Below are 70,885 nucleotides of genomic sequence, written 5' to 3'. Positions count from 1 at the left end.
AAGAGCGGACACACCTGGAAAGGGTGTCGAAGATCGCAGAGAAGCTGATGAAGCCAAAGGTGGTCCATCTGGACGGAGACCCATCTCCGCGTCCTGAGACTTCGGCCCGGATGGAAATTGACGCAGTGGCTGCAGACTCACAGTCCGCGCCGCTCTCTCGTGCGGCAAGCGTCTTCGCCGCTTTGACAAGATCGAAGGCCAGGGACGCCGTGCGTCCGGATCCGGGAGTTGAGGACACTGCTCCTCCGGGTGATGGTGAACCTCAGCGACCCATGGGTCCCCTCGAGTATCAGGCCGAACGGTGGAGACGTATCAGGATGCACCAGGATCAGGATGCCTACTTGTCCGAAATCAAGTCGTTCCTGAAAGGGGATATCGACAGATTCTCGCCGAGAAGGCTCCACAAGATTGCCAAGGTGGCGGACTTGTTTGCGTTAGATGCTCGGGATATGTTATACCGTCTGGCACGATCGACTCGAGACCGCCCTCGCGACTTTGTAGATGAGCCGAGACTGGTGATTCCGGAATCTCTGCGACCAGACATGCTGCACTACGCACACGAGGATTTCCAAGGTGGTCATCAAGGCATCACCCGGACGTACGAGAAACTCCGTTCGGAATTCTACAGGCCGGGGGCGTACGCCGATGTTGAGCGCTGTGTCAAGGAGCGTGTCGACTGTGCAAGTGGCAAGGAACGACAGCCCAACGAAGGACCGTCGCCCGGAAATATTGAGCCCAGACGTCCGTTCGAAGTTGTCTCGATGGACTTTGTCACTCACATACCGGAGTCCAAACGTGGAAACACCTTTCTGCTGTTGTTCCAGGATGCGTTTTCCGGATTCGTGATGTGCAAGCCCATGCGGTCGACTACTGCTCAAGACGTCGCGGAAGTCTACGAGGAATGTGTCTTCCGGAGGTTTGGAGCGAGCTCCATGGTTCGACATGATCAGGACCCCGCTTCATGAGTGAGGTCTTCACACGGTTCAGAGAACTTCTGGGAAGCAAGCAGCGAGTCACTCTCGCTTATCGTCCGCAAGCTAATGGTCAACAGGAGCGGTCCGTTCAGACTGTCGTTAGGAGTATCCGAGCGTACATTGCTGAGGCGGACCAAAGTGACTGGGACGACCACGCGGAGAGGCTCATGTTCGCTCTGAACACGTCGTTCGATGCCACGCTCCTGGACACACCCTTCTACTTGGGACGCTCAAGGGACGCTGTCTGCGATGTTGGGTCCGAAACCCTCTAGCTTTCCGGAGCGGACTGCCTATGAGTGGCGTCGGAAGCTTCAACGACAATATAGCTACGCGCAAGCATGTGCCGAGGATCTGCAGAAGAAGGCGAAACGCCAGCGTTCTGAGGTCCAGACGCAAAGGTGGTGAGAGCTGTCCGCACGACTGAAGTCTGGGTTCGAGAAGGGAGATTCGGTCTGGCTATACATTCCGAAAGTCCAGCCGGATCTCAGCCGTAAACTTGCCCACATGTGGCATGGCCCCTTCCGGATTGAAGAGATGCACGACGACTTCCGAGTCAAGCTCAAGATTGGTGACACGGGGTACCGGGTTAATCCCTGGGTCCATGTCAGTCGACTTAAGCCGCGTGCCCTCTTCCCGAAGCGTCCAGTTCGAGATGTCGAAGTGTCCGGAGACGATGACTTCGACGCGGCCTTACTTCTGGAGGACAGCTGGGAGCCAGACTCAGAGCGTGACGAGTATGAAGTGGAGAATATTCTGGACCTCAGGTGGTCTAAACGGACCCGAACGTCTAGACGCACTCAAGAGTACCTCGTTAAGTGGAAAGGGTACGACGACCCCGAATGGTTGCCCGTGTCTCAACTCAGTTGTGGAGCATTGCTGTACGCGTTCAATCAAGGTGCACGTGCACGAGCCCGGTTCCAGACGATGCAGGCTGGGGACGATCACCCCAGAGCCTAGTACATGTCTGAACTGGATCGACAGCGCGGATGTGCCCCTTGACAGAATGTGCTTTGAATCGATAGATTTGCGATGTGAGTTCAGATATGATATTTCGGAGTGTCAAGTGGAGAACGAGTGGAGAGTTTCGGAAAGACGAAGCTTGGAGTTTGAGAAGTTTGGAGTTTCAGGACTAAGGTGACAAAAAGATAAGAATGAGGAAAAAGGAGAAGATGTATTCAAGAGGAATTACGCATAATGAGTGCGGACGCTACGCCTGCGACTTGGTCCGGAGATTAATCTTCGATCGAGTCACGCTGTCCGGCTGGAATCAGAGTGCGGCGAACATCTTCCGGCAGATGGGCGATGCGCTCGTCGTCCGACGAGCAGAGTCCCCATTCCGTACGAGCCGGTTCGCGAGCATCCAGAAGCTCCATCTGTTCCTTCAGAGTGTAGCGGACATCAGTTCCAGGCTTGGTGTGGTCCCGACTCATCAGAATCCAGTAGCAGACACGCTTCGGAAACTTCCAGATGCCCGGCTCGTTCCAGATGAAACCGGGACAACCTTGTCAATGTGCTTCTCTTTGGTGGCAGCCCGTTTCCTGACGCTCTCATGGTTCTTGCCACGCCGGAGGCTGAGTTTCCGGACAAACTTGGAGTCGCAGTCCCGATCCAGCACGATCCAATGGAGCGCATGCCAAAACGCCTCTGCATTGTCTTCCATGAAATCGATCCAATCTTCGATTGCCTTGATCGTACTTGTGCTGAGACTGGAACGCCGGTGGAAGAAGAACTCCGCCCGGCGCTCGCCGGACATCTTGACCCAGGGATGTGTAGCCAGGAATTCCTTGAGCTCGTCGGGTTGACAACGGTCTTTCAAAATGTCCAGATCGTGTCGATTTGGCTCGAAATCCGGAAAACCCAGCGTCTGGAACGGTGCATGTGCGGTCGGACTACCAGGTTTCATGCGGACACCAAAATACATCCAGGACACTTCATTCGGGCCAGGTGACTCAATCAGTCGTCGCTCTTTCGCCGTCAATTTGACCGGACGCTTGGCCGCGAGTGCAGTCGGGCCTCCAGAGCTGCGACGTTTCGACTTTCCAGACTTGGACTCCACATTGATCCCGGATCTGGACTTCTTCCTGGACGATGGCTTGGACTTGGTCTCCGGCTTGAGCTTCTTGGGCGTGCCCGATTCAGCTGAAGACTGCCTCAGTCGTCGACGCTTGGAGGCTCGCTTAGCAATGCTAGGAGGGATGCCATCCGGAGAGCCGTCATCATCATCGTCTGCCTCACCGTGGTCGGATACTTCGCCTGCGTCATCATCCCCGTTGCCTCCGTCATATTCGTCGTCGACACCGTCGTCCGGATCTTGCTGAGGGTCGTATTCTTCGTCCTTGTCTTCAGCCTCGTCATCATCGTCGTCCTCGTCATCTTCGAGCTCGGCTGCGTCGGGATTGAGACTTGGGAGTGAGCCATCCCACTCTGGAACATCGTCGTCGACCTTGCGCAGACTGTCCAGAGCAACCGAGGCGACTGACAGGTAACGACGCGGCACATGCTTAGTCCACAGCGCAGTATCCAGACGGTGCCAGCGCATCATCGACACGAGCATGGCCACTACGTGATACAAGGGGAACCTCGAGTGTAGACACTTGTCCTGATTGATCAAGTCCAGTGCATCCGGGAATTCCAGACCATCCTTAATCAGGAGCTGGAGATCTGGACGCAAGTCCTTCCAGACGACCGGATAGTCCGCCAAGTGCGCTCGGGCCTTCGCGCTCGACAAAGGCAGAGGCGACTCCTCTGGACGGCACCGAGAGTTCGAGTCCGGAACCCAGTCTGTTGGGAACTCCTGCGCTTGGTCCGGAGCCACCTTGCTCGACTTGGACTTTGACTTGGGAAGGGACTCCGCTTGACCCGAACGCTTGCGCTTGGACCCGGACGCCTTGGACGGTGAACCCTGCGACAAGTCGATGACAGGACCTGACGGAGGCGTCTCACTCTCCTGGGTCTCCTCGTCCTCGTCGGCAGGCGGGTCCAGCCGGACGAAGCTTGGTGCCTGGAATCCCAGGTTGTCGTTGGCCATGACCGTAATGACAGTCTGCCACTCTGGAGGGACTGGGGTTACAGACTCCAGATGGTCCAGGAGGTCCCGGAGCCTAGGCCAATTCATCATGACCGCCGCGTGCGCGTGGAGAAAGTTCATCACGTGAGCCGTTCGGAGACGCGGTCCTTGGGACCGTGGAGCCAGGGGCGGTCGAGACGCCCGCGCGACCTTCAACTCCGCTTCCAAAGTCTTGACTTGAGCGCGCAAGCCCCGGACGTCGCTCTCACGCTCCTCCATCAGAAGTAGGAAGTCAGCACGCGCTTGAGCCATGGCCGCGTTCTTCTCTTTCTGGAGCCCCGCCACTTTGGAAACCCAGTAGTCCGCTTGGAACTGCTGCGCGCGCTTGAGCCGAAGAACTTCCTCCTGAAGTTCGACCTCCGACTTGACTGCTGCGTCCTGTCCCAGTCGACGCTTGATCATGTCGTACTTGGCTGTCACCTTCCGAAGGAGGGATACCGTTCCGAATGTGCGATAGGCCAGTTGCTTGGCGTCGAACTGAGATAGGATGCTCGCCAGCTCGCGCTTGACCCGGAAGCTCTTGAGTTGGGCCGTCAGCTCGGACTCCGAAAGCGGATCCTCGCGCGGAGTCAGGATGAAGTCGCTGATGACATCGTCTTCCTCGAAGAAGTCGTAGAGGTGGGCCAACTCAGCAGCCCCCAGACTCTCCATCTGGACCAATGCCTCCAGACCGCCGAAGCCATCTTGCAGGAAGGTCCTGCCGTCGTTGTGTCTCTCGGTCGCCGGAATCCCGACAACCCGGACGGTGGTGTCTGGAGCCTCCCCTTGCGCGATGTCAAACGCCGCAGGCTGACTAGGCGTGGAGCCCTGCCCGGACGAAAGCCGACCCTGCGCTTGGAGAACCTTCGCTTACTCTGTGTCGAGCGTTTGAAGGCTCTTGAGGACCACGGCACCTGACCCTTGTGGCTGATTCGCCGGGCTCGAGGCTCTTCTGCAGGGTGGAGGCGTGGGCGTCTTGTTCTTGGATCCGGAGGCCGGAGTCCCCCCTTTCGGGGCGGGCGGCTGCCACTCCGTCTCCTCCTCCTCCTCCTCCTCTTCCTCCGCCTCGCTCTCATCGCTCGAGCTACGAGAGGCGCTCGGACGAGGTCTATCGCCTACGCCCGATGTGGCGGAGCCAGCCCCGGCCGGGGCGTTGCTCGCGGCGCTCGTTGCAGGCGCGACCACCATCGTCTTGTTTGGCTAATGGGAAATCGCGATTTGGCTGCGTTTCGACGAAAGAAGTTTCCGATTGATGTTTTGCGACCCGATTGGCTGACGCGACATGGGACAAAGAAGGGAGGCCACCTCAGCGAGCTGGACTACCTTGCCGCCCTCCGGACCACTCCGACGTTTGGACATTTTTGTCCGCCTTGCTACGCGTGGTCTCATCGCAACCTATCAGTTCGGGAGTAAATTCCTCTATGAGAGATTGGGATGAGAGGGACGGTTGACACGAAGCGGCTCCAGAAAATTTGCCCAAGTCTCTGCTCAGTGACCCGGCCAGCGACAGGCCCGCAAGACATGCGACGGAAGAGCACAAGAGAAGAGCGAAGACACAAGCGAGAAAGAAGACTCAAGCAAGTCCAGACAGAGAGCCGAAGAAGACTGTTCAAGATCGTCCAGATTCCCGCCATAGTGAAGTCAAGTCAAACTCCAGACTCATTGGTCTCCGGACTCCGGACGCAGGATTCCAGACATCAGGCTCCGGACGAAGATCTTCGATGAGCGACCGGTTGCGCCCTGTCCCAGCCTGATTTGTACCCAGAAAGGCCTTCCAAGTTTCAAGTATACTCCGACCAAGATGTTAACGACCGACCAAGACGACCGACCATGATATGTTATGCACTGACCAGATTCCTGCCCTATCCATGACCCGCTCGACATGCGACGTGATTACGCCACGCCCCGACTATAGTGAAACCAATATAAAAGAGCTGATTCCAGAGAGAACAGTGGATACAGAAGCCTAAGAAAAGATAATCAGAGAGTTCAATTTGCCAAGAACGGCGCAAGTGCTTCCCCGTCCCCAGGGACGAGGTGTGCTGTCAAGTAAGCGAGAGGAACAAGCCTCGACCGGAGGGATTAACCCTGCCGGCGGTCCTAAGCTACAAGACCTGCGTTTGGACGCGTCGTGACCGCGAATTTTTTTACCGCCGTGGAACTCTCCCAAAGGCTAAGACCAAGTTAGCGGTGATCGGGCGACGCGCGGTCCGAGGTGACCTGTCCTATTTCATATTCCAGTTGTTGGTCCTTCGTTCGGAGGTCCCATTTCATATTAACTGCGTTTCTAGGAGGTTGTGTGTAGTCGCCCCTGGATCCGATCGATTGACTACTGTGTGATAGGACTGTATAGTGTCTGACCGGAGGTTGTTCTCCTTTTTTTTGGAGTTGAACGTTTGGAAAGCCTTCCGCCTGGAGCTAATTATCTCCTTGCGGGAGCTGGTGCGCGTGAGTGAAGGGTGCTTTCGGACTCGACCGGTGGTCCGGAAGAAACTCCAGTAGACCGGTGTACGGGCCCCCCGCTCAAGGGCCCCCCAAAGAATAAGTAGCGGCTGTATATTTGTATATTTGCATATTAACTCTTTGATTTTGAAGGTTTTGCTGGAAGGATCTGCTTGTGATCTCAACCCCAGTCGTGGAGACGTACGTTTGAAGGAACGTAAGCGCTCTACACCCAAGACCTTATCATTGTGAAGACAACTCACCAGGTGAAATTCGTTCTATCGAAGATAAACGACACCTACAGGGATTCACAAGGTCACACGCCACCTCCGTTGGGAGCACCTAGTGCTGCTATCGGAGTCTGACCCCATTGGGAAAATCCGTAAGGAGGAGTAATTCTCCGGACGGGCGGCCCCGTGGCATCGTGCTATACACCTGGGCGGCAAAAGGCGCTCACCCGCCTCGCCACAGTCGAGTTCGACAAGCCATCGGAGAAGAGGCTCACGCTATATACCCACGTAGTTACTTAGACTCAATTTCAATGATTGAGCACGCGGTGTCGTCCCTGACGACGCCGTCACTGAGGAAGCAGCGTCACGCTGCTCCTTCATGATGAACCCCAGAGCAACACCATGTTGCTCCGTCGGCGATAGCGTACGCAGCATCGTAGCTATCGCCGCCTCCCCAATGACTGTTGACAGTCGTTGAAGGGCTTTCCACTCTGGGTCAGACAGGTGGGGCCAGTCAGCGCGTGCAACATGCGTTGCAGGCGTGTTGGAGCTCTCCATGGACACCTCCGTGCTCATGGGGTTCTCGGCTCCGCGTTCGTACACCCTGTACGAACGCCACGTAGTCGGTCGTTGGACGGACTACAAAGTGCTACCAGGTGTAGTGGGGCTACTTTGGCTCACTACTTTAGCTTACACGTTGCGCGACGTGTATGAGGAAGCGTAGGAGTTTATTAATAAGTTGAATTAATTATACTTGAGTCCACAAGTATAATATAAATCAAATAAAACACCAAGTAGCTAGTTTAAGGTAAAATGAGAACTGTATTGTTTGAAAATTGATCTTCCTCCTAAATCTGCTAAAAACTGTTTATCATCTGTGAAAGGGGTTGACAGCGGCTGGCTGTCAGAGCCCCGCCAATATGCCTCGTCTCTAATTGGTAGAAAGATGCTGCTTTCTACCAATAGGATATTTCGGTTGGTGTGGACCACTCATTGTGGTGGCCCACTTTAATGTATCAATTGGTGTGACTTACACCAAGGTGAGGAAGTCTAGAACTTTAAAATCACAAGTGGCTTGTAGCCACTTGCGCGTGTAACCCCGTTGCAACGTCCGCCGCCAGATTCCCTGTGATGCCGACGGCCGCGAACCATGCTTACGTTTTGCGGCCGGCGGCATGCGCTACGGCGGCAGTAGCGAGTGTTGGGGGCACTCATCGCTGGAGAAGCCGGCTCACTCGCTACGTCCAGGAGTTCATCGACCGTCATCTTCGTCTCGACCGTCGACCCGACCGTCGCGCCGACCGCAGAACCGACAGTCAACCGGACGGCAACGATGCTCGTCGGTGATGGGGCCGAGGTGCTGCCTTCTCTGCAAAACTTCGGTCGACTACGTGCATTAGTTCCAATTCCACAGATGATGTGTTCACTTCTGCTAGGGTTCCATACCTCTTTCATTTGGTCTAGGCGGCCATGCCCCTACCAAAACCACAGGCGCATCGCCCCACGGCTTGCTGTCTACCAAGTCACAGTTCCCGGGCTCGCTCCATGGCAACCCCTCTCAAACGGGATCGCCCCATGGCGTCCACGGTTCAGCGCCCCACGGCCTACCGTTGTCGCTGCAAAATTCACGCCATGCCGACACACCCCTCTCCTCCCCAGATTCTCCCCGTGTTCGTGAGGTGCCCACGACCCGTGCACACACTGGCCGCTGCTGTGCGTCACCTCAAGGCCATCCTCCCGTGCACCCTCAACTTCGACAGCCCCCCACGCTTCAGCAAACTAAGCGGCTTGTCGACGAAGCCGCACTACGTTTGGAACTGCGGGAAACTATTCGCATCACTCGGATTAATCGAGCACCACAGTGTATGGGGCTCGAACTTCCGCCGCGTGATCGTTCTCGTTCCGTTAGATCCGGTCTCTACAAAACGTTGCAAGCTGTGCTTTCCGAGTTCATTCGAGGGACGGGAATTCCCTTGGGCCACTTTGCGGAACTGTGGCGAAGACAAACCGTGGACGATTATCAACCGAACAAAAGCATGGTTCCCTCCGTCCTAGCGTCGGCATGCCGTGGATACGACCATCTTCCGTGTCTTCTTGGTATTGCAGAATCCGGCGTCAAGGTTTCACTTGCTAGTGATCTTCCACACCAGACGCACCGACCTTCGAACCACCACTAGGCCGATGAGAGATATGTCGTTCTTGTCAAGAACATTCGAAAGGAGCAAGACATGTGGCGGTGCATCGTCGTCGACCTCGACATTTTTTGGAAATTTGGCCGGAGGTGCATGTTAGCCCATTCGGAGTGGTGAACAAAGGTAACGGTGATCCAACCACTTCCGGTCGGGTGATTCACGATTTGTCCTACCCAATCAATCGGTCTCTTAACGATGCCGCTGACCGGGAGGCAGTATGGATGCCCCATTTCAACCACTGCGACGCAATCGCGGCGGAAATTGTCAGTCAAATGCAGCTTCACCCAGATACACCGATTTTAATCCAGGTCGGTGACGTTACGTCGGCATACGAGAACGTTTGCATCCACAGTGACTCCGTTTATTGTTCGGAGGCCTCCTCGAACCAGACAACGCCGTGTTATTGACATGTCGGCGGCTTTCGGGTGGGCTGGTTCACCAGTCAACTATGGTGTTGGTGTTGGTGCAATCTCTTTCATTCACGGCCACACCGCTAATCTTCACAACCCCCATCGGTTCACCAATTACTGCTGGGTCGACGATCACACGTGAATGTCGCGGCCGACATCAGCTCCAATTCTCAAGACATCGAACAATCGTTACGCCATGTGATGGTCACAGTCTTGGGACCTGTGCAATCAACGAGGATAAATTCACTGCCTGGAATCCACGCCAAAAGGCCTTGGATCTCATCTTCGACTCTGTCAGCAGCTCTGTGTCCATGTCGTCGTCAAAAATTGAGAAAGCTCAACGGATCGTACGAAACACCCATCACGCTAATCCCTGCGCCGCTCAGAGTACCGGTCGCTCCTTGGGTGCTTGTGGCACGCGGCGACTTGTTTTCGTTCGGCTCGAGCGTTCTTACAGCGGCTTCGTCAACACGAACGTCACCTCCACCGCTGGCAGATTGTTTCCGTTACTGAGGCAATGTATCAAGACCTGCGGTGGTGGTTACAAGTGCTGCAGTCTCCAAACCTCAACGGTGTCTCGGTGATCTATTTCTACTCACACCCTCCTCCCGATATTGTGGTCGAAATGGACGCGTCCGACGAGGGCCTGTGTGCTCTAGTGCGCTCCGGGAAGTTAACCATCGTGCATTCCTTCTCCGTAGTCGAGCGCGAGCTCATCCGCCAGACCAAGGCGCGCTCATCCTTGGGTTTTGACATCAACTATCGGGAGCTTCTGTCCGCAGCGCTCGCAGCCTATACGTGGGGGCCTTCGTGGGCGGCTCGAAACGCCACCATCGAAGGCTCACGACCCGTTCACATCCACTTTCGCATCGACAACACGTCCGCAATAAGTTGGCAGCCCAAGGTGTCCGCGTCCAACAAGCGGGCACAAACTCTAATCAGCTTGATCGGTCTGGGAACATGAGTGGAACCTGCATTCATTCGGGTCCCCAACTCGGCCTGGATGTTCGAGGCGGGCTGCGAGACCGCCGCGACTTGGGCCTTCTGGTTCGCCAGCTCCTGCTTCAGGGCGACGAACTCAGCGCCCTGTAGATGGTCCACGGCGGTCACCCGGTCGTGGAGAGGCGCGTACTGATCAGCCCGGGGCTGATCATACCCGGGGCGTGTTCCCGCCACCACCGATCCGTGACGCCCGCGGCTCGACCCGCTGGATTGTTGAGCGGATCGTTGACCATAGTATCCCGAAAACGAACCCTCAACGGCCCGTTTTCGTATTCGTTGGAGAGGATTTCCTCCCCATCAAGATACATGGGAGCCGCGGAACGTCTTGCTGGAGGACGTTCTGGAAATGGTGAGGGCGTACAAGGAGCAGTACTCGCTGGTGCAGCGGAAGTAGTGCGAGCGCTGCGGTCATCGCTAGCGCCCGAACCCTCACGTGCTAAGAATTTAGCACGGAGATCTTTGAGACTCTCGGGCACACGGAATGACGTGTACCCGTCCAGGTCGCGGTCGCTTAAGCGGACTGCGCCTGGGAAGCACTTCGCGCACTGAAAGCCCTCGGGCACAGCGCACGGCACATTAGCCTCCTCAGCAGCAACGTGGAGTTGCTCCAACTTTCCACGCTTCGAGTACGTCTCGAAGCGATGACACGCTTGCTTAATCCGATCACGGTAAGCACTCGTTTCTTGTTGAAGTTTTCAACAAAGGCGTTCCAACTTTGACAAAGTGCCTGCCATTCGGGCACTTTGCTGGAGAAGATGTCGTTTTGCTTTGAAACCATCGGAGCTCATGGAAGAGTCCGATGTAGTAATCGCGCCTTTGGTGCGTTTCCGCATCAAAGTGCAGCTCGGCAGCCACGGCGTCATCTTTGATGGCGCTGCATACGTACAGCGGTACCTCATTCGGAGGTACCGAATTCCCATACCGGTCCGTGATCTCGGACGCGGACGGCATCCACGGATCGCGTGCTGCAGCTACAGCGCGCAGAGAGCCTTGAGCTTTGGAATCACGCGCACATCTGCAGCGCGCGGAGAACTGAGAGCCCCAGCAGAAGAGAGTGGGGTATCGCTTTCAGTTGGCGAACGCTTCGAACTCGAAGCGTCCGATTCGTCCCCTTCACGCGGGCGAATGTTCTTAGCGTGGGGGTCGAGCGATTCGCTCGACACTGAGTCTTTGCGCTTTGAGGACGAGTCCTTCTCGTCCTCCATGTCTTCATCGTCGTCGTCGAAGTCGCCGACGTCGCCATACTTCGACTTCTGGCACTCGAAGTAGTCATCGATGGAGAGATGACCCTCCACCGCCTTCGGGTTCTTCGTCACTTGGGGCGCGCTCATCGTTGAATGAGCTCGGGTTTCTTCTCCAAACGCGGAGAATTGACGAATGGTCAATTCAGCAGATTGACGTGCGGAGACCCCGCGCGTCTAACCTTAAGGGGGGGGATGGTGTAACTGGGTTACACGTACAAGTGGCTACAAGCCACTTGTGATTTTAACAGATAAAATATCTGTTAAAAGTTCTAGACTTCCTCACCTTGGTGTAAGTCCCACCAATGGATACATTGAAGTGGGCCGCAACAATGAGTGGTCCACACCAACCGAAATATCCTATTGGTAGAAAGCAGCATCTTTCTACCAATTAGAGACGAGGCATATTGGCGGGTCACTGACAGCCAGCCGCTGTCAACCCCTTTCACAGATGATAAACAGTTTTTAGCACATTTAGGAGGAAGATCAATTTTCAAACAATACAGTTCTCATTTTACCTAATCTAAGTCACTTGGAGTCTTATCTGATTAAATGATATTTGTGTATTCAAATATAATTTAAATCAGATAAGACTCCAAGAGACTTACGCTTCCTCATACACGTAGCGCAACGTGTAAGCAAAAGTAGTGAGTCAAGTTAGACCCACTACACCCGAGACAAGCCCAGGCAAGCGTCGTGCAACAGAGTGGAGTAATCCTACCTTTGACCGCAGAGCCTCAGGTGAGGCAAAGCCCCTGAGTGCAAGTTATCCCTGAACGCAAATCTCGGATATACCTGTGTTGAAGGATGGCTGGCTATGAAACTCAGTATCAAGTATGCGCGGACTCGTGGAACCTTGCCCGCAGTTGTGTATGAAGCCCTCGAGAAGCCAGTCACAGACAAAGATACGTACCTTGAAGCCGTGCAAGATCCAGCCCGGAAGTGTCGACGTCAACAGCTGGCCAGGATAATCAAGCCAAGACGGATATAATCAAGTCAAGGCAAAAACGGCTGGTATACTCAAGTCAAGACGAGCTACCCCAACTATAACCAAATCAAGCTTTTCGCCAGACGCACGACGATGAACATAGAAGAACACCGAAGAAGGATACATTTACATAGTATAGTCTAGCAGATAACAAACAGAGAGTTCATTTTACCCCTACTGGGCAAGTGGAAGCAAGTACCAGCCAGGTATCGGGTCCGCTGATCACCAAGGACAAGGTCAGCGCGGAGCTCCCCACACACTCAAGTTCAATTACGTGGGGATCAGGTGCTCCGGCGCTGAAGTGATCCACGTATTCCAAATCCCAGTTGGGCCCACTGCGTGTAGGTAACAGTGGTTACCCATTTCATGTTCACAAGGTTACCTCGGGTCGTCAGTTAGCAGTCACCCCCGGGGATAGTTGATCGACTGCGTACAAGAAGCGATTGCATTTGGTTTGTGCATCTCTCTCTCTCTTTGGAGAGTGGTGCGCGTGAAGGAAGAAGCGTTCTAGGCTGACCAGTGCCGTGAACGTTGATAGTTGACTGGCGTACGACCCACCACCCGAGGGTCTAAGAATAAGTGGCGGCTATTTGTATGTGTATAACTGTATTTGTATTGGTTATCTGGAAGGGTGTATATTCTGGGGTTCTAACTCGTGGTAGCAACCCTGGTTCCTGCACTGCTTCGACCTTCCGACCATTTGGATAGTGCGTTCAAGTCAGTGAACGTTACGCCTGACTGGTCAAGGCGTTCAAACCATCGAACAACTCACCCGGTAACCTATCCAGGCTCCCCGAAGATAAACGACGCCGACAGGGAACTCACAAGGTGACTCGCCACCCTCGTCCGCGGCCCCCCGTAACCTGCGTTTAATGCTTAAGGGGCTGCGTTCAAGGGTTTACCTTCCCTAGAAGTGCATTTACCCACTTCTCCGGGCTGGCTACCGTACACCAGGGCGGTTCAGGTTTCACCGCCCTCGCCACACGTCCGTACGTCCAACTCCTCGCTCGTCCACCAAGATATGCCATGACGAACGCAACCTTTGACAACAGGTCGATGATACGGCGAGCCGCTATGGCTGTGTCGAGTTCGACAAGCCATCGGAGAAGGGGCTCGCCCTCTCTTCCCACGTAATTGCTTACGCTCAATTTCAATGATTGAGCACGCGGTGTCGTCCCTGACGACGCCGTCACTGAGGAAGCAGCATCATGCTGCTCCTTCATGATGAATCTCAGAGCAACACCATGTTGCTCCGTCGGCGATAGCGTACGCAGCATCGTAGCTATCGCCGCTTCTCCAATGACTGTTGACAGTCGTTGAAGGGCTTTCCATTCTGGGTCAGACAGGTGGGGCCAGTCAGCGCGTGCAACATGCGTTGCAGGCGTGTTGGAGCTCTCCATGGACACCTCCGTGCTCATGGGGTTCTCGGCTCCGCGTTCGTACACCCTGTACGAACGCCACGTAGTCGGTCGTTGGACGGACTACAAAGTGCTACCAGGTGTAGTGGGGCTACTTTGGCTCACTACTTTAGCTTACACGTTGCGCGACGTGTATGAGGAAGCGTAGGAGTTTATTAATAAGTTGAATTAATTATACTTGAGTCCACAAGTATAATATAAATCAAATAAAACACCAAGTAGCTAGTTTAAGGTAAAATGAGAACTGTATTGTTTGAAAATTGATCTTCCTCCTAAATCTGCTAAAAACTGTTTATCATCTGTGAAAGGGGTTGACAGCGGCTGGCTGTCAGTGACCCGCCAATATGCCTCGTCTCTAATTGGTAGAAAGATGCTGCTTTCTACCAATAGGATATTTCGGTTGGTGTGGACCACTCATTGTGGTGGTCCACTTCAATGTATCAATTGGTGTGACTTACACCAAGGTGAGGAAGTCTAGAACTTTTAACAGATATTTTATCTGTTAAAATCACAAGTGGCTTGTAGCCACTTGTGTGTGCAACCCCGTTACACGCATATACGTAGCGCAACGTGTAAGCTGTAGTAGTGAACCAAAGTAGGCACACTACATTGTCCAAGGCGAAAAAGCGCACTATCCCAATAATCGCCTTGCACACGACCACGTGGGCCTGATAACGCCGCACGCCCAAGGGAAACGACACGGCTGTGCCCGAGCAGGGTGTCACCCAGAACCCCCCAACTCGGGTGTTTGTTGATACGATCTTTAAGCGCCTTATCCGAAGATACGCTACTCAAAGGGCCCGGAAATAGCCGGACGCGACCACCGACTGGACGTGACGTGTTTGTACAAGGACGAACTCATAGTTTTCTGTGAGAGCGCTACTCCACAGCGCTCATGAGGGTGGAGAGCGTACTTCAGGGTCACATCCTCGTAGTCCTCGGAGCTGGTGCTGCTTGGCATGTGCGGTAGGGTCCTGCTAGGAATTGTCGCTGGATTATGTACCTCCCGAGGCCACGACAGGATCACACGGCACCTCCATCTTCAGCTTCACGCCATTTGACGAGCACAATCATATCTACAGTTAGAGCCCTTGTTCGACTCCTGGGACTGCGCGACCAGCTCGCTTGGAGCTCGCTTGGAGCTCGTTTGGAGCGAAATCGCATGGGTTAACCTTTTGTCTCCAGGGGTAGGATAGTGAGTCTCCCCCTTGTACGGGTAGAGTCAACTTTGAAAACAAAGTTTGAACGCTACAGAGCTCGAATAGACAAACAAAATAGATGAAAGAGGAAAACCTGAAGATTACTCAGCTTTTTCCTTGGTTCAATTCGAGTTATGCATCATCCCAACATCGCCGTCGGATGTTGTACAAATCGATAAAAATCACCAAATTTTTGTTTTACGAAAACTAGAAATGCAACGAAAAAACGGCTTAGTACAGTGGAAAGAAAATCACATAGAGAGCTGGACACAACTTACAGATACTTGAAACGAGCAAGGATGGCACCAAAAATCGCCAACCAAATTTTCCTCAAAATATCCCGAAAACGTAGGCTAAGTTCGTCAAAGCTTGTATTTCGTATCCGCGTAGCGCTTTTGCTATCCATATGTAATCTGATACAAACTTTCATATTAAACTATCGGAGGCCGCGCGTACGGGTAGGATTGTACCCATGCTACCCGTACGCTTTCAGCCTGGAGACAAAAGGTTAACCTTCGTGCTACGTCTGGTAAATGCGATTGGGTAATAAATTTCAAGAATGCAAGCTTATTGACTAATATATGTCGCATTTAGCTGACGTGGACGACACAGGCAACATCCAGGTAATTTATGGTTTTGTGCAAGTTATTATATCCAACACGAAAAAGCAAGTGGTAATCTCTCAACAACCAATATGTGAATTTGAAGGGTGGTTCACTTGACAAACTCGCACACCCGCTGGCGAAGACTTTCATAGAATTGATATTCTGTATGATACAGAATGGATCCTAGGGTTCAAAAGGTTAATGTCAGTTATTTTGAATATCCTTTTTGTTTTACAAGTTATGATGCTATATTGATCCATTCGCCTCCGTTGGAGAGCTACACTGTGGGAAACAGGTTTGATCCTTGTCACAAAAATGGGTGGTAATGCTATGATACGTGCAGCAATGGTAATGGGAATTCACGCGCTTGCCACCTATTTTGATTGATATTCAGCTAGATGGTCTGGCTGTCGTCTCGAAGTCGAGGGTTGGGTATTAGAGGAACCCTGTGTAAGCAGCATCTCGCTTTCGAAACTGCTCGTCTAGGTACTCAATGTTTGGAGTGGTTGTCGTATGGTACTCTCAAAGCTTTGTGCATTTCACTGAAGATGGCGCACTTCTGAGCCCTGTTAAGGAGTTGAGGGCGGTGTGTGCTCAAGGAGTGTGTCTTCGTGATGTCATGCATTGGAGGATTCATGGTAGTGGCCGGCTGACTATCTCGGCTTTATGCCCTCGCAAGTTTAGGACCAAGAATATCCAGACACAATTTGAACGCTTGGTCTATCTACTTGTTCTGAATTTTCCGAGAATATTGTACAAACGCATCACGACCAGCGAGGTACGTTACCTCACGTCGCCACCGGATCACCCGTGTTTGACTGAGATTAGCGCAGGTACCCGCCGTTGGTTCACGTGAAGAAAGTGGCGGATCTTGTGCTATGCAGAACCGTATCCAGCCAACCGGATCTGGAAACATTCCTCACACGGACACTGAAATCCACCGCGAGGGTGCACTATGTGCATCCCTGTCCAGCCTTGTGCCGCATGGTCTGTCTCCAGGTGGTCCAGCGTCGATGGACACAACCTCGGAAGTACTACAAGCGCTGTATCCTCTCCACCTCACGGCGACGAGGAACCGACAAGATCAAACAGCGGAGTATACCATGGAGCACACTCAGCGGAAGAGATGGAAGTGGAGTTGAGAAACTAGAGTGGAAGCGGATCAGACGGTTTGTAGACATTGGTTCATGGGGCGAGCAACTCCTCCTGCGCCTTAAAATTCACGCAATTTCTCTGTATGATATAACAAAGAACCGCGTGGGGTGCCAACATGCATCGTGTATCACGGAAGGCAATATTACATTGTACCACGTATTTTGGACGTGCCCTGCCGCTGCAACCCTTCGGAGGACATTTGTCCAACGCTGGAGGACACTGGGATTACCTATTACGACGATTGAGGAAGATATATTTTCGTTGCAGTTACGGGTCATCCCACCAGGGATTTGGAGCTTGACGAAGTAGATCTTCCCTTTCTTGTCCTTGGCAGACAACGATCGGCTCACCGAAGCCATCGAACTAATGGTGGAAGGATTTTGGCGGATTGGAGCTGTCCTTTCTTTTCAAGGCGTATGGCGGTGGCGCGTGGCTCATTTTGACGACGGAGGCTCACCATACAGCAAATCTCGCCGCCAGGATATGGGCCGGATATGATACAGTCTCGCTGCATCTACGGGCCTGTCCTAATGCAGTTGCAAGGACCAGTGTGTCCAAGGTAGTACGGCAAGTACTGATGACTCCAAACGCATTGGTGCACGTACCCGAAATTTCCGGGAAGCAAAGGTATCTACTGTTTTATTACGGTGGATCTAGAGGAAACCCGGGGCCTGGAGGCAGTGGTGCGGTCGTTGCGAAAATTGGCGCATCCGTGGCGGAACTTCATGTTTGTTGGCTAGCCAGCATGTCCTATGCTGTGCCATCCACTACGAATAACTTTGCGGAAATATGGGCCTACTCACAGGACTCAAAGCCTGCGCGCGGCACCAGTGGGAACCTCTTCACCTGATCGGCGACAGTGCCATGATCATTCGGCAGCAGAACACGCGAAAAGCTCCACTGGTTAAGCACCTGCGCTCGATATAATGGCAAAGTCGGCGACTTGCAGACAAAGTTCGAGTTCTCAGCTGGAGTCACCATTTGAGGGAGTACAAAAGAACTGCAGACAAGTTAGCAAATATGGCGATGGACACCAGACGGAGTCATCAGCTGGCATCGCAACAAGTAGATCATCGTTGGTTTATTGCGATTTCACACGCAGCTAACGACGCAGGCCACTGGCTGGCAAGAAATTTGGATGAGAACTCTTCGAGGTTCGCGGATAGTACGGTGTAAGACATCGGATGACTCTAGTCGGGTGCCACTAGAAGCACAACTAGAGATATGCAAGATGGGCAAGAGACGTCTGCATTAATAAGGACATAGGTAGTCGTTAGGAAGGCTCTAAGTGACAACAATGTATCCCACTTAAAAATGAAATATATTGAACCATCCATCTGACTAAAATAAGCTACCTACTCTTTTACATAGCCTCTAAGCAATGATAGTACATGTGACTAATAATTTATATGTCTTCTTGTAACGGAACAGCGCTCACGATGGAAAAATGGAAGAGTGGATTGATAGTTAACTCTGCTATGCCAGCCACGCGCTTGTGGTCATTCATTTAGTCTCGTAAACAGAAGTAAACAACTGGACTTCATAATGACGACGTGGTCGCAAATACTGCATAAACCTGTGTGACTAAATTGATCGATGACGTGCTCAACGGAGACATTGCACTGCTCAAGCGACATCCGTCCGATCTTTCTCTTTTCGAGTAACACGCAGTTGGAGAATAGTCACTTACAAAGCTTCCGACACAGATCTTCTTTTCTACCGTCTTCCCTACGCTCAAGCTTCTACATTCGGACTGTTTTGTTTCCCAGGTGATTATGACTGGCCCAAAACCAGTAGAAGTTCTCTATGTGCGATCCATGTATAGATGCGTACTTAACGACGAACCAAAATAGAAACCCGTCTGCGACCGATTGGTTTATATTTAAACGCAGGTATTGTCGATTCCGGCTAAATTTGCGAATCTTGGGCAGTTTGGCATCCCCCAACCCCCATCACCGAATCGTCGATTGCGTATGACTTTCAGAAATCAATAGATAAATCATGGTTATTGACGAATCAAAGTGCACACCCGACGTTGAAGTCTAGAAGTTGAAGTGAACGATGGAGAGAGCGGTAACGCGACAGCATGCGCACCCAAACATTGTATACCATTGCCTATTCGCGTACTACAGGCTCGGTTACTCAAGGTGCTACCTGGGGCACTTCGTCAACAAGTCGGAGCGTACCGTGGGCAACTGGATCAAGATCTACGAGCAACATCGAGTCTTCCAACGCTCTTGAACTCCCTCGGAAAAGACGTTCTCGGCGGAGCAGCGTGCATAGTAGAGATCCTGCATTGATCCCGGCGGTGCGACTGCGTCCTCTGAAAGCCGGGCACTCGCAGCATTTGACAGCAATCGGCTAGCATCCGTTGCTGTAGCCCGCAGTTGCGATTCTTCCGGGGTTACGTGTGGCGATGATGGGGCTTCAGCAGCGACGTCCAGACTCTACCAGTTAGCTGCTCCGACGGGAAATGGCAGAGAATGCTCGGTCGATAGCAATCTTGATGCAGCTGTCGAAAGAGTTGAGAGGCCTGACGCTGAGTCTCCGGCTTCGACTCGCAACGGAGAAGGTTGCTCGACTGACGGCGAGGCTTCTGGGGAGGATTACAGAACGAGAGGCGGGTCTGGGGCTTCGGTGGGCACTAGCTGCTATGCGCGTGTACGCACAGTTTACGGTGATGCACTCTCATTGCCGCGCGGACGAGTTGAGCGACCTGGTAGTGGCAGCATTTCCTCTGCATGCGGTCTTCTGAATGCGGAATGCTTCTTTGGGTCAGATGTATTCACTCCTCACACTTCATATTTTATTCCTTTGCGTGGGTTGGTCGATTTCCGGTCGATTGGGCTCCATCGATTCAACCAATAGATCTTCGGACCAGTTTGTGAGTAAGTCGCAAAATTGTGAGTTGCTCCGCAAAGTAGTAGCAATTTCCTGGAGTGCATACAATTTGATTGATTAGCTTTTTGAGAAGTATGCACTAAGGGTTATGCAAACAAAGTCGGCCATAAGGAAGTCGCTGAATCTTTTCGTGTGCAGATTTCGATTCAACGAGGCATTGAGTCTCGCGTGCAGCGACGAGTATTTGAAGAGATTGCTTACACCACTGGGGGGTTAGGGAACGCCACTTCGTCTGCAGCCGCCTGCGTCGTCTCCAGGTGACGGCGAGCACGACCGCCAACAGGACGACGTGAGGCACCAACACTACGCGATTCACGATGGCTATTGCGGGCGCCAGAGCGGCTCACTCTCTCGCGGTGAATAACAAAGAGAGTAGCAATGCGGTTACGGTGATAGCGTTGCTGGGACTCTCGGTGATCAGCAGTAATATTCTCTCCAATCTCACGCAGACGCTGCAAGTAGGGGGCATACTTGTCCTCGTCCTCCCCGTGGAGGGGGCTAGCACGAATGTGGAAATTGGTCAACGCTACACACTTTTGATGCGGCGGGGAGTGGCGATGCTCTGGATAGCATGCTCCGGCGTGATGGGCCTCGGGGGGCGAGTGCTCCGTCTGGCGTTTGGGCGGCAACCATAGTTACTAGTTCTTGACTCGGTAAATTGGAAAGTGAGGCGCTGATATCTCTTAAACCGAGACCCCACGAAAAGACTGAGGCAGCACCTATAGCCTGACACGTACGAGGTCTAACCATCTTCAACCAAAGAGCTGATTACCAAGCGAAGTCTCAAGCAGATGACACGAGAATGATCAGACAGGATAGGATAGGACGTTGGTGGCCTCCCGTTGTAAATCGAAACTTCAAAGATAATCAGAAACTGATTTGAAGTTCATCCCACAATCTTACGGGGGCAAACGAAATTACATTATATGCGGCTTACGCAGTGACCATCAGCTCAATCCGAAAAGGGACGAAGAGAGCGGTGCCCCCAAATGGTATTGCAATGTGCCGCTCTGATGCAAAGTCGAATCCCCCGTACTACCGGTCACCATGTCCGCGGCCAACGTGGTGATAGACTCCTCCCAGAGCTTGGTGTATGGCTTGAACGGGTCAGAGACCCAACGCCCATGGAATTGAATAGTCAGTGCATCTGTGCCGCAGCGATACATGTGTGTCGCGCCTCCGGAGCGGAGAGAGTGGCAGCTGAATTGCCGAGGATCCTTGTCAGTGGTTGAAGCTGCGCGCTTGATAGCGTCGGCTACGTCCGCGGACGAAAGACATGCCGGTTTACCACGTCGAGATAGGTACACCGCCCCTGGGATACCGACGGGGAGACTCCCCCGTGCTTGAAGAAGGACGAGCGCGCCGAACACCGGGCAGCGAAATGGGTGGCCGGACCGTGAGAGCATTCTTGTAATGGGAGCTCCCTCTTGGTTTGTCTCCGATCTGATGAGACGCAGGCATACGGATTATGTTATCTGCGGGGAGAGGGTCGGTTTGCCCGCCGAGTCGAGAACTACGATGTCTTGGGCTCCCACCTCAAACCATTTGAAGGCGCGACTGCTGATAGCCACGATTTCGGAGCGCCTTAAGAGAAAGAAAAACGCCAAGCACAGCAACCCCCCCAGAGGGCTTGATCGAAGGGATCGTCGAATGCAAGATTGTGGAAGCACGCTTCCAGTAGTTCAAGCGACACCGGTGCCTTGCGCTATCGTGCTGTGTCCAGGCGACTGATCCATTTGAGCAGCATGCGAACGTGCGGGTGTGTAAGCGGAAATTCGTAGCAGGACGCAGCAAACAAATACTGAATGCCTGAAAGGACGGCCATGATGTATTCACTACGGATAGGACCTCCTGAACCGAAGCCGTACTGGAAACCGTGGAGTCGGAAATGTGTTGTACTTGCTCCTGAAGCGGTACATCGGAGAAACAGGTGGGGATTCCCCGACGGGATGACCAAGCAATCCATTTGTTCAAGGACCGACGGTATTGGTCGTACGTGGAGGCCGCAGCGGACTGAGCTCGGAGATACGCTGCCAGATTTTGGCCAATCCTTGGATGTCCACGGGCGGAGTTATCTGCGACCAACCCGGGGTTAGTGAGGCAAACAATTGCTCATAAGACGGGTGAGTTGGTATGCGGGAGCCGGCGTCTGCACGAGTATTGTCGGACCCGGGGACGTGAGCCACGGAAAACTGGAGATGAAATGACGTCTCCCACCAGCTGAGGAGCTGAATCATCACCTGGGCGCGGGGATTCCGTGGTGCCATTGTTCTGCCAGGTAACGGCGGATGTGTTGTCGATCCGGAAGTGTACGTGGTAAGGTCGGCCGCCTCGCACATCGAGGGTTGGCCACCGTTGACCCCAGACGTAGACCGCAAATGCGCACGACAGCAATTCGCGGAAGTTGATGTCGAAACCGTTAGCGATGCCAGACTTGAACTCGTTAATTTGATCCAGTTCAACGGAAGTGAACGCGTAAGTCAGTGTTGTGTGTGAGGAGACATCTAGCGCGCATAGGCCAAGGTCGGTAGCATCGATCTTGATGATCGTATCAGGCGGAGGCAGGGCATTAAAGTATTCCATCGAAACACAGTTGAGGTGGGGAGTATGGAGAACCAGCCACCACCACAGCAGGACTTGTTTCATATCGTCTGTGACCGGAACACGTTGGAAGCAGTGTAGTTGACTTTCCCGTACTCGGAGTCGTTGGAGGAAGGGTCGTGCAGCGCGGATACAGGTAGCCACATGATGCAGACTCCCCATGAGCGATCTGTAAGCCTTTCGGCTGAGGTGCGATGCGAGGTAGGCTGTAGCAACAATTCGACGAGTTTTTTTCCACTTTCTCGGACGGTATGAAGACGCTCTCAGCGATGGAGTCGAATTCAAGGCCAAGCACGCGTTGGGGGGTGTTCCAGCCCGTAAACGTCTTGTCGTTGATAGCATCAGCTCCCAGAACAGTGACCATAGCAAAATGAAGAGACCGGTCGATGTCATCGCACGAAGCCCCAAGGTCCACAGCCACACTTATGTGATCGCCTACCCAGTGGTAATGGAAAAAGCCGTCCGGGTACGTGGAGTTGGTGTGGTTGCCGTGGATATGAGATATAGCGCCGCTGACAATCTCATAGGAACCCGGCGAGCCAGCCCAGCCGATAGCTCGATCACCAGCACGTTCTCTTCCTCGATCAAAACGGCGAAGAAGCAGACACTTTTGCTATGAATACTGATGTTCCCGAAAGTCGATGCTACGTCTCCGGCCATGAGGTTGACTGCAATGCCGGGGTGAAGTTGCTTCGCACGGATTACCTCGGTTGCGACGGAATCGCAGTGAGCGTAGTCTGGTCTTGTGATACTCTCTTGGTCTGTGCAGTCGTTAATGGAGGTACCTTCCGGGTACGAGAGATCGTGGATAGTGCGGCCAGACACGCTCGAATCTTCGCCACCCTTGTCGACTACCCCGAAGGGGCTAATGATGATTTCAGACCACAAGTCCAGTATATCCATGTCCAGGACTAGGCAGCACCAGGCATCTTGCTCCTTGTGGATGTTTTTGCGCAGTACATTAATGCGGTCCCGCGCCGATCCATGGTTTGGCGGATGCTGTAGCTGTCTTGGTGGCGATTCCTTGAAGTCGTACCTGCACACCTTCGTGGGCAATCCGTTGGAGTTGATCGAGGTGCCGGTAACCTTTGCAAAGCTCATCGAGCAACGCTAGCACTAGGTTCTTGTGTGGGCAATAGTCCTCTGCTGTTTGGTCTCTGCTGTTTGGCCTCTAAACAGCTCTACAAATGCTGGTAGTGTGGTGTTGTAGAACACACAAATATCGTCAGATGTGGATCTCCAGCACAAACCACAACAATCGCCGAGTTAGGTCGGCGCTTGTTGGCCTGCGCAGGGGTTGTCCCCTCGCGGTTCGGCCCAACCGGGACAGCGGGTGTCTCGCCTCTCACCGACACCTGCCAACCAAGGTCCACTCTTCCGGAGATCCGCCGAGCTAGCGGACTCCGTTCACAAACTCCTGTGCCCTCCACCAAAGGATGGACGGCGGCGCGCTAGCGCTTTTACAGGCCGCCGGGCAGAAGCAACCCGACTTGAAGAGTAACGGCACCCGGGCTGTCCGGCGTACCGGCTCGCTGAGTTAGCGAGACTTTTCCTTCGCACTTGGCGAGCACCCAACACCCAATCCCGGGCCGACCTAATCTCTTGGCGCTGCCAGTCGAGTACCCTACAAGCTATGCCTCTCGGGTACCGACGGCAGGCATAATCCGACCCCGTGCAGGACTTACCGGAAAGTGTGCACGTGTTGTGGGCCTAGAAAATTCTGCTCTGTTTGTTCTTAAGTCTCCTGGGCGCCCGGAAAGGGTGCCTCGACTATTCCTAATGTCCTATACAAATATCAAGTGAAATGGAGTGGTTTCGGATCTCGGCCGACCCTTCACCTTCTCAGCGACGCTTCGAACTCGGCAGAGCCGGATAAGTTGTCCGGATAACCCGGCGAGCTCGACGGGGAGGTCTCGCCGACTCGGCTGAGTGCTGCTGGGCTTGCCGGGCTCACGCTTGGTCCTCTTGTGCGCCTTCTGGCCGTGCACCGTGTCGTCTGGACGGCCAGCGGCTCTGTTTAGCCGAGCTCAAGGCCTGGAAACTGCCTTAAATCGGCTGAGTGTCTCCTAGCGTTCCCGCACTCGGCCTGCCGTACGTGCGTCTTCTCCTTGCGTGACACCACCCGTCCTTGGTCTCCGGTGCTCTTGATTCCCATTCAGTCGGCCGCAGTGCGCTCGTGAAGCCTGCGAGCACGGCGAGCTCGGCGGACTGGCACAGTGTACCATCCAGCCGAGCCGTACCGTCGGTGCTGCTTTCCTGGCCGCCGTGGTACCTTGTTCCACCTTAACTTTGAGTGCTCCACGAAATCTGGTGTTCCCTACATCACAGTAGCGAGATACCGGACCGACGGACATAGTCGAAGAGCGCGTGTTTCAGCGGTATATCCAACTGGTATTCTTCTGCATCAGCAATTCCACGAGATTTGGGGTAGTTATCGTGCGGTAGTGTTACGTCAACTCTCGCCATTGCCTTGGCCAGTGCAGCCCTAGGACCCTGGTGAATAAGATCACGCCGCACACTCGCATTCATGTGCATCATCGTGGCAGCTGTACTGCTAATGATGGGTCGCAGAGGTCGCCTGGGCTCAACGCCTGAAAGGTGGCGCTTCGACTCAGCGTACAGCAACTCGCCCGGTAATACGGTAGGCTCTGGGCAGCACTTCGATGCGGTCGCCAGCGGTTTGGCAGTACGTGCCGGTAGAATGTGGTTGTTATTTCATTGATACGCAGGACGCAATGTTGTTCGCGTCAGCTGACCCATATGACTGGGTTGCGGAAGTGTATGTGCCGGCTGTATAGCGGACACAGGCTGTATAGCCGAAGGTGTAACGGGGTTACACGTACAAGTGGCTACAAGCCACTTGTGAATTTAACAGATAGGTTATCTGTTAAAAATTTTAGATACTTCCTCACCTTGGTGTAAGACACACCAATGGATACATTGAAGTGGGCCACCACAATGAGTGGTCCACACCTACCCTAAGATCCTATTGGTAGAAAGCAGCATCTTTCTACCAATTAGAGACGAGGCATATTGGCGGGTCACTGACAGCCAGCCGCTGCCAACCCCTTTCATAGATGATAAACAGTTTTAGCAGATTTTAGAGGAAGATCAATTTACAGACAATACAGTTCTCATTTTACCTAATCTAAGTCACTTGGAATCCTATCTTACTTAACTTATATTTGTGTATTCAAATATAATTAACCTAAGTAATTACTAAGTACTTACGCTTCCTCATACACGTTGCGCAACGTGTAAGCTAAAGTAGTGAGTCAAGTTAGACCCACTACACCTGGTAGCACTTTGTAGTCCGTCCAACGACCGACTGCTTGACGTTCGTACGCGGTGTACGGACGCCGAGCCGAGAACCACATGAGCACGGAGGTGCCCATGGAGAGCTCCAACACGCCTGCAACGCATGTTGCACGCGCTGACTGCCCCCGCCTGTCTGACCCAGAGTGGGAAGCCCTCCAACGACTGTCAACAGTCATTGGAGAAGCGACGATAGCTACGATGCTGCGTACGCTATCGCCGACGAAGCAACATGGTGTTGCTCTGGGATTCATCATGAAGGAGCATCGTGATGCTGCTTCCTCAGTAACGGCGGCGTCAGGGACGACACCGCGTGCTCAATCATTGAAATTGAGCGTAAGCAATTACGTGGGAAGAGAGGGCGAGCCTCTCCTCCGATGGCCTGTCGAACTCGACACAGCCATAGCGGCTCGACGCATCGTCGACCCGCTGTCGAAGGTCGCGTTCGCCATGTCCTGCCTTGGCGGACGCGCAAGGAGTTGGGCGTATGGACGCCGACTCTCCGATCCTACGTGCTTCAGCACGTACGAAGTATTCAAAAAGGAGCTCAGACAAGCGTTTGAGACCCCGCAAAGCGAATTCTGGTCGAGGGCGGAATTCCTCGACCTTCTGCAGGGTAAGCATGACGTCCATGCTTACGCGCAGCGCGCACGATATTTGGTATCAAATATCGTGACTAACCCGATTGACGAGGCGACCAAGGTCGTCACGTTCATGAAAGGACTTAGAGATGGGCCCGTGAAGACCTATCTCTTCCGAGAGTACCCGAGTACTCTCGAAGATGCAATCACCCTTGCCATGCAAGAAGCGTTTAGCCTGCGGCAGGCTAAACTCCATGTAAACGTACCGAGGCCGCAACCGCGCCCGGTAGCGAGGACGGGAGGTCCGGAGCCAATGGACCTCTCGAACGCAACAACTGCTGGTTACCAGCAGCAGGGAGGCAACGTGCGATGCTTCCGTTGCGGAAGGATCGGTCACTTTGCACTGGAGTGCACAGCTCCCATGCCCCCTGGAGGTGGCCGTCGTGGCGATGCTAGGCATCGCCGCGGACCAACAAAAAACGCGAACGTCCAGTAGGCGCGGGGCGCCCTACTGGTAATGCAGTCGCGCGTGCCGACATCGGGCACGCGACACTGAGGACTGCAGCCCCCAGTGAGACTAGCTCTCACTGCAAGAAACAAGATGACAGGCCGAACCTAGTCATCTTGAAGGTTTACTCGAAGAGAGCGAGCGACTCTCTTCGAGCTTTGGTAGATTCAGGCGCGTCGAACAACTTTGTTCGACTACGAAGCCTGCCGAGACTTGACTTCGAGGAGGTAAATGTACCTCGAAGTCTTCTGGAGGTACGACTGGCAACAGGTGCCATCGTGAAGACCGAGAAGCGCGTCGTGAACGTGCGCTTCTCGTACAAACAACGAGTGTTTGTCGAACACTTTATCGTCCTGGACCTGGACGATAAGTTCGACGTGGTAATGGGCATGCCGTGGCCTGCACGGCATGATCCGGTGATAGACTGGGAGAAGCGTACGCTCGTGCGCTTCGACCGCGACAGTGGACAGAGAGCGATGGTCCTGTTACCGCAGCGCACGCACCAACAGGTGCGCGCGGCTCACCAGTCGAGACAGCGCTTAATGCTGTTGTCCCGGAGTGCCCAAGAAGTGCGCGAGGGCGCGCACAAATGAGACCAACGTCGGCAATGCTGCCGACGTCGGAAGAAACAGATGTGCTGGCTCCGGGAACCAATACCCATGTTCAAGTGTGTAACGGGCAGTCACTGACCCGTAGAGGTCAGGTCAACGACGCACCCTCGGTCATGAGGGCTCCACCAATGAATGGCGTCGAGGTGACACAGGCGTGTCGACTCCGGGAGTTGACGCTGCAAACAGTGCGGACGGTTGCAAACGTACCTCACTGACGCAATTTGCATGCTGTCGTGCAGCCGGGCTGCACGACGAAGCGCCATGCGATCAAGCCGGGCTTGGTATCGCGCGCCCGCAGACAGGGTCTGTCGGCGAAGGGACACATTATCGTGCAACCGGGCTGCACGAAGGAACATGCGGTCAAGCCGGGCTTGATACCGCGCGCCCGCGGACAAGGTCCGCCGGCGAACAACTGTCCACGGCCGGGCCTGGACCAGAAGAACAACTGTTGTGTGCCCGCGCACAACAAGAAGACGGCGCAAGCGGAGAACGCTGCGTAAGTCTCGGTCCGGGACCGAGACGCAACAATAACAGTCTGCTGGGCAGACTGAGGCGGTGACGCCGAATGTCAAGACGCTAAGAGTCTTGACGCGCACCGATACTGGATTCCAGTATCGTGAGATTAAACTCGCTAGACCTCCGACGACGGCGTCGAAGTTGACTTCGCTTCCAGTCATGAGATGGAAGCGCTTCACACGCGACTTGCACGATGGACGCATCGAGCAGGTCTGCGTTCTTTCGAACAGCGAAAGAACGGAGAGCGAGAGCGAAGCGGTGAGGCAGCTCTTCATGGGAAGTACCACTGAGAGTGAAGACACTCTCAGTGCGAAGACGAAGCGAGCGCGCTTCGAGGAACAAGGCTGGGACTCGCTGAAGTCGAGTCCCTATTACGAATTGTTGAGGGAGTACAAAGACGTACTCCCGGAAGACATTCCTGTGGAGCTTCCGCAGGATAAGGGCATTCAGCACGAGATTGATCTCGTGCCGGGCACGAAGTACTGTGTCACGCGGCAGTGGCCACTCCCGCGAGAGCAAGTAAAAGCAATCGACGACTTCTTTGAAAGTCGTCGCAAAGCAGGACAAGTGCGGGAATCAAAGTCCCCGCACAGTGCTCCGACGTTCTGTGTCAACAAGCCACAGGGCGGATGGCGCATCGTTCATGCCTACAACAAGCTGAACGATGCGACGGTACCGGCGCAGACAACGATACCGCGAAAAGATGTTATCATCGATTCGATGGCCGGGAGCACCGTTTACATTGCTCTCGACTTGCGAGACGGATTCTATCAGACCCTAATGCGTGAGAGCCATATCCCTCTCACGGCAGTGAGCACGCCAAGCGGCATGCTCTGGGATTGGCTAGTAATGCCGCAGGGGCTTCCGAACACCCCTGCGACCTTCAACAGGTGCGTGACGCACTTGTTGCGCTCGGCGCGCGACTTCGCACCGAGCTACTTCGATGATGTATTCATCCACAGCCGGGCTGTGGACGGGAAGACCGACGTAGAGATGCACAGGGTGCATCTCAAAAGCTACTTGAGCTTATGCGAAAGCATAAGCTCTACGCGAACCTGAAGAAGTGTATCGTCGGGGCGAGCGAGATACCCGTCCTCGGGTGTCTCGTAGGGAAGAATGGTGTTCGCCCTGACCCGGAAAAGGTCAGAGTGATTATTGAATGGCCAACGCCTTCAAGTGTCAAGGAACTGAGGCAGTTCCTTGGCTTGGCCACGTACTTGTGCAAGTACGTGGAGGATTACGCGGGCAAGATCCGCCCGCTGTCACAGCTTCTTAAGAAAGAAGCTGTGTGGAATTGGACACCCGATTGCCAAAAGGCATTCGATGCAGTCAAGCGGACTTGACTGAGGCGCCGATCTTGGCAGTGGTTGACCAAGATCGCCCATTTCACGTAGTGTGTGACGCATCCGATTTCGCGATCGGATGTGCGTTGATGCAGCACGATCACGAGGGCCGTGATCGTGTCGCCTACTACCAATCGCGTCAGCTGAAGCCAGCTGAGCGCAACTACCCTCTGCATGACAAGGAACTCCTTGCCATGAAGTACGCACTCGCAAAGTTCCGAGTGTATTTGCTTGGAAGTAGACCATTTGAGGTCTACACCGACCATGCTTCACTGAGCACCGCAGTGAAGTCGCCACACATATCACAAAGAATGGCGAGATGGCTCTCATTCTTTGCGGAGTATAACTTCCGGGTCGAATACAAACCCGGAAGATTGAATGTAGTGGCCGACGCGTTATCACGTCGGCCGGACTACGCAGAAGCTGCTGACGTCAATGTCATTGACGTCATGCGATCGAGCAAACCCACATCGTCTCTGTTGGATGATGGGAAGGCCGCGTACGCTCACGACGCGGACGCGAAACTCTTGCTGGCCTATGGCACAGCGCCTTCTGACAAGTCCCGTCAGAAGCTGCCAATGCACCTTCGAGCGCGTACACACCGCTTTCGAGTGCACGACGGATTACTGCTTTACAATGCAGTCGACGGCGACGCGGATCGCGTTGTCGTGCCGAATGACCATGACCTGCAACTCAGGATCATGTACGAGTATCATGATGCCCCGACCGCGGGACATCTCGGACGTGAGACGACATACGTCCTTCTCGCGCGCGACTTCTACTGGCACCACCAGTATAAGTGGGTGCGCAAGTACATCCGTGCTTGCGAGGTATGCCAACGCGTAAAGCCTGCGCCATTCGCGCAGGCTCCACTGCAATCACTACCGACTCCGTCGGAGTGTTGGAAGTCCATGTCTTTGGACTTCATCTTTGGTCTTCCCCCGGATAGCGGAGGGAACACCGGTGTTGTGGTCTTTGTAGACCGCTTCAGCAAGATGGTACATCTTGCTGCGGTGCCAGCAGAGGTGACCGCGAAGCAGACGGCCCGTCTGTTCGTCGACATGGTGTTTAAACACCATGACATGCCGTCCGACATCGTGTCGGACAGAGACCAGCGGTTCACAGCGCACCTGTGGCAAGAAGTGTTTACACTTCTTGGGAGCCAGCTTTCCATGTCGACTGCGGATCATCCGCAGACGGACGGTCAAACCGAGCGCGTGAATCGCGTGCTCGTCGTTATGTTGAAGAGCTACGCTCACTCGTTCCAATACTGGAGCGAGTGCTTATCGATGGCAGAGTTTGCCATCAATAACTCAGTGCATGCCTCGACAGGGCATACACCGTTCTACGTGAATGCCATGCGACATCAACGTCTACCGAGTTTACTCGGAGTGATGGCTCCCACTTTAAGTGGGGGAGGATCTACGACTGCAATACAGCAGCCGCAGAAAACCGCTGACACTTGCACAGTGTCAGCTGCAACAATGGAAAAACCACATGAGTCTGCGCAGGGCGCAGACTCCCCAACAACAAGGACAACGACCACGGGTCTGCGCAGGGCGCAGACACGGCGAAGAACAACGCAGAGGCCGGGCCTCTAGCGGAGAGCGAGCTGAATGACTTCAGCTCGGATGCAATCAATTTCATCACCAAAAGACAAACCGTAATTCGGTTTGTCCAAGACGCAATAACAGCTTCTGTTGATCAACAGAAGTTGAACGCAGACAATGTGGGCAGAGGCAACACAAATGAATTCAAAGTTAGTTCATTGGTTTTGTTAACTACTCAAACCCTGCCTAAACATGCCGTTTCGGATTTCGGAGCAAGTAAGCTTGCTCCGCGCTTCATCGGGCCGTTCACTGTGTTGGCACGGCACGGCAACGCATACACGCTAGACATACCGTCTAGCATGCGCCACCATCCGACCATTTACGTCGGACGGCTGAAGCCATACCTGCAGCACGAGCCATCTAGCTCGGCTGACCCGAAGCCTCGGCAGGAGCCGAGGCCGAAGCGGAAGCCTTGGCCTCGGCGACGAGCAGCCTCTCCTCCAGCGCGTACGCGCGCTGGAAGAACCCCTTCATCCGGGTCCCCAACTCGACCTGGATATTCGAGGCGGTCTGCGAGACCACCGCGACTTGGGCTTTCTGGTTCGCCAGCTCCTGCGTCAGGGCGACGAACTCAGCGCGCTGCAGACGCTCCACGGCGGTCACCCGGTCGTGGAGAGGCGCGTACTGATCAGCCCGGGGCTGATCATACCCGGGTCGTGTTCCCACCCCCGCCGCCGCCGATCCGTGACGCCCGTGGCTCGACCCGCTGGATTGTTGAGCGGATCGTTGACCATAGTATCCCGAAAACGAACCCTCAACGGCCCGTTTTCGTATTCGTTGGAGAGGATTTCCTCCCCATCAAGATACATGGGAGCCGCGGAACGTCTTGCTGGAGGACGTTCAGGAAATGGTGAGGGCGTACGAAGAGCAGTACGCGCTGGCGCAGCGGAAGCAGTGTGAGCGCTGCGGTCATCGCTAGCGCCCGAACCCTCACGTTCTAAGAATTTAGGACGGAGCTCTTTGAGACTTTCGGGCACACGGAATGACGTGTACCCGTTCAGGTCGCGGTCGCTCAAGCGGACCGCGCCTGGGAAGCACTTCGTGCACTGAAAGCCCTCGGGCACAGCGCACGGCACATTAGCCTCCTCAGCAGCAACGTGGAGTTGTTCTAACTTTCCACGCTTCGAGTACGTCTCGAAGCGATCACGCGCTTGCTTAATCCGATCACGGTAAACACTCGTTTCTTGTTGAAGTTTTCAACAAAGGCGTTCCAACTTTGACAAAGTGCCTGCCATTCGGGCACTTTGCTGGAGAAGATGTCGTTTTGCTTTGAAACCATCGGAGCTCATGAAAGAGTCCGATGTAGTAATCGCGTCTTTGATGCGTTTCCGCATCAAAGTGCAGCTCGGCAGTCACGGCGTCATCTTTGATGGCGCTGCATACGTACAGCGGTACCTCATTCGGAGGTACCGAATTCCCATACCGGTCCGCGATCTCGGACGCTGACGGCATCCATGGATCGCGCGTTGAAGGCGCAGCGCGCGGAGAGCCTTGAGCTTTGACATCACGCGCTGCAGCAGCAGCGCGCGGAGTACTGAGAGCCCCAGCGGAAGCGAGTGGGTATCGCTCTCAGTACGCGAACGCTTCGAACTCGAAGCGTCCGATTCGTCCCCTTCACGCGGGCGAACGTTCTTGGCGTGAGGGTCGAGCGATTCGCTCGACACTGAGTCTTTACGCTTTGAGGGCGAGTCCTCCTCGCCCTCCATATCTTCATCGTCGTCGTCGAAGTCGACGACGTCGCCGTACTTCTCCTTCTGGCGTTCGAAGTAGTCGTCGATGGAGAGATGACTCCCCACCGACTTCGGGGTCGTCTTCTCTTGAGGCGCGTTCATCGTTGAATGAGCTCGGGTTTCTTCTCCAAACGCGGAGAATTGACGAATGGTCAATTCAGAGATTGACGTGAGGAGACCCCGTGCGTCTAACCTTAAGGGGGGATGGTGTAACTGGGTTACACGTACAAGTGGCTGCAAGCCACATGTGAATTTAACAGATAGGATATCTGTTAACGTTTTAGATACTTCCTCACCTTGGTGTAAGTCACACCAATGGATACATTGAAGTGGGCCACCACAATGAGTGGTCCACACCTACCCTAAGATCCTATTGGTAGAAAGCAGCATCTTTCTACCAATTAGAGACGAGGCATATTGGCGGGTCACTGACAGCCAGCCGCTGCCAACCCCTTTCATAGATGATAAACAGTTTTAGCAGATTTTAGAGGAAGATCAATTTACAGACAATACAGTTCTCATTTTACCTAATCTAAGTCACTTGGAATCCTATCTTACTTAACTTATATTTGTGTATTCAAATATAATTAACCTAAGTAATTACTAAGTACTTACGCTTCCTCATACACGTTGCGCAACGTGTAAGCTAAAGTAGTGAGTCAAGTTAGACCCACTACAGAAGGTGACTGTATGGTCGACCCGGACTGTAAGGGCAAGACTTGCTGTATAGCCGTGGCCTTCAAGGGCCTTCCGATGGGTACACCCGAACCGGCGCTGGATGCGCCTGACTGATGGGCTGTGCTGACCGGTGTTTCGGTGTCCAGAGGTGCCGACCGAAGGGCAAAACAGCTGTGCTCGCGGAAAATTTTCCGCTCGCGCAACTGATCGCCACGAACGTGCTCAGACGCGACGTAAGCTTCCTCATGTGGTCGTACCACACTTCTTGCCCAAGCGCGCTCAAGCCGTGGCCGGCCTTCGTACGTCGTACATCGAATGACCGCTGCCGGAAGTGGGGTAGTGGCGCTGAAGTCGCTTGAGTAGTTGCAGTTTGTAGATCCATCTTCGAGAGTTTCCATCTCACTTGCCTCCTTGAAATGCATCACAGTGAGCCCGCGTGAACCCAGTCGGCCGCTGAAAATGGCTATCAGCACCGCAGGCGTGACCGGGAATTTGACGCACTCCAACTCCAGCAACCATAAGACAAACGACATAGCAGACAGGGGCTTACCTGTTCCCGTCCCGAAGGTACGGAACATGCGACTCGCCGCCAGCAGGTGCGCCTGTGGCGAGTTGTAGTCTCCCTTGGACTTTTTCGTTCCTTCCAGGAAGCTCGCAGTCGTAAGCTGCCGAAGCTCCAGTGGTGGCAGGTCGCCTCGCGTGTTCGGCTCCGTGGTGGCTCCAGGGCTCACGAAGCCGCTGGCCGTCGGGTCTTGAGCTGCGACAAGCCAGCGCAGGCGACGAACATCCTCTCTGAGTGCCTGCTGCTCCGCGGTCATGTCCGGGCCAGACGATGCTTTTGGCGTGTCGCGCTCGGGTCTTGAGGGCGCGTCTGCCACACCACTGCGCCCGGGCTGGAAGGACGCCATGAACGTCGTAAGGTCGAAGCCTTGGTCGGACCTGGGTGCGGCTGGACGCTTGGGCTCCGCGGCAGCTGAAGCGCTTGGGGCGGCGGCCTTCCTCGTCTTCTTCGACGGCGGAGGCGCAGCCTGTTCCTCAAGCTCGCTGTCGGAGTCTCGCGCGGTGTCGCGTGTAGCAAGCATCGCAGCTAGAACGGCAGTCGGTCGCTTGGCCACCTTCTTCTTGCCCTTGCGCACTTCTGCCGCATTCGTGTCCGCCGCGCTCCGCGCCGACGCTCGCTTGCTCGATCGCTTGCTCGATCGCAACGGGGGGGGGGGGGGGGGGGGTCAGATGTGCGCCTCGCGGAGGTCGCTGTCCAGGGCTCTTCCCCGCCGGTCACGTCGACGACGACGACAGCGGCGTCAGCGGATGGCTCTCTAACCGAAGGAGCCGATTGCGGCACGGGATGAAGGCGAGGTAGGGGCGCTGGCGGACTCAAGACCTCCATGGGTGATCATGGTGTAGCTTGGAGGAGTAGAGACCCCCTCTTTCTTGGTCGGTTTGTTGCTTGTTCTTCTGGAATCGAAGTGAGGGAGGAGAACTCGCGACGAGTGGCCCAGGCGGCATACCTGACGATGTGCAACCGGTACAAGTACCGGTATATCGGTACTGGTATTTCATGTGCTAAACATAATTCCCTACACCTAATCGACCACGGAAATTTCGAATTGAACGCGCAATACAAAATACGCGTAGAGCGATAGAAAAGGCAACACTCTACACTTCCTTACAAAAACCCGCGGCTGCTTTGCTTCATTGCTAAAATGGCCGACCCTACTACAAAAACACAGTCAATGTTTGGCAACGCTCGCTTCGTCCTGGATGCATTCGATGTCGACGCTGCTGTTGCGCTGGGGCTTCTACGAAGGGACGTTGCAATTGAAACCTCGGATCCTACCAGCTCCAAGTATGGTGTTGCGTACAATCAGCGCCGCAACATTGCAGGCATTGTATTTCCGTCACAACAAGCGGCTAAGTCCGGCAGGATGAAGCGTTCCCGTGTGTTCACGCTGTGTGTGCAGCTACAAACGACGGAAAAAGGCTGCATGAGCTGTTCAATTCAATTCGCATGTCGGTTGAACACTTCCAAGCAACATACAGCGTTCCCTTTCTACCGTGGGTACGACGGTGTCGCTTGCAATCGATAAGACAATTCGTGTACCGGCAATTGCAGCAGCTCCTGAGAGGTTGGGCAAAAGAGGACTTAAGTCGGAACCACGCCCAAAGCACAGTCGAAAACAGGAAGGAAAAAAAACGCTTTGTAAATGGTAGTTACCATACTCGATATTGCACAATGCCTGTAACGCACTGCGTTATATATTACTAGTATCGTAATTTATTACGGAGCACGTAATTTATATTTGTTGCGGTACGTATTATGGGACAGCTTACGGGACGGCTTACGGGACGAAGTTTACGGGGCGACCCGTCAACTAACAATTGCATTCAACTAGGAGTGGCCATGAAGTGAGTAGCTAGTCTAGAGTACAAGAGAGTACGGACTTTAAGTTACAATATCACTTTTTTTTTTGCCTTCTACGAGCCCAAGCTTCGACTACATCACAATGCCTATTAAAAATATATCTTTGTGGGAGCTTTCAGCAAAAAGGGTAAAAACGCGTAATGTGATATCCGATACACTTGTAGGAATGGACAACAGAAGTATATCCCCAAAAGTTCATCAAACAACGTTCAAACCACATAGTAGATAGAACTCTACGCTTGTACCGAATGGATGGTACCGCAAAATCGCTTTGTGCGGTTTTAAATTCATTAAAATAAGAAATTCGAAATACAATGAAAAATGATCCTTAGAAATGCCTTTTTTATGGTTTTGTGATGCGCCAGCAAAGTAATACCTGTTGGTTTGTGTATTGGAGGCCCGCCAACGGCGAAGTTGAAGGTTGGGTTTGGGACCTGGACCAGTGGTAGGACATGCAGCAGTAGGAGATTTCAGAGAAACAGGTGAGAAAGGGGCAAAGGCCATAGGAACTGGTAGTAGCTCAGCCATTCTTCATTTTACCCAATGCCTCCACTAAACCCGCGACTGCATCACGCCAGGAACTTCAACCGTCGTCTAGACGGCCCGTTTTGGGAGCTACGTCTAAACCGCGAGTTGTCTGTGCGCGAAAATACTGACCAAGGACGCCAAGTTGGTGGAGGCCTTCTCGAACAACGCCATCGAGGCGGTGGACTCTTCGCTAGCGACGGCCGTGCTCGCCGTGGTGGTGGTGGGGAGCTATTCGACGTCGAAAGAATTTGGGCAACGCGGTGGGTTAACTCAAGCGTCTACTACTAGTAGTATCTGAGTCAGTGGGTGGGCTACCGCGAGCTCACTTGGGAGCCTACTCAAAACATAACATGGCAACTAAGAGTTAGCTTCGAGCGAGAAGCTGTTGACTTCATCTGGGTGTACCAGTCAACGAGAGGAAGGCGTAGGCGGCGCCGACCGCACACGCTTCCAAGTAGGCGAAGCACTAGGGTAAACCTACGCCGCGGCTAAATACATAACGAACTTACACGGCTAAATACGTTTTTGCTTTGATGAACGAACTTAGTAACTACTGGGACAGTACTGCATTTGTCCGCACCTGCTGGGAACAAAACAGTAGTTTTCTACGGTATTATGGAAATTCCTCCAATGCCACCCCTCCCGCACAAAACACGACCAACATACAGTTGCAACTACTGTACAGGCGAATTACGATTTGAAAAATTACTGAGGAACAATTTTGGAGGTACCTGTATCGTGAATGGTCCATGGATCACGATTTTGCTAGCACCGCCAGCGATCGACGTATGTTGCTGTCTCACATCATTGGTAAGGCGTGGGAAATGGTGGGTAGTGACTCCATCATTCGCGGCTACAGAAGGCAAACCATATTCCGGTGGGCCATTGCAACGTGAACGGTAGATTCAAGACGCACTTGATGTCTTTCCGCAAGATGCTGTGGGAGCCAATCAAAAAACGGACGGAGGGATACCCGAGTAACTTCATAATACATATTTCGTTCTCCATCCATTATTTTATAGAGGTTTTATGCGCTCGGATGGTGTGTCACCCTGTGTTGCTCTCGTGGCGTATGTGACGTACCGTATTTATCGGATCGAGTGAGATATATGGTATGCCTCACTCGATCCGTACTGTAATCACGCGGTGTGGTTCACACCACAGCTTACATGAATAGATCTGGCACAGTTTTCTGAACCCACCCCGTTCCTCTGTTCACACCACAGCTTATGTAGATCTGGCAAATAATGGACATGTATATTGCTGTACAGTAATACAGGTAGGGCGGACACTCGCGCGCTGGCTCTCGTCCGTGAACTTCGACGCGTGCCCCCTCCCCCCTCTCACGCTTCTCTTGGGGAGGGGGGGGCTGCCCATTCGCCTCACTAGAAGTTCTCGACTCGGCCAGGCGCCGTGTCTAAAACGAAATATCGGGTTGAAGCGCTTCCATTCGCTCGGGCAAACATGCCCCCGCCTAATAAGCGAGAATTAGTGTCCGCACTGAGGGCCGTTCTTAAGTCCCCGCTCCCACGTCCTGGGACTAAATAACGCGTTGTGATTGACCAATCACCCAATCACAATGCATTATTTAGTCTCGGGACGTATGAGGGGGAACTTAAGAACGGCCCTGAGTGATGCTCCTGATCGACCTCTCTTCTGAATACTTGAGTACATGTACCATCCCACATCCTATCAATAGTGCACATATGGATCGACCTTTGTCCCATAAACTGTATGGGGCAGATGTACAGTTGCCTATGTGTTTATTGTGCATGTAGCGTTGTGGTGCACAATCATATTATCGTCTAAAGATTGTACACGTAGCGCATCGCCCCTGTCCTAATCTGTTGCCAAGTCTCAGAATTAAATGATAAAAAGTAAAAGTTATAATAATTCTTGGTATTTTGGACCAATCAAGAAGTATGGACACGGCGGGAATTGAACCCGCATAAAATTGAGGTGCTCTTTCCCAATTGAGCTACGTGTCCAAGCTCGCTTGGTTACCTTCGCAATTAAGTCTCATCAAAGTAATGTGTGGTATTGTGCATCTAGAAAAACTCACCGTCGGAGCTGCTGGAATAATCATCATCACTACAAACCTGTTTGCCTGCTGCAATTTGGGTAGACGTGTGCAATAGCTTCGTTTACAGAATAGCCAGCAGCCAGGAATTCGAGAAGGCGGCGCTTGTGCGTATAGTCGACTGCAATGCGGGTATAGCGCTTTGGCTTTTTGCCGGTTCCTGTGGTGCGTGGTCTACCCATAGCACTTTGAACACTGAGACCGAATGGCTGGTGGCAGCCAATAATTAGCTGGTCAACATGGAATTTTAACTACAGACATGCGGTGTCAATGCATAGTTTTCATTGGCTAAAATAAAAATTCGCTTAGGACAAAACTTCGCTTAGGACAGGGGCGATGCGGTACTCAAAAGCATATAGAATCCAAAATCAAGAGTACCGATTGCATCGGATTAACTCCCAGGATTACTCACTGTAAATGTGCAAGTTTTTTTGCGTTGCCCGTTCAATCTGTCGTTGTCTGTTATATCACTGAACACCGTTCAGTGAGCAGATTATTAGTACACAGTACGTTTTCGGGGCACGAAAACACCGTACCGGAAGTAATGTAAATATGATAAATACTCGTAGTGTCTCTGGATTCCAATACCCTAACGAATTTCCTTTGTAATAGGACACCACCATTACAGCTTGCCCAAAAAAGATGCAAGGATTTGAAATACAAGCGTAGAACTCGGGGCACAGCCCAAAAAATTAGCATCCGGTTCAATGTGATATCTTTTTTGCAAATTTGTTTGGTCATTATTAAAAATCATAAAGTGTTTGTGCATTTAACTACAGTTTGTCCCTCCATACCTCCTATTTCGGTTTGGTCCGTTTACGGGCCCTGCAGCAGTGCTGCGCTTGGTTGTCTTTGATCGGATTTGTTTGTTTGTTTTCCGTTTAGCACTCCTTTTCTTCGGATTTGGTGAATGTCGACCTATGTTTGTTAGCCATGTAATCGGTACATCGCTTACATCATCCCGTCGAAGCTTTTTATGGAGTCTGGTCATTTAAATGCTGATATTTCACCAAGAAACAAGAGTTATAAAATAATTCTGAGGAAATTGTGTGGGAGGATGGCTGAATTACTATGATACATGTACATGTAGGAGGAATTTCAATAAATCAGTAACTTTCACGAGATTTGTCAAAACGATTGTGATAATTTTCTGGTACTACAAATGTGTATTTGACTAACCTCAATATTAGGGGTTGTCAATTGTGCAACAGCAAGTAGATTTTTTTTTTTGGTGACTCTTCGCGAAATTCATTTTACGCCAATCACGAGACGATTAATCGCCAGCCAAAAAAACAAAGGGCAAAAAAATATGGTCTACCTGCAACAAAAAAATGCTTGCTGCTGCACAATTGACAACCCCTATTGGACGGATATACAAACTTCGAGTTAATCCGGTATCAGCAGTATACAGTGTAGTACGCCAAATGTAATTAGTTGGCTCGTGCCTGTGCGATTTATAATAGTGAAGTCATCCGAGTCCAATGAGGGAAGTGAGAGGGGGTCTCGCGTGAGAGAAACCGGAAAATGACAATTGAAAAATCAGGTGAACCGTTGAATTTCATTCTCATCAGAATTGTAGATCGGTTACACGGTGATACTCGCTTGTTCCTTGCACAATTGGACCTCGGTATCACGGTGATACATATCTACCTCTGTTAATAACGCCTCTGAGTCCTTTTCCATTGACATATTTCAGTGAAAATCACTGATTTATAGAAATTTCTCTACATGTAGTGTACATGTAGCATTCTCTGGGCGGTGTAGTGCGTACCACCCACTACGCACTGCGTAGTGTGCGGCTTCGGCGACCTTACGAAGTGCTGCGTTCTACGTTTCCTCCAAACATACGGATGGAATTGTCGGGTTGTACAGTACTACATGTTGATGTACGAGTCGTACAGTAATCTGTAGGTAATCTCTGTGGGGGCTCTCAGAGCATTGTCCAGATCGGCACCGCTGAGTGGTGCTGCTTGAGCAAAGTCCCATTCCGAATTTCCCCCTCTGCGAATCACACTGGCAAGACAATGCGCCTCGGCTACTTGCTGCTTACAGCAGCAGTCGCTCCTCTTTTGATTAACGGTGCAGCCTCGGAGGGTACAACCCCCGAACAAGTTGAGAGCTTCTCCACAACCATCGTGCAGAACAACGAGCACGGTGCGAGACTCCTGAGAGGAGAAGAAGTCGATGCTGACGACGAAGATAGGGCTACCATTGTCCTTGACGGACTTATCAAAACCAAGGCGGAGTCCAAGGCGTTGATATCGTCATGGGTGAGTCGTGGGTTTTCCGTGGAAGACGTCGCTGCGTATCTACGGGTTAACACTGCCCTGCCGCCCGAACAAGCAGTTCATCAGTGGAACTGGGCGGCCTTGAAGAGGTTTGAGCGACTGAAGGGCGTACAAAAAACTGGTCTGATGCAGTGGTACGCTTATTTTGGCTCGGTTGGGCAAACCAAGAAGAAGACGCAGGAAATTCTCGATGGAGCGCTCGCGACGGGAGCATCCGTGGATGACGTGGCCACACTCCTGCACGTCAAGGGCCTATCCAACACCGACCTGCTTGTCCACCCGAACTACCGAGCATTCAAGCGGTACGAGAAAATGCACGCGCAGTACCAAGAGATGCTGAAGCCGATTCAGTTCTCCTATTTCGGCTCGGGCTACCACACTAAAGAGAAGACAAAGGAGATATTTGACAAGTGGGCGATGCAAGGGACCCCAGTAAAGGATGTCAAAAAGACATTAGGACTCAAGGGCTTGAGTGGAGAAGACCTTACGGGACACGTGAACTACGATGCGTTCCTGCTTTATCGGAAGGTATACAATGACTGGGAGCCGATTCGAGCCCATGCGGCAGGCAGAGCTGGAAACGTTTGATGAGCACCACAGTAATACATTGTGGGGGGGGGGGGAGCTGCTGTCTATTTGGGGATTATTTTTTCCGTAGTAGCCTGATAAAACAACAGCAATACATGAAGGTGCCCTTCATTCTTTGTTACGTGTTGCTCACAATTTTGAATATGCGCCAAAATCCCCTGTCAAAATCGAACGAGGGCATGGGACGCCAGCCGCTGAAGGAGGGCGGCGGGCGCAAGGAGCGCAAGAATGTGCGCACGTCCACGACGTTCGAGACGCGGCTGGCGGTGATCAAGCACTTCGAGGAGAGCGCCGACATGTCGGCCACCGTGGAGCGCTTCTTCCCGGCCCTGTCGGTGCAGGCCAAGCGCAGCAAGAAGCGCGTCATCTACGGCTGGATCAAGGACCGCGACAAAATCGAGAAGGCCTGCGACTCGGTGGGCACGGCCAAGGCGCATCGCCTGCGCAAGCCCGGCGTCGGCCTCACGCTCAGCGACGACGCCGAGAAGTGCATTGTGGTGTGGCTGCGCTCCATGCAGAAGCTGGGCGTGCCCGTGACGGGCACCATGCTGTCCGAGCACGCGCTGGACGTGGCCAAGGAGCTGGGCATCGACAGCGCGCTCTTCACGGCGTCCGTGACCTGGAGGAAGAGCTTCCTCAAGAGACACAACTTGGCCATGTAGCAAAGGTGGCCGAGGACTGCGCTGCCTGCAAGTGCGCGCGCTGTGTGTGTCTAGGGCTTACCAGTGTTTGCGCCGTTGGCGTGAGAAGGAACTGTACTTTGTTGAATACTTGTGTTGGTACTTGGTGGCTACGAGTGCAGTGGAGGCGGTCACGCGCGTTGAAACAGTGTACGACATGTAGTAGGAACGTTTCGTCCGAGTTACAATGAAAATGCGCGCGCCACGGTGGTGACGCCTGGTAAATGTACGCGCAATGCAGCGGTGCAGCAGCCAACGTTGTCTGAATCGATCTCTCATAGGCAACGAAGAATGAGCAACAGTCGCCATCGCGCTCTGTGAATGCTACTCGGACTCGACCGTCTCGGAATGCATGGAATCGCCTGTGTTCATTTTCAGACTCCTTGTATGCAGGTGTGTATTCCCCTGCCTGTGTGACACGAGCAACGTCGCGTCCTCCCCCGCGACCTCCGGCACAACGAGATGGCGCAGCATCTTCGAAGGATGTGTCGCTACTCGCAGTACCTCCACCAACGTCAAAGCGTTCTCACGTCCTCCTCCTCCACCTCCGGTAACACCGCCGTTACTCGTAGCGACGACCGAAAAGGCCGGTCGAGCAGCGAACGCGCCATTCTTCGGCAGCTGCGACACAGTTCCACCCACGCCCTCCTCCCCGTCCAGTGCAGCAAGCTCAATCTCCGCCTCTCGGCCTTTACCCTCACACTGTTTTTGGCGCTAGTGGTATCCTAAACCGGCAGCTCAAACCTCGGCGGCGTGTGACGCACAGCGAACGTCTGACGCAGCGTCGCGTAGTTTGCGTGGCTGCTGGCCTCCACTCGGTCGTGCGAGACCTTCATCTTCGCCATGTACTGCAGCTCCACCAGCTTCCCACTCGTTAATCCTTGAAAAGCTACATTCGACCACAGTTTTGAACAATCTACACCTTTTCACCTTCAAAACGGCAAATTGCTACGGTAGTTCAAAACAAAAAAAGTATTATACATGTAAGATCAAAACAGCAATACTCTATGATTGTATATTACAAACTGTATGATACATGTATATTTCGGTACGAAGAGTGCGATTTTCAGGCATCGTTGCTACAGGATTTGGGGGCGTGCCATGAAATGGCACGGATTATGAAGCTTGCATTGAAGCTCCTCCACTGCCAGGGAGTGGCGTGGAGGAGGCCCGTCTAGATTGCTTCAGGGCAGGCTTCGCAAGCATTTGGGCTGCCATTTCCGCTGTGAGACGCCCGCTTAATCGTGTGAAGCGCTCGACAGCATCCGATTTCCATCTTCCAAACATGTTGACTGCCAAACCATCGTAACCAGCATTGAAGAGTGCCGTAGCGCCGCCACTTCGTAACGAGCGCGACCCGTAATGCTCTGGGTTGAGTCCTGAGCGTTGAACGGCGGATTTTGTTGCGTCGACAACTTGACGCACTTGCAAGTTGCTCGTCGAGTCCATCTTGCACAGTAGCGTGTTTTTCTCCACGCCGAGTGCCTTGTGGTGGTTTACTAAGTACCATGCAGCGAGGACCGGGCAACACCAATTACCACCTATCTGTTCAATCCTGCGCCTGGCATCTTTATCCAAATTGGTCGACCTTATTACTTCCCCTGAAGTGAATGACTACCGCGGACACTTCCGACAGATTTTCTACTTCTCTCTCGTCGTCGTTCACAAATTTGATGTCCGATCGGTGAATTGCGTACGATATTACCTTCGAGCCTTGGGCCAGGTATTCAGACCGCATTAACAGAAAGTAGAAGCCCAGTACCGAACCCCCCCATAAGACTCGGTGCTGGGTTTTTGAGAAATCGAGGTGTTCGTGCAGCTGTTTGAGGATCGATGTTGTAATTGGGGATTTTGGTGTGCTGGGAGGCGCATTCCGGAGATTGCGTGCTGGTGGCCCGGCAGTAATTTGACGTTGTATCCGAGCATCTTCCGATAATGCCACGAGATATGGCTGAGTTTTGAGAGCACGGTGCTGGCAGCATTTCTGTTGCTTGTGTTGCTCCAACCACATCGCCAGCAGTATACGACGAAAAGAGCGAGCTGGTACGAGGGGCTATTAGGGGTTTCAGGGATCCATCTTGAAAAGTTGAGCCACTCGCACCACTGACACGATTGCTCCCGTGTGTTGTTGTATTTTGTTGCTGATGTCGAGGCCAATGAGTGGGACTGAAGTTCCTCGAGAAGCTTGTGTAGAGTACTCTGAATTGTAGTGACACTGATATCTGCATCCAACATGACGAGAAGTTAGTCCACCGAGAGCGATGTGATTTCGTCCAAGTACAGGAAGCTGAATCTGCCATCCAGTTGCTTGATCCTGCAATATGGGCAGCTGACATTCTTAGGTTGAAATATGCCTCCGCGAGACCAATGCACCTATTTATTTCATGGCTGAGCATGTTTTTCGAGTGAATCCTATTGCACCACGTGACCGTTGAACTGTTGTCAATCCAGCATTTTATGTGAACCATCCGACCGACGGCTTGTCGATTCCACTTTTCGCCCCACGTCCAGAGGGCTTGCGCTATACGCAGGTACTCTCGAACGTTAATCGAACATTCAGATTCACTTGTTAAATTATGCTGCATCAATTGTAGCTCTTGGTCGTCAAACTTGATCTCAATGAATTCGTCAGAGGCAGGATCCAATACAGCTAGACCACTTTTTCGATGCGTCCATGTACAGTTCTACGTGGGGAGGAACCATGTCACCGAAGATTACCAAGGGTAATTCTGCGAGAGAACCGTACTCAAGTATTTTTGCGAACCAAGATAAATCATCGATAGCACCTTGCGAAAGGTTTAGCATTCCGAATCTCGGAGCAGACGTGCACTGTGACTGTAGGCGCTGGTAAAACGGCTTGGCTGTGCGTAGACAGATAGCCACGTGACGGAGTGAGCCGAGAAGTTTGTAAAATTCAGTTTTCGATGCCGTACCGCGATCAAGGATATATTTTACGCGAGTTCGGGCCTGGGCAACTTTTTCGGACGGAATCGAGACTGTGCGTTGCGTAGTGTTCCATCGTAGTGCGACGAGGTCGGATTGCCAGTCCGAAAGTTTGGCTTCATTGATTGAGCGGGACCCAGTAATGCCAGCCTGGCATGTCGTAGTGTAGCCTCAGTCAGTTCTAGCCGGTTCGCGACGTCGGGCTCGACAAGTATGTGACCGTCGACCCATTCGTACGGGAAAAAGGGGTCATTATCGTTCGAATCACACACAGAGGCCGGTGAATTAGTGCCCATGAGCCACGAAATGGCTCGTCCAGAAAGGGTGTAGCATGGTGGCGAGCCAGACCACCCGAAAGGAGCGGCCATGTCCACCATCAAAGTGCCCAGTTCTTGAATCAGCGCCGCCATGCGAAACACCTAATTTGCGCGCGTTATCAAATGCCGAAATGCTCCTTTCATATCCCCTCTGAGCATACGTATTCTTGTTGCGGCGAGCGTAGTAACCCTCGTTTACGGTGGGACAGCGAGATGTTGCACTCTTGAAAGATCAATGCCTCCTCCAGTTTGGCTCGAATCGTTTCCGCTGACTGCAGCGATAGATTAATAAGCTGTTCGGTGGGTACGGGGCGGTTCCCGTCATAACTGAACTGTCTGCTAAGATTGCACAACACTATGCCAATCCCAAACTGAATTAGATTCTCACTAATGCTACGTTCTCTGTGTGTCTGTGTCTTAACTTGAACTTCGGAGGCGAGCTTCCGGGGGATCGGATCCCACCGGATCACTTCCCCCTCCAGATTGGTGCGTGAGCACTGTAGACGAGCGGCTACACCGCGGGTGTTGCCTTCTTCCGGCGGCGCTTCTTCGGCACCGGCAACGCGGTAGCGGCCGTCAGCCAGCGCGTCCAGGGCTGCCGTCATATGGAGTCTGTCGGGGTCGTCGGGTTTCTCATCGACGAAACGGGCGAAGAGTACCGGCACGTCCTCTTTAATGACCTCAGCAGGCTCCCAGGAGGTCTCGACCTCATCCAGCCCAAACCACTTCACTTGCAGTTCCCATTGCTGCGTGTCGGGGCTGAGCCGACACGCTCTGAGGGCCTCCACCAGGTGGCCACCTTCTCCATGAATGGCCTGCTCCGTAAGTTCTTCGACCTGGCCGCGCGCAGCCTCACGGTAAAGCTGCCGCCGCGCGGCATGGCGAATGGTGATGGCGTACGGCTCGATAAGGTCTTGAACCTCAAACGTGTAGTCGTTGAGGGCCCGCACGATCCTCTTGGGTCCCCGCCAAACCAGCGCCAGTTTGTTCCCGCTTTTGCCCGTGGCCGTCGCGGCCAGGACAAAGTCGCCCTCGGTGAACCGAGGCAGCGTGACACCTTGACGTCGAGCTACACGCTCTCGAGCAGTGCGCTTGCGTTTCTCACTCGCAGCAGTCATCTCAGCATGCATGCCGTCCAGTGCTGCACGCACTGTCTCCAGGTGCTCCCTCACCTGGGTATCGACCCAGTCGACCGTCGTGGTCACCGCTTCTCGGGGGTGCAGAATGCTGGCCAGCTGTGCTCCTCCTGGCAGCGCTGTAAAAGCTGTCAGCGGCGACTTGCCGTTCAGCCTATCGGCCGGCATTTGGTTCAGTGCCCCCTGGACTACTGGTAGCACCCGTGGCCAGTCCTCGACGCGTAAGCGACGCTCACTCAGCAGCGCTTTGACCGCCTTCAATACCTCTCGGTTCACCACTTCCACAGTGCCATTGGCCCACGGTGTGTAGGCCGTGGTAAAGTGGTGGTGCGCCCCAAGGGCGCGCTGCAGCTCCGCGATGACTTGGTTGCGGAAGTGGGCTCCTTGATCGGAGACCCACTGTCGGACGACACCGAACCGCTTAAACCAGTGCAGCAGCGACTGGTAGACCTCATCACTTGTAGCTTGGACGCAGGCCACCAGCTCTACATAGCCGCTCATATTGTCCTTGAGGACAAGGACGTACTTGAGACCCCCGGCGCCTTCCGCCATCGACAAGAAGTCGAAGTGCAGCTGCTCGTTGGGCTTGGTCGCTCGCAACGTCTCGCCCAGCGGCCGGGGGATCTTCCCAGTCGCCGTGGCCATGCAGTGCATGCACTCGCTGACGAACACCGCCACATCCTTGCGCAGCGAGCGCCACGAGAACAGGTCCTCTAGTGCCCTCGCGGTGGTCTTGGCTCCACGATGGCCGGCGGCACCAGCATGCGCGACTACACATAGTCGTAACTGCAGCTCCACAGCATCCTCGGGGATCCACACGCGCTCGTCCGCCAGCAAGAAAAGCTGCCGGTCATCCGACCAGCACAGCGGCGGCTGGCTTGGCTCCATCGAGTCCTTGGTCCTTTTCGCAAGCTGGGCCGCCCTGATCTCGTCCTCACTGGGCCACACGAAGTCGACAGCCTCGAGTGGGCTGACGCGCTCAACGGCCGCCAGTCTTGACATCCTAGCACCGGTTGGCGCTGCCGTAGGCATCTTCGTGGCGCCCCAGCGACTCAGGAGGTCGCCCCACACGTTGGCCTCGCCCGGCACGTGTTCAATAACGTAAGTGAAGCTCAGCAGTGATAGCGCCCATCGCTGCAACTTGTCTGCCTGATAGCGAGCCATCGCAGTGTCAGGCCCGTACGGTGCGAAGATGTAGACGAGGTTGCGGTGGTCCGTATACAGACGGAAACCACCAGGACGGAGAAGCAGGTACTCCAGCCTGCGCGTCGCCTCCACAATGGCGTACGCCTCCTTCTCGATCGTCGGCCAGCGGCTCGACGCTCCCACAAAGCGCCCACTTAGGAATGCCAGGGGGCGATGGTGCTGCTGCTCCAGTGGCAGCTGGACCTCACCAGGCTCCAACTGCGTAGCCACGGCTCCCCACGAGTCCTGGCTGGCGTCGGTATACAGGCACACCTCAGCTGTCGGGCTCGAGTGTGCCAGCGGTACCATCTTCAGCAGCGTAGCTTTCACAGCGGCCAGGTCCACGAGCTGCGGGTCGCCCCAGCCGATCTGGTCCAACGGGAACTTGGCGAGCTTGACCTTCTTCCGCGATCCTGCTGCCTTCATCGCCTCCTCCAGTACGGCATACAGGCCGGCTGTGAGTCGGTTGTACTCTGGAATGCTCTGTCGCATCCAGTTCACGGCGCACAGGAACTGCTGCAGATCGCCAGCCGTCTGCGGCGGCTGCATCTCAACGAGTCCTTGCACGCGGTCGGGGCTGTGGCGTACGCCAGCAGCGGACACCATCTTACCGCACCACTTGACTTCAACCTCGAAGAAGTCACACTTTTTAGCATGCAGCTTCAGCCCGTAGGCTTCACACCTGGCCAGCACCTGGTCCAGCAGCTGCAGCAGCTCGTCCTCGGACTCGGCGTAGCCTAGGATGTCATCTAGCCAAGCTAGGATGCCGTTGCCCAACAGGTCGCCGAAGATCTCCTCGACCACTCCCTGGCAGTACGCCACAGCGTCGGTGGCGCCCATCGGCACGCGCGTCGGCGTGTACATGCCGCGGTGGGCGATGAATGTGAAGAGCTCCTGCGAGTCCTCGTGCAGCGGCAACTGCCAATACCCCCGGAACCAGTCCAGGGCAAAGAACACCTTGGATCCTTCCAAGGCGCCGAGGACGACCTCCAGCACGGGCATGGGCCACGGCATAGCATCCGTGCGCTCATTGACGCCTCTGGTGTCAATCGTCATTCGTGGGTCGGCCGTCGGATCCGAGTCCTGCTCCTTCTTGCGGACAATCCGCGGCGCCGACGCCCAACGGGAGCGGTGGTTCAGAACACCAGCCCGAACTCCAGCAGCTTGGCCGTGTGGCGGTCAAGAAACGCCCTGTCGTCCGGTAGGTAGCGCCTTGGCTGCGCCTTCGTGGGCTGCGCATTGACCTTCACGCGCACTTGCAGCGGCGCCACTTTCACCGGCGGGTCGCGCCCAAACTCCAGACGAAAGCTGTCCTGGCGTCGCAGCAGGATTTCCCGCAGTCGCTTGACCCCCTTCACGGACAGACCCTTCGCTCGCGCCGCCGCGAGCTTCGAATCCAACATGTCGTGCACGGCTGAGGAGTCATGCAACCGCAGCGATGGCAACGCCGTGCGGGTCTCGTGTCGCTCTACAGCATCAGCGTTCTCGGTGGCCGCCGCGTGGGCTCCTGCTGGCACGCGACTCAAACGCGCGTAGCCGCCAAGCGTCTTGAAGGCCAACACTTGAGCACCACTTGAGGACAGAGGCAACTGCCAATAAGCGGGCGTGAGGTTCTTCGTCTTGAAGATGGTCTCCGGCGAGTCTATGCCGCCGTGCACCGTGTCGCTGCCACCCCAGTCCTGGTCGGTAGGCGCCGTGTTGTCCACGAGTCCCTCGAGGGCCATTGTGTCCAACGCGATGTCTCTCGCGCGCGTCTGCATCCGGCACATGCGCTGGAGCGCCGTTGTCTCGGTGTCGTCCCCCACTTGCTGTTTGTCACCAAGCTCCCACTCCGACTTAGTGCCTCGGGCACGCACGAGCAGCTCGTCGGCCGAGTAGCCGAGCACGGTCATGATGGGCCGCCCCAGCGTGAAGTCCAGCGACGTGTTGCCGTCTTCCACCAGGCAGGCCAAGTTCCTTAGCATCAAGGGTCCGCCCGACGTGGCCAACTCCACCTCACGGAACGTTACTGCCTGGTGGACGACGAAGTCCTTGCATCCGATCGGCCACAGTGTGCGAGGCGGAATGTCCGCCAAGAAGACCGGTGTTCCGCGAGCCTTGATGGCGTCCACGACGCCCTGGGCGACCAACGACTCGTCGGCCCCCGTATCGAGGAGGAGAGCGTGGACTTCCAGTCCATCCACTCGCGCTTCAACTACGCCTGATAGCTCTGTCGCTGCCGCAGCTTCATGGCCAGGCTCGGCCACGGTCTCGACTCGACGCAAGGTAGTTGTAGGAGCCGCACGCCGCGCGCGCAGTTCCGCCAGCAGGCGTTCGGCCTCGCCGGGTTGGGTATCTGGGCAGCCCAGGACTTGATGCTGCGTCGAGCCACACTTGAGGCAGGCGCCGCGAGGTCGTGCGGCGCCGTCCGGCCCTCCTTGTACGACAGGCGGGCCTCCAGCTCTGCCACCACGACCACCTGCGCCTCCACGTCCACTCCGACCACCTCCACGTCCGCCGTTGCTGCGTCCACCGGTCCGGTTATTGGCGTCGCCACCGGCTTGACCACTACCACCGGACTGCCCGGCGCTTGTATCGCCACCGCCACGACCTCCGCCGCTTCGCCCGCCAGAGTGGGCAGCGCTGGTACGACCGCCGCCCCACCCGCCAGAGCTGCTAGTGCTGGAGCGGGCAGCAGCTTCGGCTGCCTGCTCCCAGGTCACGAAGCCCCGCATGAGCTCCACGACGTACTTGCAGAAGCCGATGGCGTCGTTCTTCAACGGCTTGAACTCCTGCAGCGTCAACTTGGTCGCCACGACTTCCCGGAAGCTCACAGGTTCGAGAGCCTTCGTCAGGTAGCCGACCAGGCGGCGCTGTTCGTGCTTGAACGCCAGGTCCGTGACGTTGAAGCGGTTGAGGATGGTCTCCATGTCGGCCTGCAAGTGCATCATGCGACTCTCAGGCTCCGGCCACTTGGTCTGCATCTTGAGGGACTTCATGGCCGTGTCGATCGACGCGTAGTCCACGAAGGTAGGCACCAGAGCCTGGCGAAAGTAGTCCTTCCACTGCTCCTCCGTGATCGTCTCGGGCGAGGCTCCGCTGAACTCCCAGCGAGCGATCATGCGCCGCGTATCTGTCTCGATACACGCGCTGACGGGCAAGGCCAGCGCTGCTGTCCACTCCGTCTGCAGCGCGTTCACCTTCACCCAGTAGCCCTCGTACTTGTACATGAAGTCGCGCCGATCTTGCATGGTGCGCCCCGAGTACATCGGGGGCTGCGGCAGCGCCGGCGCCGCCGCGATCCTTCCATCCCTTGGTCCTTGCCTCGGACTCGCCGTAGGCATCTCGGCGTCACTCGCACCGTGGCCTTCGTCGTCTCTGCGCTCGAAGGGGTTGGGGATCAGGATCTCCAGGTCTGCCGGACGCGAGGGGGACGGTGCGCTGTCCAGCCGCATCGCCGCCGTACGTTCGGCCAGCCGCTCGTCCGAGTCGGCCATCTTGTCACGCGTGTCTTCGTGTCACGCGGAGTCTGCGCCTGCGCAGCACAGTAACTAATGTCGACTTTGATCTGTCTGCTCAGATTGCACAACACTGTGCCAATCCCAAACTGAATTAGATTCTCACTAATGCTACGTTCTCTGTGTGTCTGTGTCCTAACTTGAACTTCGGAGGCGAGCTTCCGGGGGATCGGATCCCATCGGATCAATAACTACTCTTCCATGTTGCTGCAGGTGTCATGCAAGGCCTCGAGCAAAACTACTTCCTGGTTTTCTTCGTGATAGCCATCGACAGGTGTCTATCAGAGTATGACTTTTGTTTGGCTACTGTGCGACACGCTGATGTGCGGAAACTTTGTGCGCAAGGCCTCAAACGACCACGTTCTCTAGTCAGTTTTTCACTTGATACCGGGATTTCCCGGTGGTGGACTTCCTGACTCGAGCTGATCCACACGATCATCTTGCGCGCTGCTTCCGTTCGGCTCGGTTTGCATGGCCTCAACCGACGTCTCACTGCCGTATCCCCCCTCCAGTTTTTCACGAGGCTTGCTGCTGTGTACTTCCTGGAGGGGTCCTACTGGCACGCCGATCTTGCTCGTTGCGCTACCGTCCGTGCTGCAATTGAAATTAATATCCCTGTCAATATTCGCAACGTGTTCGAATACATTTGTCGACCTATGTTCCTGATACTAGAGGAAGACGCGCAGCCGATCTTCCCTTGGGGAGTCACAAATCTTTGTGCTCGTTTTTCAGTCCACCAAAACGCTTGGGTGTCCTTAACGTCGTCCGGCCACGTCTGATGGACAAAGTGACCGCGGTTACTCGGACAGCTACCGTCACTGGTGGTATCACAACCTGGTTTTGACCGGTAACGCATGCACAAACTCCGAGACTTGCCGGAGGCGGGATCCACCTGCACCGGCAATTGACCAAGCACAACCCGGGAAATCCATCCCAGACGCTTCTTGCTTTCTCCGAATTGAGCGTTCCGCTGAGGGCCAACACTGCGTTTGTGTTCTTCGGGGCGACCTGCGGTCGCCGCCTTGATGGTGGCTTCAGCCTGCACTTGCATGAGGGTTTCATCGACAAATTCGACGATGCGTTCCACCAGTGCAACCAGTTCAACACAGTAATATTCGCGATCATAGGTAAGGAATCCCCTCACCGCATCTACTACATCCTCAATGCACGAGGCGGGTGTTGCTGGTGTGAATTCCGCAGTAGCGGAAAGATTATCAAAGTTGGAAACACCGGATTCCAGCCAACTTATGCGGTCAGCCTGTGTGAGTCTGGCAAAGTGTCGAATCAACAAACCGCTGGAGCCAAACTGAATATCATTTTCCGAGATGATGGGGGCGCAGTCAAATCATGTTCGAATACGTGTTAGCTAGTCGAGCTCCGTGTTGGAGCTGGACGAAGCACCCGGGAGTGGTGGGCTGGGTTTGCTTGCTTCTAGCACGTTGAAAATCTAGAAATGACTGCAACTACACTACGTAGAGCTAGCGGATTAGGTCGTGCGCTTGACTGTGGAGGACGAGTTGGTCTCTTCCGCTCGTTCTCGCCTTCTTATCTCGGAAAATAGCCTTCCCTCAAATTAACTCAGGAAACCATCCAATACCATTGTGCAAGCACCGGGAAGCGCCTTGAACTTCACGTGCTCGGAACGAACCATACCTTTGACAAAAACAGTAGCAGGCTTACCTTGGTGTTTTGCCGACGTAATGCTTTCGTGTACTACTTGTTGGTCCTCACGTGGTATAGAAGAAGGGAGTCCTCTTGACAGGAGCCAGGATTCCTTCCAGTAGTGGTGTCTCGCACGGGGTGTAGTGGTATAGTGTCTCGCACTGAGCAGATTAAGGGAAATCGAGGAGTGATTCGCTATCTGTGCTCCTAAGCTAGTCCTACTTGCATGGGAGTTTGTCTCTCTCTCTCTCTCTTTCTCTCTTTCTCTCTCTCTCTACGTAGGTTTCAACCTGCGAGCCTACCGGCCGTTGCTGTCGTTTCCTGTTTCAGTCGTTACTGACACCACTGATCCAGTCGCAGGTGGCGCAACCTGCGATCGCCAACAATAGATGCATACTTCGACACTCCGGACGACTTTTTATTCGGTGGGGCCGCCGCCCCGCTGCTCAAAGCCACTGGATGTTTATCCGTAGCCCCCACGGAGTTGCCGCAGCCCTGTGAAACTTGTCTAATGCTGAGAAATCGGTCTAGGAGCTCATGGTTACCTTTGCGGTTTTTCCACAATCATTGCGTCCTGGTCTAAAGCTGATTGGTGGCGCTTCCGTTCGCGAGCTCAATCATCTAGACTAACTATGTTTTCTCCCACCCACTTGCCGCTTCTGTGCGCAAACATCACTTGGTCTGTTGATACAGGTTTCGCGTTCGGACTGGTCCTGGGGTGATTCATCGTCCTCGGGGAAGGGGTCGAACAGCTCATGCACTTCAACTACGGTTCCCTGATCAACGTAAAGTTGCCGGGCAGGTCTTGAGAGTGCTAGCGGCCGACAAAACAAATTCCCAATACTGGCAGGTACTGGCTCCACGCCACCGTCGACATAATAAGAATAGTCCAATGCATGCTGCTGCGGGAATCCAGTCGACTGTCCTGTTTTAGGGTCGACCCAATCACATATCTTCGCCGGAGCCGGCTGACTTTCGGCCGCCATCAGCCCTGCCAGTACAGTGGATACTTTATTAGCTCGTGCACCTCCGGCTCGGCCAAGCCCTCGATCGTAAACTCCACCGCTTCGATTTCACAGGAGCTCCATTCGTCACTATTGAAGTGGACATGTTCCAGCAGCGTGACAATGGGTGCTACCGTGGTCGCGTGTTCTACGGCAGCCTCAAATTCGTCCTCGTCCGAACGTACTGTCAGTCGGTCGCCATCCACCGCGATGACCTGGCCGTACTGAACTTGGTGCTCAAGCTGGACAGATACAGAACGCCTAAGAAACGAACTTCCCCCCGCCTTGTTCACCTCGCCTGCCAGCACGGTGTGTTGGGCGGCTACCTCGCGGGGCACCCTCCCTTCGCTTCCATCGAGACTGCGAAATGCCACCGTATCGCTATCCACGCGCAAGACTTTCGCATAGAACGGTTCGTCGAAGTCCTCGCTGGCTAGTTCTGGGGTCAAATGAAGGAACGAGCGAGACGAGAGGCGGATCATGGTCGGGAGCGTTAAGCGTGGACGACACGCAGCAGGAGGATTTGAGTGCATACAGGAAAATCTGAAACTAACTGGGCGACCGACCCTGCGTTCTCTTACGTTGGTTTCACCTTTTGCTGCCTCACCTGAAAAACTATTTTCACGCTTCGCTTGAAAGCTTCCGTTGCCTATTACATCTAGCCAGCAAAGCATCCAATGACTTGTGTATAAAACAGGGGGAGACACCTCATCGCAGCGCCAATTTATGCGTCGCAGCCTGGGATTCCCCCGCCTGGAATGGCTACCTTATGCCGAAGTGCGGTATGCGCTGGACCGGACTGGGCCTTCGGGGATATCGCTTCCAGGAAGCATCATGGAAACGGGCAGATTAATTCGTGACGTCCTCAGTTGAACTCACATCAGAGCGTGGAGGATCGTTTTTCGTCAACTCGGCCACCTTAAGGGCAAGGATGATGCGGCCCGCTGTCTAATTGTTGCCCTCGTTACAAATTTTCCTGAGCTCGTGTTCAACCCTTCACTTGGAGATGAACTTTGGCTAGATGCCGAACCCTGGGATAACCCTCTCTGTGTCTGCTTGGATTGGGGTGCGGCTGACCGCCGACGCCAAGTTACCATTAAGCATCTCGGGATCGACCGCAGATAGTGGGATGGTGATACATGTGGAGTCGATGGGGGATGCGGTCCGACAACTCAAAGACTACGCGGTGACGAGGTCAGGATTCGGGAGATTTACCGTCACCCATGTTTTGTCCGACTAGTATGCCTCTGGAATGCCGAGAAATGTCGAAGACGACCGCGCCATGTCTACAAAAGCGCTGTCTTAACAGCTTCCACTCGGTGTGGCGAACAGGATGTGTCTGGGAGGCCGCAGGCTTGGCCCACGCACATCCCAAGATTGCCTCAGCGTTAGAACAGGTTAGCTGTAAACGTGTACGTCAGATCACAGGAGCGACTGGATGGGGCGAGCAGATTATCTACCGACTCAAACTACGTGCTTTCGGCAGTTGGGATAGCACTCAAAACACAGTTGGCTGCCGAATTAGTGAGTGTACAAGTGCCTTGGCGGGCGTGGAACATACTTTCTGGGCATGTATCGGGGCAGTCAGCCGAAGGTCTTTTATGCGGCCTTGGGGGCGCTGGGGATCTCGCCAACGGACTCTTGGTTGTCGGCAACCTTCCGGTTACGGCTGGAACATTTCCGTGCTCGGGTGTGGTCAATACTCGACGCCATTCACATGACGGACACTGGAGGATTGCAACGCAGTTCGCGGCTACTTGTATGAAGTCCTCAATGAGTGGTGGCGAGTGGGAGTAGTAGAAACACTCCAAGCTGGCTGGCGCCGTCGGTGCAATTATCGCGACGACAGTGAAGACACTTCGTCGTATCGGGCAGCAGCTGTTCTGCATGGACGACTACGCAACGCTTGTTGCACCGTGCAATCTCACTGTACCACGTACTCAACTCCACCTCCCAAAACTGCTGCGGCGTGGCTTGTCTTTTTTGGCGCTGACAGCGCCCAGTCCAGAGACGAAGATGCTACCGTCACCAACGCGGTCCGAGCGGCACACTATTCTCTACTTCGATGGGGGAGGCAAGGGGCAACCCAGGCCCCGGTGGATCCGGAGCGGTCATTGTCGAGATCGGTGGGGACGACCCAGGCCCAGAAATTGTCTGGATGGCAAGCATTTCCATAGCATCGAGGACAACCAACAAAATTGCGGGATACCGGGGTGTAATTGTAGGGCTACGGTATGCTGTGCGGAACATGCTTCTCGGAATACACGGTGTGGGGGACAGCAATCTCATCATAACACAGTTACGTGAGCGAGGCGCGGAAATCCTCGCCCTTCAGCAGGGTAAGCATGACGTCCATGCTTACGCGCAGCGCGCACGATCCTTGGTCTCAAATATTGTGACTAATCCAATTCACGAGGCGACTAAGGTCGTCACGTTCATGAAGGGACTTAGAGATTGGCCCGTGAAGACCTATCTCTTCCGAGAGTACCCGAGTACTCTCGAAGCTGCAATCACCCTTGCCATGCAAGAAGAGTTTAGCCTGCGACAGGCTAAACTCCACGCAAACGTGCCGAGGCCGCAACCGCGCCCGGTAGCGAGGACGGGAGGTCCAGAACCAATGGACCTCCCGAACGCAACAACTGCTGGTTACCAGCAGCAGGGAGGTAACGTGCGATGTTTCCGTTGCGGACGGATCGGTCACTTTGCACGGGAGTGCACAGCTCCCATGCCCCCTGGGGGTGGCTGTCGTGGCGATGCTTAGCATCGCCACGGACCATAAAAAAACGTGAACATCCAGTAGGCGCGGGTCACCCTACTGGTAATGCAGTCACGCGTGCCGACATCGGGCACGCGACACTAGGGACTGCAGCCCCCAGTGAGACTAGCTCTCGCTGCAAGAAACAAGATGACAGGCCGAACGTAGTCATCCTGAAGGTTCACTCGAAGAGAGCGAGTGACTCTCTTCGAGCTTTGGTAGATTCAGGCGAGTCGAACAACTTTGTTCGACTACGGAGCCTGCCGAGACTTGACTTCGAGGAGGTAAAAGTACCTCGAAGTCTTCTGGAAGTTCGATTGGCAACAGGTGCCATGGTAAAGACCGAGAAGCGCGTCGTGAACGTGCGCTTCTCGTAGAAACAACGAGTGTTTGTCGAACACTTTATCGTCCTGGACATAGACGATAAGTTCGACGTAGTAATGGGCACGCCGTGACTTGCACGGCATGATCCGGTGATAGACTGGAAGAAGCGCACGCTCGTGCGCTTCGGCCGCGTCAGCGGAACAGAGAGCGATGACCCTGTTACCGCAGCGCACACACCAGCAGGTGCGCGCGGCTCACCAGTCAAGACAGCGCTTAATGCTGCTGTCCCGGAGTGCCCCAGGAGTGCGCGAGGGTACGCACAAGTGAGACCAACGTCGGCAATACTGCCGACGTCAGAAGAAAACGATGTGCTGGTTCCGGGAACCAATACCCACGTTCAAGCGTGTAAGGGACAGTTCCTGACCCGAAGAGGTCAGGTCGACGACGACGCGTCGGCTCCGGGAGCCGACGCACCCTCGGTCATGAGGGACTCCGCCAATGAATGGCGTCGAGGTGACGAAGGCGTGTCAACTCCGGGAGTTGACGGTGCAAACAGTGCGGACGGTTACAAGCGTACCGCACTGACGCAATTTGCATGCTGTTGTGCAGCCGGGCTGCACGACGAAGCTCCATGCGATCAAGCCGGGCTTGATACCGCGCGCCCGCGGACAGGGTCCGCCGGCGAACAACTGTCCACGGCCGGGCCTGGACCAGAAGAACAACTGTGCGGAGCCCGGCTCCGCACAACAAGAAGACGACGCAAGCGGAGAACGCTGCGCAAGTCTCGGTCCGGGACCGAGACGCATCAAGAGCAGTCTGCTGGGCAGACTGAGGCGGTGACGCCGGATGTCGAGACGCTAAGCGTCTTGACGCGCACCGATACTGGATTCCAGTATCGTGAGATGGAACTCGCTAGTCCTCCGTCGACGGCGTCGGAGTTGACTTCGCTTCCAGTCATGAGATGGAAGCGCTTCACGCGCGACTTGCACGATGGACGCATCGAGCAAGTCTGCGTTCTTTCGGACAGCGAAAGAATGGCGAGCGAGAGCGAAGAGCTGAGGCAGCTCTTCCTGGGAAGTACCACTGAGAGTGAAGACACTCTCAGTGCGAAGACGAAGCGAGCGCGCTTTGAGGAACAAGGTTGGGACTCGCTGAAGTCGAGTCCCTATTACGATATTATTGAGGGAGTACAAAGACGTACTCCCGGAAGAGATTCCTGCGGAGCTTCAGCAGGGTAAGGACATTCAGCACGAGATTGATCTCGTGCTGGGCTCGAAGTACTGTGTCACGCAGCAGTGGCCACTGCCGCGAGAGCAAGTAAAAGCAATCGACGACTTCTTTGAAAGTCGTCGCAAAGCAGGACAAGTGTGGGAATCAAATTCCCCGCACAGTGCTCCGACGTTCTGTGTCAAAAAGCCACAGGGCGGATGGCGCATCGTTCATGCCTACAACAAGCTGAACGGTGCGACGGTACCGGCGCAGACGCCGATACCGCGAAAAGATGTTATCATCGATTCGATGGCCGGGAGCACCGTTTACAGTGCTCTCGACTTGCGAGATGGATTCTATCAGACCCTAATGCGCGAGAGTGATATCCCTGTCACGGCAGTGAGCACGCCAAGTGGCATGCTGTGGGAGTGGCTAGAAATGCCGCAGGGGCTTCCGAACACCCCTGCGACCTTCAACAGGTGCGTGACGCACTCATTGCGTTCGGTGCGCGACTTCGCGCCGAGCTACTTCGATGATGTGTTCATCCATAGCCAGGCTGTGGACGGGATGACCGACGTAGAGATGCACAGGGTGCATCTCCGGAAGCTACTTGAGCTTGTGCGAAAACATAAGCTCTACGCGAACCTGAAGAAGTGCATCTTCGGGGCGAGCGAGATACCCGTCCTCGGGTGTCTCGTAGGGAAAAATGGCGTTCGCCCTGACCCGGAAAAGGTCAGAGTGATTATTGAATGGCCAACGCCTTCAAGTGTCAAGGAACCGAGGCAGTTCCTTGGCTTGGCCACGTATTTGTGCAAGTACGTGGAGGATTATGCGGGCAAGATCCGCCCGTTGTCACAGCTTCTTAAGAAGGAAGCTGTGTGGAATTGGACACCCGATTGCCAAAAGCCATTCGATGCAATCGAGCGGGGCTTGACTGAGGCGCCGATCTTGGCAGTGGCTGACCAAGATCGTCCATTTCACGTCGTATGTGACGCGTCCGACTTCGCGATCGGATGCGCATTGATGCAGCACGATCACGAGGGCCGTGATCGTGTCGTCTACTACCAATCGCGTCAGCTGAAGCCAGATGAGCGCAACTATCCGGTGCATGACAAGGAACCCCTTGCCATGAAGTACGCACTCGCAAAATTCCGAGTGTATTTGCTTGGAAGTAGACCGTTTGTGGTCTACACCGACCATGCATCACTGCGCACTGCAGTGAAGTCACCACACATATCACAAAGAATGGTGAGATGGCTCTCTTCTTTGCGGAGTATAACTTCCGGGTCGAATACAAACCCGGAAGATTGAATGTGGTGGCCGACGCGTTATCACGTCGGCCGGACTACGCGGAAGCTGCTGACGTCAATGCTATTGACGTCATGCGATCGAGCAAGACCCACATCGTCTCTGTTGGACGACGTGAAGGCCGTGTACGCGCACGACGCGGACACGAAACTCTTGCTGGCCTATGGCACAGCACCTTCTGACAACGCTCGCCAGAAGCTGCCCAAGCACCTTCGTGCGCATGCACACTGATATCGGGTGCACGACGGACTACGGCTTTATGATGCAGTCGACGGCGACGCGGATCGCGTTGTCGTGCCGAATGACCATGACCTGCAACTCAGGATCATGTACGAGTATCATGATGCCCCGACCGCGGGACATCTCGGACGTGAGACGACATACGTCCTTCTCGCGCGCGACTTCTACTGGCATCGCCAGTGTAAGTGGGTGCGCAATTACGTCCGTGCTTGCGAGGTATGCCAACGCGTGAAGCCTGCGCCATTCGCGCAGGCTCCACTGCAATCACAACCGACTCCGTCGGATTGTTGGAAGTCCATGTCTTTGGACTTCATCTTTGGTCTTCCCCCGGATAGCGGAGGGAACACCGGTGTTGTGGTCTTTGTAGACCGTTTCAGCAAGATGGTACATCTTGCTGCGGTGCCAGCAGAGGTGACCGCGAAGCAGACGGTCCGTCTGTTCGTCGACATGGTGTTTAAACACCATGACATGCCGTCCGACATCGTGTCGGACAGAGACCCGCGCTTCACAGCGCACCTGTGGCAAGAAGTGTTTACACTTCTTGGGAGCCAGCTTTCCATGTCGACTGCGGATCATCCGCAGACAGACGGTCAAACCGAGCGCGTGAATCGCGTGCTCGTCGTTATGTTGAAGAGCTACGCTCACTCGTTCCAATACTGGAGCGAGTGCTTATCGATGGCAGAGTTTGCCATCAATAACTCAGTGCATGCCTCGACAGGGCATACACCGTTCTACGTGAATGCCATGCGACATCCACGTCTACCGAGTTTACTCGGAGTGATGGCTCCCACTTTAAGTGGGGGAGGATCTACGACTGCAATACAGCAGCCGCAGAAAACCGCTGACACTTGCACAGTGTCAGCTGCAACAATGGAAAAACCACATGAGTCTGCGCAGGGCGCAGACTCCTCCACTCACAAGGACAACGACCACGGGTCTGCGCAGGGCGCAGACACGGCGAAGAACAACGCAGAGGCCGGGCCTCTAGCGGAGAGCGAGCTGAATGACTTCAGCTCGGATGCAATCAATTTCATCACCAAAAGACAAACCGTGATTCGGTTTGTCCAAGATGCAATAACAGCTCCTGTCGATCAACAGAAGTTGAACGCAGACAATGTGGGCAGAGGCAACACAAATGAATTCAAAGTTAGTTCATTGGTTTTGTTAACTACTCAAACCCTGCCTAAACATGCCGTTTCGGATTTCGGAGCAAGTAAGCTTGCTCCGCGCTTCATCGGGCCGTTCACTTTGTTGGCACGGCACGGCAACGCTACACGCTAGACATACCGTCTAACATGCGCCTCCATCCGACCTTTACGTCGGACGGCTGAAGCCATACCTGCAGCACGAGCCATCTTGCTCGGCTGACCCGAAGCCTCGGCAGGAGCCGAGGCCGCAGCGGAAGCCTTGGCCTCGGCGACGAGCAGCCTCTCCTCCAGCGCGTACGCGCGCTGGAAGAACCCCTTCATCCGGGTCCCCAGCTCGACCTGGATGTTCGAGGCGGTCTGCGAGACCACCGCGACTTGGGCTTTCTGGTTCGCCAGCTCCTGCGTCAGGGCGACGAACTCAGCGCGCTGCAGACGCTCCACGGCGGTCACCCGGTCGTGGAGAGGCGTGTACTGATCAGCCCGGGGCTGATCATACCCGGGGCGTGTTCCCACCCCCGCCGCCGCCGATCCGTGACGCCCGTGGCTCGACCCGCTGGATTGTTGAGCGGATCGTTGACCATAGTATCCCGAAAACGAACCCTCAACGGCCCGTTTTCGTATTCGTTGGAGAGGATTTCCTCCCCATCAAGATACATGGGAGCCGCGGAACGTCTTGCTGGAGGACGTTCAGGAAATGGTGAGGGCGTACGAAGAGCAGTACGCGCTGGCGCAGCGGAAGCAGTGCGAGCGCTGCGGTCATCGCTAGCGCCCGAACCCTCACGTTCTAAGAACTTAGGACGGAGCTCTTTGAGACTTTCGGGCACACGGAATGACGTGTACCCGTTCAGGTCGCGGTCGCTCAAGCGGACCGCGCCTGGGAAGCACTTCGTGCACTGAAAGCCCTCGGGCACAGCGCACGGCACATTAGCCTCCTCCGCAGCAACGTGGAGTTGTTCTAACTTTCCACGCTTCGAGTACGTCTCGAAGCGATCACGCGCTTGCTTAATCCGATCACGGTAAACACTCGTTTCTTGTTGAAGTTTTCAACAAAGGCGTTCCAACTTTGACAAAGTGCCTGCCATTCGGGCACTTTGCTGGAGAAGATGTCGTTTTGCTTTGAAACCATCGGAGATCATGAAAGAGTCCGATGTAGTAATCGCGTCTTTGATGCGTTTCCGCATCAAAGTGCAGCTCGGCAGCCACGGCGTCATCTTTGATGGCGCTGCATACGTACAGCGGCACCTCATTCGGAGGTACCGAATTCCCATACCGGTCCGCGATCTCGGACGCTGACGGCATCCATGGATCGCGCGTTGAAGGCGCAGCGCGCGGAGAGCCTTGAGCTTTGAACGCGCTGCAGCAGCAGCGCGGAGTACTGAGAGCCCCAGCGGAAGCGAGTGGGTATCGCTCTCAGTACGCGAACGCTTCGAACTCGAAGCGTCCGATTCGTCCCCTTCACGCGGGCGAACGTTCTTGGCGTGAGGGTCGAGCGATTCGCTCGACACTGAGTCTTTACGCTTTGAGGGCGAGTCCTCCTCGCCCTCCATATCGTCGTCGTCGTCGAAGTCGACGACGTCGCCATACTTCTCCTTCTGGCGTTCGAAGTAGTCGTCGATGGAGATGACTCCACCGACTTCGGGGTCGTCTTCTCTTGAGGCGCGTTCATCGTTGAATGAGCTCGGGTTTCTTCTCCAAACGCGGAGAATTGACGAATGGTCAATTCAGAGATTGACGTGAGGACCGCGTGCGTCTAACCTTAAGGGGGGATGGTGTAACTGGTTACACGTACAAGTGGCTGCAAGCCACTTGTGATTTAACAGATAGGATATCTGTTAAAAGTTTTAGATACTTCCTCACCTTGGTGTTAGTCACAGCAATGGATACATTGAAGTGGGCCACCACAATGAGTGGTCCACACCTATCTAAGATCCTATTGGTAGAAAGCAGCATCTTTCTACCAATTAGAGACGAGGCATATTGGCGGGTCACTGACAGCCAGCCGCTGCCAACCCCTTTCATAGATGATAAACAGTTTTAGCAGATTTTAGAGGAAGATCAATTTACAAACAATACAGTTCTCATTTTACCTAATCTAAGTCACTTGGAATCTATCTTGCGTAACTATTTGTGTATTCAAATATAATTAACCTAAGTAATTACTAAGTACTTACGCTTCCTCATACACGTTGCGCAACGTGTAAGCTAAAGTAGTGAGTCAAGTTAGACCCACTACAGAAGGTGACTGTATGGTCGACCCGGACTGTAAGGGCAAGACTTGCTGTATAGCCGTGGCCTTCAAGGGCCTTCCGATGGGTACACCCGAACCGGCGCTGGATGCGCCTGACTGATGGGCTGTGCTGACCGGTGTTTCGGTGTCCAGAGGTGCCGACCGAAGGGCAAAACAGCTGTGCTCGCGGAAAATTTTCCGCTCGCGCAACTGATCGCCACGAACGTGCTCAGACGCGACGTAAGCTTCCTCATGTGGTCGTACCACACTTCTTGCCCAAGCGCGCTCAAGCCGTGGCCGGCCTTCGTACGTCGTACATCGAATGACCGCTGCCGGAAGTGGTGTAGTGGCGCTGAAGTCGCTTGAGTAGTTGCAGTTTGTAGATCCATCTTCGAGAGTTTCCATCTCACTTGCCTCTTGAAATGCATCACCGCCTGAGCCCGCGTGAACCCAGTCGCGCTGAAGATGGCTATCAGCACCGCAGGCGTGACCGGGAATTTGACGCACTCCAACTCCAGCAACCATAAGACAAACGACAAGCAGACAGGGGGACTACCTGTTCCCGTCCCGAAGGTACGGAACATGCGACTCGCCGCCAGCAGGTGCGCCTGTGGCGGTTGTAGTCTCCCTTGGACTTTTTCGTTCCTTCCAGGAAGCTCGCAGTCGTAAGCTGCCGAAGCTCCAGTGGTGGCAGGTCGCCTCGCGTGTTCGGCTCCGTGGTGGCTCCAGGGCTCACGAAGCCGCTGGCCATCGGGTTGAGCTGCGACAAGCCAGCGCAGGCGACGAACATCCTCTCTGAGTGCCTGCTGCTCCGCGGTATGTCCGGGCCAGACGATGCTTTTGGGTCGCGCTCGGGTCTTGAGGGCGCGTCTGCCACACCAATGCGCCCGGGCTGGAAGGACGCCATGAACGTCGTAAGGTCGAAGCCTTGGTCGGACCTGGGTGCGGCTGGACGCTTGGGCTCCGCGGCAGCTGAAGCGCTTGGGGCGGCGGCCTTCCTCGTCTTCTTCGACGGCGGAGGCGCAGCCTGTTCCTCAGCTCGCTGTCAGGTCTCGCGCGGTGTCGCGTGTAGCAAGCATCGCAGCTAGAACGGCAGTCGGTCGCTTGGCCACCTTCTTCTGCCCTTGCGCACTTCTGCCGCATTCTTGTCCGCCGCGCTCCGCGCCGACGCTCCTTGTCTCGATCGCTTGCTCAGCACGCAGGGTCAGATGTGCGCCTCGCGGAGAGTCGCTGTCCAGGGCTCTTCCCGCCGGTCACGTCGACGACGACGACAGCGGCGTCAGCGGATGGCTCTCTAACCGAAGGAGCCGATTGCGGCACGGGATGAAGGCGGAGTAGGGGCGCTGGCGGACTCAAGACCTCCATGGGTGATCATGGTGTAGCTTGGAGGAGTAGAGACCCCTCTTTCTTGGTCGGTTTGTTGCTTGTTCTTCTGGAATCGAAGTGAGGAGGAGCCTCGCGACGAGTGGCCCAGGCGGCATACCTGACGATGTAACCGGTACAAGTACCGGTATATCGGTACTGGTATTTCATGTGCTAAACATAATTCCTACACCTAATCGACCACGGAAATTTCGAATTGAACGCGCAATACAAAATACGCGTAGAGCGATAGAAAGGCAACACTCTACACTTCCTTACAAAACCCGCGGCTGCTTTGCTTCATTGCTAAAATGGCCGACCCTACTACAAAAACACAGTCAATGTTTGGCAACGCTCGCTTCGTCCTGGATGCATTCGATGTCGACGCTGCTGTTGCGCTGGGGCTTCTACGAAGGACGTTGCAATTGAAACCTCGGATCCTACCAGCTCCAAGTATGGTGTTGCGTACAATCAGCGCCGAACATTGCAGGCATTGTTTCCGTCACAACAAGCGGCTGTCCGGCGGATGAAGCGTTCCCGTGTGTTCACGCTGTGTGTGCAGCTACAAACGACGGAAAAAGGCTGCATGAGCTGTTCAATTCAATTCGCATGTCGGTTGAACACTTCCAAGCAACATACAGCGTTCCCTTTCTACCGTGGGTACGACGGTGTCGCTTGCAATCGATAAGACAATTCGTGACCGATTGCAGCAGCTCCTGAGAGGTTGGGCAAAGAGGACTTAAGTCGGAACCACGCCCAAAGCACAGTCGAAAACAGAGGAGGAAAAAAAGCCTTTGTAAATGGTAGGTTACCATACTCGATATTGCACAATGCCTGTAACGCACTGCGTTATATATTACTAGTATCGTAATTTATTACGGAGCACGTAATTTATATTTGTTGCGTACGTATTATGGGACAGCTTACGGGACGGCTTACGGGACGAAGTTTACAGGGGGACCCGTCAACTAACAATTGCATTCAACTAGGATGGCCATGAGTGAGTAGCTAGTCTAGAGTACAAGAGAGTACGGACTTTAAGTTACAATATCCTCTTTTGCCTTCTACGAGCCCAAGCTTCGACTACATCACAATGCCTATTAAAAATATATCTTTGTGGGCTTTCGAAAAAAGGAGTAAAACGCGTAATGTGATATCCGATACACTTGTAGGAATGGACAACAGAAGTATATCCCAAAGTTCATCAAACAACGTTCAAACCAATAGTAGATAGAACTCTACGCTTGTACCGAATGGATGGTACCGCAAAATCGCTTTGTGCGGTTTTAAATTCATTAAAATAAGAAATTCGAAATACAATGAAAATGATCCTTAGAAATGCCTTTTTATGGTTTTGTGATGCGAGCAAAGTAATACCTTTGGTTTGTGTATTGGAGCGCCAAACGGCGAAGTTGAAGGATTGGGTTTGGGACCTGGACCAGTGGTAGGACAGCATCGCAGTAGGAGATTTCAGAGAAACAGGTGAGAAAGGGCAAAGGCCATAGGAACTGGTAGTAGCTCAGCCATTCTTCATTTTACCCAATGCCTCCACTAAACCCGCGACTGCATCACGCCAGGAACTTCAACCGTCGTCTAGACGGCCCGTTTGGAGCTACGTCTAAACCGCGAGTTGTCTGTGCGCGAAAATACTGACCAAGGACGCCAAGTTGGTGGAGGCCTTCTCGAACAACGCCATCGAGGCGGTGGACTCTTCGCTAGCGACGGCCGGGCTCGCCGTGGTGGTGGTGGGGAGCTTCGACGTCAGAATTTGGGCAACGCGGTGGGTTAACTCGCGTCTACTACTAGTAGTATCTGAGTCAGTGGGTGGGCTACCGCGAGCTCACGGGAGCCTACTCAAAACATAACATGGCAACTAAGAGTTAGCTTCGAGCGAGAAGCTGTTGACTTCATCTGGGTACCAGTCAACGAGGAAGGCGTAGGCGGCGCCGACCGCACACGCTTCCAAGAGCGAAGCACTAGGGTAAACCTACGCCGCGGCTAAATACAACGAACTTACGGCTAAATCGTTTTGCTTTGATGAACGAACTTGAGTAACTGGGACATTACTGCATTTGTCCGCACCTGCTGGGAACAAAACAGTAGTTTTCTACGGTATTATGGAAATTCCTCCAATGCCACCCCTCCCGCACAAAACACGACCAACATACAGTTGCAACTACTGTACAGGCGAATTACGATTTGAAAAATTACTGAGGAACAATTTTGGAGAGCCTGTATCTTGAATGGTCCATGGATCACGATTTTCTACACCGCCAGCGATCGACGTATGTTGCTGTCTCACATCATTGGTAAGGCGTGGGAAATGGTGGAGTGGAACTCCATCATCGCGCGGCTACAGAAGGCAAAATATTCCGGTGGGCCATTGCACGTGAACGGTAGATTCAAGACGCACTTGATGTCTTTCCGCAAGATGCTGTGGGCCAATCAAAAAACGGACGGAGGGATACCCGAGTAACTTCATAATACATATTTCGTTCTCCATCCATTATTTTATAGAGGTTTATGCGCTCGGATGGTGTCACCCTGTGTTGCTCTCGTGGCGTATGTGACGTACCGTATTTATCGGATCGAGTGAGATATATGGTATGCCTCCACTCGATCCGTACTTAATCACCGGTGTGGTTCACACCACAGCTTATGAATAGATCTGGCACAGTTTTCTGAACCCACCCCGTTCCTCTGTTCACACACAGCTTATGTAGATCTGGCAAATAATGGACATGTATATTGCTGTACAGTAATACAGGTAGGGCGGACACTCGCGCTGGCTCTCGTCCGTGAACTTCGACGCGTGCCCCTCCCCTCTCACGCTTCTCTTGGGGAGGGCTGCCCTCGCCTCACTAGAAGTTCTCGACTCGGCCAGGCGCCGTGTCAAAACGAAATATCGGGTTGAAGCGCTTCCATTCGCTCGGGCAAACATGCCCCCGCCTAATAAGCGAGTAGTGTCGCACTGAGGGCCGTTCTTAAGTCCCGCTCCACGTCTGGGACTAAATAACGCGTTGTGATTGACCAATCACCCAATCACTGTCATTATTTAGTCTCGGACATGAGAACTTAAGAACACATATGTATGACAATCGACCTCTCTTCTGAATACTTGAGTACATGTACCATCCCACATCCTATCAATAGTGCACATATGGATCGACCTTTGTCCCATAAACTGTATGGGGCAGATGTACAGTTGCCTATGTGTTTATTGTGCATGTAGCGTTGGGGTGCACAATCATATTATCGTCTAAAGATTGTACACGTAGCGCATCGCCCTGTCCTAATCTGTTGCCAAGTCTCAGAATTAAATGATAAAAGTAAAAGTTATAATAATTCTTGGTATTTTGGACCAATCAAGAGTATGGACACGGCGAATTGAACCCGCATAATGAGGTGCTCTTTGCGGCTACGTGTCAAGCTCGCTTGGTTACCTCGCAATTAAGTCTCATCAAAGTAATGTGGTATTGTGCATCTAGAAAAAACTCACCGTCGGAGCTGCTGGAATAATCATCATCACTACAAACCTGTTTGCCTGCTAATTTGGGTGACGTGTGCAATAGCTTCGTTTACAGAATAGCCAGCAGCCAGAGATTCGAGAGAGCGGCGCTTGTGCGTATAGTCGACTGCAATGCGGGTATAGCGCTTTGGCTTTTGCCGGTTCCTGTGGTGCGTGGTCTACCCATAGCACTTTGAACACTGAGACCGAATGGCTGGTGGCAGCCAATAATTAGCTGTCAACATGGAATTTTAACTACAGACATGCGGTGTCAATGCATAGTTTTCATTGGCTAAAATAAAAATTCGCTTAGGACAAAACTTCGCTTAGGACAGGGCGATGCGGTACTCAAAAGCATATAGAATCAAAATCAAAGGTACCGATTGCATCGGATTAACTCCCAAGTTACTCACTGTAAATGTGCAAGTTTTTTTGCGTTGCCCGTTCAATCTGTCGTTGTCTGTTATATCACTGAACACCGTTCAGTGAGCAGATTATTAGTACACAGTACGTTTTCGGGGCACGAAAACACCGTACCGGAAGTAATGTAAATATGATAAATACTCGTAGTGTCTCTGGATTAATACCCTAACGAATTTCCTTTGTAATAGGACACCACCATACAGCTTGCCCAAAAGATGCAAGGATTTGAAATACAAGCGTAGAACTCGGGCACAGCCAAAAAATTAGCATCCGGTTCAATGTGATATCTTTTGCAAATTTGTGTCATTATTAAAATCATAAGATGTTTGTGCATTTAACTACAGTTTGTCCCTCCATACCTCCTATTTCGGTTTGGTCCGTTTACGGGCCTGCAGCAGTGCTGCGCTTGGTTGTCTTTGATCAGTTGGTTTGTTTGTTTTCCGTTTAGCACTCCTTTTCTTCGGATTTGGTGAATGTCGACCTATGTTTGTTAGCCATGTAATCATGTCATACATCATCCCGTCGAAGCTTTTATGGAGTCTGGTCATTTAAATGCTGATATTTCACCAAGAAACAAGAGTTATAAAATAATTCTGAGGAAATTATGTGGGAGGATGGCTGAATTACTATGATACATGTACATGTAGGAGGAATTTCAATAAATCAGTAACTTTCACGAGATTTTCAAAACGATGTGATAATTTTCTGGTACTACAAATGTGTATTTGACTAACCTCAATATTAGGGGTTTCAATTGCACAGCAAGGTAGATTTTTTTTTTGGTGACTCTTCGCGAAATTCTTTTACGCCAATCACGAGACGATTAATCGCCAGCCAAAAAACAAAGGGCAAAAAAATATGGTCTACCTGCAACAAAAAAATGCTTGCTGCTGCATAGTCGACAACCCCTATTGGACGGATATACAAACTTCGAGTTAATCCGGTATGACGGTATACGTGTAGTACGCCAAATGTAATTGATTGGCTCGTGCCTGATGCGATTTATAATAGTGAAGTCATCCGAGTCAATGAGGGAAGTGGAGAGGGGGTCTCGCGTGAGAGAAACCGGAAAATGACAATTGAAAATCAGGGTGAACCGTTGAATTTCATTCTCATCAGAATTGTAGATCGGTTACAGGTGATACTCGCTTGTTCCTTGCACAATTGGACCTCGTATCACGGTGATACATATCTACCTCTGTTAATAACGCCTCTGAGTCCTTTTCCATTGACATATTTCGTGAAAATCACTGATTTATAGAAATTTCTCTACATGTAGTGTATGTTAGCATTCTCTGGGCGGTGTAGTGCATTACCACCCACTACGCACTGGTAGTGTGCGGCTTCGGCGACCTTACGAAGTGCTGCGTTCTACGTTTCTCCAAACATACGGATGGAATTGTCGGGTTGTACAGTACTACATGTTGATGTACGAGTCGTACAGTAATCTGTAGGTAATCTCTGGGGCTCTCAGAGCTGTCAGATCGCACCGCTGAGTGGTGCTGCTTAGCAAAGTCCATCTCGAATTTCCCCTCTGCGAATCACACTGGCAAGACAATGCGCCTCGGCTACTTGCTGCTTACAGCAGCAGTCGCCTCTTTGATTAACGGTGCAGCCTCGGAGGTACAACCCCGAACAAGTTGAGACTTCTCCACAACCATCGTGCAGAACAACGAGCACGGTGCGAGACTCCTGAGAGGAGAAGAAGTCGATGCTGACGACGAAGATAGGCTACCATTGTCTTGACGGACTTATCAAAACCAAGGCGGAGTCCAAGGCGTTGATATCGTCATGCGTTGAGTCTGGTTTTCCGTGGAAGACGTCGCTGCGTATCTACGGGTTAACACTGCCCTCCGCCCGAACAAGCAGTTCATCAGTGGAACTGGGCGGCCTTGAAGAGGTTTGAGCGACTGAAGGGCGTACAAAAACTGGTCTGATGCAGTGGTACGCTTATTTTGGCTCGGTTGGGCAAACCAAGAAGAAGACGCAGGAAATTCTCGATGGAGCGCTCGCGACGGGAGCATCCGTGGATGACGGCCACACTCCTGCACGTCAAGGGCCTATCAACACCGACCTGCTTGTCCACCCGAACTACCGAGCATTCAAGCGGTACGAGAAAATGCACGCGCAGTACCAAGAGATGCTGAAGCGATTCAGTTCTCCTATTTCGGCTCGGGCCACCACACTAAAGAAGACAAAGGAGATATTTGACAAGTGGGGATGCAAGGGACCCAGTAAAGGATGTCAAAGACATTAGGACTCAAGGGCTTGAGTGGAAGACCTTACGGGACACGTGAACTACGATGCGTTCCTGCTTTATCGGAAGGTATACAATGACTGGGAGCCGATTCGAGCCCATCGGCAGGCAGGAGCTGAAACGTTTGATGAGCACCACAGTAATACATTGTGGGGGGGGGCTGCTGTCTATTTGGGATTATTTTTTCCGTAGTAGCCTGATAAAACAACAGCAATACATGAAGGTGCCCTTCATTCTTTGTTACGTGTTGCTCACAATTTGAATATGCGCCAAAATCCCTGTCAAAATCGAACGAGGGCATGGGACGCCAGCCGCTGAAGGAGGGCGGCGAAGGAGCGCAGAATAGATGCGCACGTCCACGACGTTCGAGACGCGGCTGGCGGTGATCAAGCACTTCGAGGAGAGCGCCGACATGTGCGGCCACCGTGAGCGCTTCTTCCCGCCCTGTCGGTGCAGGCCAAGCGCAGCAGAAGCGCGTCATCTACGGCTGGATCAAGG

The 70,885-nt window shown here is 53.7% G+C and overlaps 7 protein-coding genes across 7 annotated transcripts; 3 read left to right on the top strand and 4 right to left on the bottom strand.

Moving 5' to 3' along the window:
* Window positions 1-33,717: 33,717 nt before the first annotated feature.
* On the bottom strand, window positions 33,718-34,378 carry IUM83_19435 (uncharacterized protein; the record flags this gene model as incomplete). The annotated part of the gene is made up of 2 exons (XM_067944485.1): window positions 33,718-33,749; window positions 33,847-34,378. 2 exons carry the CDS (start codon window positions 34,376-34,378, stop codon window positions 33,718-33,720), a joined length of 564 nt encoding a protein of 187 aa, XP_067789558.1.
* A 5,972-nt stretch (window positions 34,379-40,350) lies between these two features.
* Window positions 40,351-41,202, top strand: IUM83_19434 (putative secreted RxLR effector protein; the record flags this gene model as incomplete). The annotated part of the gene is made up of 1 exon (XM_067944484.1): window positions 40,351-41,202. One exon carries the CDS (start codon window positions 40,351-40,353, stop codon window positions 41,200-41,202), a length of 852 nt encoding a protein of 283 aa, XP_067789564.1.
* A 179-nt stretch (window positions 41,203-41,381) lies between these two features.
* On the top strand, window positions 41,382-41,864 carry IUM83_19433 (Tigger transposable element-derived protein 6; the record flags this gene model as incomplete). The annotated part of the gene is made up of 1 exon (XM_067944483.1): window positions 41,382-41,864. The coding sequence occupies one exon, from the start codon at window positions 41,382-41,384 to the stop codon at window positions 41,862-41,864; it is 483 nt and encodes a 160-aa protein (XP_067789556.1).
* Window positions 41,865-42,206: 342 nt separating this feature from the next.
* On the bottom strand, window positions 42,207-48,519 carry IUM83_19432 (DNA/RNA polymerase; the record flags this gene model as incomplete). The annotated part of the gene is made up of 3 exons (XM_067944482.1): window positions 42,207-42,584; window positions 42,647-42,771; window positions 45,699-48,519. The coding sequence occupies 3 exons, from the start codon at window positions 48,517-48,519 to the stop codon at window positions 42,207-42,209; spliced, it is 3,324 nt and encodes a 1,107-aa protein (XP_067789557.1).
* Window positions 48,520-48,599: 80 nt separating this feature from the next.
* On the bottom strand, window positions 48,600-50,939 carry IUM83_19431 (Pol protein; the record flags this gene model as incomplete). The annotated part of the gene is made up of 1 exon (XM_067944481.1): window positions 48,600-50,939. The coding sequence occupies one exon, from the start codon at window positions 50,937-50,939 to the stop codon at window positions 48,600-48,602; it is 2,340 nt and encodes a 779-aa protein (XP_067789555.1).
* Window positions 50,940-53,607: 2,668 nt separating this feature from the next.
* On the bottom strand, window positions 53,608-54,108 carry IUM83_19430 (uncharacterized protein; the record flags this gene model as incomplete). The annotated part of the gene is made up of 1 exon (XM_067944480.1): window positions 53,608-54,108. The coding sequence occupies one exon, from the start codon at window positions 54,106-54,108 to the stop codon at window positions 53,608-53,610; it is 501 nt and encodes a 166-aa protein (XP_067789563.1).
* A 9,194-nt stretch (window positions 54,109-63,302) lies between these two features.
* On the top strand, window positions 63,303-63,925 carry IUM83_19429 (uncharacterized protein; the record flags this gene model as incomplete). Its single annotated transcript, XM_067944479.1, has 2 exons — window positions 63,303-63,439; window positions 63,490-63,925. The coding sequence occupies 2 exons, from the start codon at window positions 63,303-63,305 to the stop codon at window positions 63,923-63,925; spliced, it is 573 nt and encodes a 190-aa protein (XP_067789574.1).
* Window positions 63,926-70,885: the final 6,960 nt, after the last annotated feature.

Source organism: Phytophthora cinnamomi (genome assembly GCF_018691715.1).
Source record: "Phytophthora cinnamomi strain GKB4 chromosome Unknown Contig51, whole genome shotgun sequence".
NCBI classification, from domain to species: Eukaryota; Oomycota; class Peronosporomycetes; order Peronosporales; family Peronosporaceae; genus Phytophthora; species Phytophthora cinnamomi.
Note: the sequence above shows the minus strand (reverse complement) of the source record. Positions and strands in the feature narration are given on the sequence as shown.